This window comes from Bos taurus, chromosome X, assembly GCF_002263795.3.
Source record: "Bos taurus isolate L1 Dominette 01449 registration number 42190680 breed Hereford chromosome X, ARS-UCD2.0, whole genome shotgun sequence".
Classification (NCBI taxonomy): domain Eukaryota; kingdom Metazoa; phylum Chordata; class Mammalia; order Artiodactyla; family Bovidae; genus Bos; species Bos taurus.
The window spans coordinates 49,576,066-49,631,048 of record NC_037357.1 but is presented as its reverse complement, the minus strand read 5'-3'; the positions used below and the strand labels follow the sequence as shown (position 1 = coordinate 49,631,048).

The window sequence follows — 54,983 nt, the reverse complement described above, 5'->3', positions numbered from 1 at the left end:
CAGATAATCTATCCCCCTGTTGGACTACAGCAACTTCCAAGAGTCACAGCCCCCATGGTGTGCCTCAGGGCATCTAGGGAGTTCAGAACTGCACACCACAGCTCTCTGCAGCCTTGAATCTAGCCCAATCACAGTCTGACCCAAGCAGGGGAGCAACACAGGCCCTTCTTCATGGTCTTTCTCAGCCCCCACCCCGACCCTTCTTGGCCTTCACCCCATCCTGGTCTCTGATACTGGCAGAAGGAAACCTATCAAAAAGCATGTCACGGTAATTATTCAAGAACTTGGCTTGGAGACGTACCCAGAAGAATTCAGAAAATATCAAAAAGTTTAGGGAAAAAGAAAAATGTAAAAATCTGACAAAGATAACCAATGTTTTGATTTAAAAATAGATGTTTCTTATCCACAAACTGAATACTGTACATGAATTATAAAATGTATAAAAAGTCAGAGTTTAAAGTGGTATAAAGTAATAAATTTGTCTCCCTTTTCTGCCCACCCTCATTTCCACTTCCCAGAGGCAATTACTGATAAAAGTTCCTTCTGATTCCTTCCATATATTGCCTGCCGTGTACAAGTATATCTTATATTATTTCATTTCTCTCCAACAAATGGGAGCCATGGTTAAGACCACAGATTGTGGAGCCAGACTTATGGCTTGGATCCCCAACTATACTAATTACTGGCTGCATGTTCTTTGGCAAGTCACTTAATCTCTCTGTGCCTCAGTTTCCTAACTTATAAAAAAGGGATAAATAATATTACTTACTGCATAGGGCTGTTATGAGAATTAAATGAATTGCTACATGCTAAGCACCTGACCTGCCTCTTGAGAAATCTGGTCAGGAAGCAACAGTTAAAACTGGACATGGAACAACAGACTGGTTCCAAATAGGAAAAGGAGTACGTCAAGGCTGTATATTGTCACCCTGCTTATTTAACTTATATGCTGAGTACATCATGAGAAACTCTGGGCTGGAAGAAGCACAAGCTGGAATCAAGATTGCTGGGAGAAATATCAATAACCTCAGATATGCAGATGACACCACCCTTATGGCAGAAAGTGAAGAGGAACTAAAAAGCCTCTTGATGAAAGTGAAAGTGGAGAGTGAAAAAGTTGGCTTAAAGCTCAACATTCAGAAAACAAAGATCATGGCATCCGGTCCCATCACTTCATGGGAAATAGATGGGGAAACAGTGGAAACAGTGCCAGACTTTATTTTTTTGGGCTCCAAAATCACTGCAGATGGTGACTGCACCCATGAAATTAAAAGATGCTTACTCCTAGGAAGGAAAGTTATGTCCAACCTAGATAGCATATTCAAAAGCAGAGACATTACTTTGTCAACAAAGGTCTGTCTAGTCAAGGCAATTGTTTTTCCTGTGGTCATGTATGGATGTGAGAGTTGGACTGTGAAGAAGGCTGAGCACTGAAGAATTGATGCTTTTGCACTGTGGTGTTGGAGAAGACTCTTGAGAGTCCCTTGGACTGCAAGGAGATCCAACCAGTGCATTCTGAAGGAGATCAGCCCTGGGATTTCTTTGGAAGGAATGATGCTAAAGCTGAAACTCCACTATTTTGGCCACCTTGTGCGAAGAGTTGACTCATTGGAAAAGACTTTGATGCTGGGAGGGATTGGGGGCAGGAGGAGAAGGGGACAACAGAGGATGAGATGGCTGGATGGCATCACTGACTCGATGGACGTGAGTCTGAGTGAACTCTGGGAGTTGGTGATGGACAGGGAGGCCTGGTGTGCTGCGATTCATGGGGTTGCACAGAGTCGGACACGACTGAGATACTGAACTGAAGCACTAAACACTTCCCAGGTGGTGCAGAGGTAAAGAATCTGCCAGCCAATGCAGGAGACTCAAGAGACATGGGTTCGATCCCTGGGTCGGGAAGATCCCCTGGGGGAGGACACGACAACATGCTTCAGTACTCTTGCCTGGAGAATCCCATAAACTGAGGAGCCTGGTGGGCTACAGTCCATAAGGTCACAAATATTCAGACACCACTGAAGCAACTTAGCATGCATGCACATTCCATTGTATGGATATACCATATTTGTCTATCCATTTGCCAGTTGCTGGACATTTAGATTGCTTCTACTTTTTGGCAATTATGACTAATGCTGCTGGGAACATTTCCATGGAAGTCTCTGTGTGGACATATGTTTCTATTTCTCTTGAATTCTACCTGGAAGTGGAATTACTGGGTTGTATGGTGATTTTATGTCTAACATTTTGATGAACTGCAAACTGTTTCCAAAGTGGCTGTTCCATTTTATATCCCCATCAACATCCAATGACTGTTCCTGTTTCTGCATATTTTCACCAACATGTGGCATTGTCTGTCTTACACTCATTCTAGTGAGCACAAAGTGGCATTTCACTGTGGTTTTAATTTGTATTTTCCTAATGACTGATGATCAGAGAAGGCAATGGCAACCCACTCCAGTACTCTTGCCTGGAAAATCCCATGGACGGAGGAGCCTGGTAGGCTGCAGTCTATGGGGTCGCGAAGAGTTGGACACTACTGAGTGACTTCACTTTCACTTTTCACTTTCATGCATTAGAGAAGGAAATGGCAACCCACTCCAGTGTTCTTGCCTGGAGAATCCCAGGGGCGGTGGAGACTGGTGGGCTGCCGTCTATGGGGTAGCACAGAGTCAGACACGACTGAAGCGACTTAGCAGCAGCAGCAGCAGCAGCAATGATGATATTAAGTATCTGATGATGATACTTAAGTATCAGTATACTTAATACTGATACTTAAGTATCAGTCAGATTAAGCATCTGACTGATGATATTAAGTATCTTTTCCTGTGCTTATCAGCCATTTATAAATCTTCCTTGGTGAAAAGTCTGCTCATTTCTTTTGTCCATTTAAAAAACTGGATTATTTGTCTTCTTATTAACTTGTAAGACTTCTTTGTGTATTCTGGATACAAGTCCTTTATCAGATATATGTTTCATAAATATTTTCTCCCAGATTTGTTTGCTTTTTCATTTTCTTAATGGTGCCTTTTGAAATACAAAAAACTTGAAATGAGGAGTCCCAATTCATTATATTTTTTCTTTTATGGAACATAGTTTTGGTGTCATGTCTAAGAAATCTTGGCTTTAACTTAAGGTCCCGTAAATCCTCTTATATTTTCTTCTAAAAGCATCATATGTTTTAGCTCTTACATTTAAATCTGATAAATTTAGAGCAAATTTTTGTGTATGGCCTGAGATAAGGGACTAAGATAATCTTTTTACATGCACGTGTCCAATCATCCCAGAACCAATTGCTGAACATTCTTTCCCTCAGTGAATTGCCTTGATACCTTTGTCAAAAATCAGTTTACTTTAAATATTAGTATTTGTTTCTGGACTGTTAATTCTATTTCATTGAGCATTGTGTCTATCCTTATGCCAGTTCCACACTAACTTTCTTGATAACTATAGCTTTATGGTAACTTTTGAAATTGGAAAGTGAGGGTTCTCCAACTTCTAAAAAATTTTTTCAAGATTGTTTTAGATATTCTAGATTCCTTACATTTCCATATGAACTTTGAGCTCTCGTCAATTTCTGCAAAACTGTGCTGTAATATTGTCAGGGACTACGTGAGTATATAAATCAATTTGGGGAGAATTACTGTATTAGCAATATTGAGTCTCCCAGTCCAAGAACATGGGATGCCTGTCCATTTATTTAAATCTTCTTTTACCTTCCCTCCATAATGTTTTGTAACTATTAGTATACAAGCCTTGTGCTTTGGTAAAGTTATTTCTAGGAATTTTATTATTTTGATGCTATTATAAATAAAATTACATTCTTATTTGATTTTTGGATTGTTTGTGGCTTGTGCACAGAAATGCAGTTAATTTTCTGTATTGATGTTGTGGCCTTGCCTTTTGCTTTCTTTTGTGTATTCCTTAGGATATTCTATACACAAGATTATGTTATATGCAAATAGATACAGTTGTAGTCCTAATTTCTAGTCTGGATATCTTTTGTTTTTTCTCCTTGCCTGATTTCCTAGAACATCCAGTACAATGTTGAACAAAAGTGATGAGAACAAGTATTCTTGTCTCTTTCCCAATCTTAGGGGAAAGCTTTCAAGCTTTTACAATTAAGTATGATGTAGTATCCTTTACCAAGTTAAGAAAATTCTCTTCTGTTCTTAGCTTGTTGAATGTTTTCAACATGAAAGGGTGTTTTATTTTGTCAAATGCCTGTTCTGAATTGTCTTTTTTTTTTTTTTTTTTTAACTTAGACGATTCCTTAAATTTGCTAGCAAAGTTAGCCATGGCTAGTTCATGGCTCCAAGTTAGCCATGAACAATGAGGGGTCAGTTTTCATTCCAATCCTAAAGAAAGGCAGTGCCAAAGGATGTTCAAACTACCTTGTACAATTGTGCTCATTTAACATGCTAACAAGGTAATGCTCAAAATCCTTAAAGCTAGGCTTGAGGACTGAACTGAGGACTTGCAGATGTACAAGTTGGATTTAGAAAAAGCAGAGGAACCAGAGATCAAATTGCCAACATCTGTAGGATCATAGAAAAAGCAAGGGAATTCTAAAAAAATCTACTTCTACTTCATTCACTATGCTAAAGCCTTTGACTGTGTGGATTGCAACAAACTGTGGAAAATTCTTAAAGAGATGGGATTACCAGACCACCTTACCTGCCTACTGAAAAACCTGTATGCAGGTCAAGAAGCAACATTTAGAACTGGACATGGAACAACAGAGTAGTTCTAAATTGGGAAAGGAGAATGTTAAGGCTATATATTGTCACCCTGCTTCTTTAACTTCTATGCAGAGTACATCATGTAAAATGCTGGGCTGGATGAATCACAAGTTGGAATCAAGATTATCAGAAGTATCAACAACCTCAGATATGCAGATAATACCACGCCAAAGCAGAAAGCAAGGAGGAACTAAAGAGCCTCTTGATGAGGATGAAAAAGGAGAGTGAAAAGGCTGGCTTAAAGCTTGACACTAAAAAAACTAAGATCATGGCATCTGGTCCCATTATTTCATGGCAAACGGAGAAAAAGTGGAAACAGTGTCAGATTTTATTTTCATGGGCTCCAGAATCATCACTGCAGAAAGTGACTGCAGCCATGAAATTAAAAGATGGCTTCAAAGAAAAACTATGGCAAACCTAGACATCATACTAAAAAGGAGGGGTAACACTTTGCTGACAAAAGTCTGTATAGTCAAAGCTATGGTTTTTCCGGAAGTCATGTATGGATGTGATAACTGGACCATAAAGAGGGCCAAGTGCGAAGAACTGATGCTTTCAAATTGTGGTGCTAGAGAAGACTCTTGAGAGTCACTTGGACTGCAAGGAGGTCAAACCAGTCAATCCTAAAGGAAATCAACCCTGAATACTCATTGGAAGAACCAATGCTGAAGCTGAAGCTCCAGTACTTTGGCCACCTGATGTGAAGGGCTGACTTATTGGAAAAGACCCAGATGCTGGGAAAGACTGAGGGCAGGAGAAGAAGAAGGCAACAGAGAATGAGATGATTGGATGGCATCACTGACTCAATGGACACGAGTTTGAGCAAATTCTAGGAGATAGTGAAGGACAGGGAAGCCTGGTGTGCTGCCGTCCCTAGAGTCACAGGGAGTTCGGGCACAACTTATTTACTGAACAGCAACAAGGAGGGTGTCCTAGCAGAAAAGAATGCAAGCTGATCTCTAATCTCCACCCCAGGCACACCCAGGAGAACTCACTGCTGCTACTGCTAAGTCACTTCAGTCGTGTCTGACTCTGTGTGACCCCATAGACGGCAGCCCACCAGGCTCCCCCGTCCCTGGGATTCTCCAGGCAAGAACACTGGAGTGGGTTGCCATTTCCTTCTCCAATGCATGAAAGTGAAAAGTGAAAGTGAAGTCGCTCAGTCGTGTCCGACCCTCAGCCACCCCATGGATTGCAGCCTTCCAGGAGGAGAACTCACAGACTGCTACAAAAATAACTACAGAGACTTATCCAACTTCTGCATATGCACCCTAGGCACACAGTAGATACAAACTAACTGCAGGGGCTTCTCCAGCTCCAGCATATGAGCTTTTGATGCATGGCTGTGTTGTCAAGTAACCTTAGGCAGCTCAGTTCAGTTCATTCACTCAGTCATGTCCAACTCTTTGTGACCCCATGGACTGCAGCACGCCAGGCCTCCCTGTCCATCACCAACTCCTGGAGTCCACCTAAACCTATGTCCATCGAGTTGGTAATACCATCTAACCATCTCATCCTCTGTCATTCCCTTCTCTTCCCACCTTCAATCTTTCCCAGCATCAGGGTCTTTTCAAATGAGTCAGCTCTGGCCAAAGTATTGGAGTTTCAGCTTCAACATCAGTCCCTCCAATGAACACCCAGGACTGATTTCCTCTAGGATGGACTGGTTGGATCTCCTTGCAGTCCAAGGGACTCTCAAGAGTCTTCTCCAACACCACAGTTCAAAAGCATCAATTCTTCAGCACTCAGCTTTCTTTATAGTCCAACTCTCACATCCATACATGACCACTGGAAAAACCATAGCCTTGACTAGATGGACCTTTGTTGGCAAAGTAATGTCTCTGCTTTTGAATATGCTGTCTCAGTTGGTCATAACTTTTTTTCCAAGGAGTAGTCGTGTCTTAATTTCATGGCTGCAGTCACCATCTACAGTTATTTTGGAGCCCAAGGAAATAAATTCTGTCACTGTTTCCCCATCTATTTGCCATGAAGCAATGGGACTGGATGCCATGATCTTAGTTTTTTGAATGTTGAGTTTTAAGCCAATTTTTTCCTCTCCTCCCTTACTTTCATCAAGAGGCTCTTTAGTTCTTCACTTTCTGCTATAAGGGTGGTGTCATCTGCATATCTGAGGTTATTGGTATTTCTCCCTGCAGTCTTGATTCCAGCTTGTGCTTCTTCCAGCCCAGTGTTTCTTATGATGTACTCTGCATAAAAGTTAAATAAACAGGATGACAATATACAGCCTTGATGTACTTCTTTTCCTATTTGAAACCAGTCCGTTGTTCCATGTCCAGTTCTAACTGTTGCTTCCTGGCTTGCATACAGATTTCTCAAGAGGCAGGTCAGGTGGTCTGGTATTCCCCTCTCTTTCAGAATTTTCCAGTTTATTGTGATCCACACAGTCAAAGGCTTTGGCATAGTCAATACAGCAGGAACAGATGCTTTTATGGAACTCTGTTGCTTTTTCCATGATCCACCGGATTTTGGCAATTTGATCTCTGGTTCCCCTCTCTTTTCTAAGAGCAGCTTGAACATCTGGAAATTCACTGTTAATGTATTGCTGAAGCCTGGCTTGGAGAATTTTGATCATTACTTTACTAGCATGTGAGATAAGTGCAATTGTGCAATAGTTTGAGCATTCTTTGGCATTGCCTTACTTAGGGATTGGAATGAAAACTGACCTTTTCCAGTCCTGTGGCCACTACTGAGTTTTCCAAATTTGCTGGCATAGTGAGTGCAGCACTTTCACAGCATCATCTTTCAGGATTTGAAATAGCTCAACTGGAATTCATCACTTCCACTAGCTTTGTTTGTAGTGTTGCTTCCTACGGCCCACTTGACTTCACATTGCAGGATGTCTGGCTCTAGGTGAGTGATCACACCATCATGATTATCTGGGTTGTGAGGATCTTTTTTGTACAGTTCTTCTGTGTATTCTTGCCACCTCTTCTTAATATCTTCTGCTTCTGTTAGGTCCATACCATTTCTGTCCTTTATTGAGCCCGTCTTTGCATAAAATGTTCCCTTGGTATCTCTAATTTTCTTGAAAAGATCTCTAGTCTTTCCCATTCTATTGTTTTCCTCTATTTCTTTGCACTGATCACTGAGGAAAGCTTTCTAATCACTCCTTGCTATTCTTTGGTACTCTGCATTCAAATGGGTATATCTTTCCTTTTTTCCTTTGCTTGTCGCTTCTCTTCTTTTCTCAGCTATTTGTAAGGCCTCCTCAGACAGCCATTTTGCTTTTTTGCATTTCTTTTTCTTGGGGATGGTCTTGATCCCTGTCTCTTGTACAATGTCATGAACCTCTATCCATAGTTCATCAGGCACTGTGTCTATCAGATCTAGGCCCTTAAATCTATTTCTTACTTCCACTGTAGAATCGTAAGGGATGTGATTTAGGTCATACCGGAATGATCTAGTTGTTTTCCAAAGCCAAGAGCCCATTAAAGTTCATACATGTTCTTTACATACATACATCAGATTGTAACAGACTGAATTATGGAAAGACATGTGCAATATAGCCTGCAACTCTCCACACCGTTTCTTAGCATTTATCATTTGTAGACTTTTTCATGATGGCCATTTTGAGTGGTGTGAGGTGAAACCTCATTGTAGTTTTGATTCGTATTTCTCTAATACTTAGTGATGTTGAACATTTTTTCAAGTGCTTTTTGGCCATCTGTATGTCTTCTTTGGAGAAATGCCCATTTTGATCTTCTGCCCATTTTTTGTTTGGGTTATTATTATTTTTTATTATTGAGCTGTATGAGCTTTTTTTTTATTTTTGAGATTAATCCCTTGTTGGTCGCTTGATTTGCAAATATTTTCTCCCATTCTGCAGGTTATCTTTTTGTTTATGGTTTCCTTTGCTGTGCAAAAGCTTTTGAGTTTAATTAGGTCCCATTTGTTTATTTTTGTTTTTATGTCTATTACTCTAGGTGACAGATCGAAAAAGATATTGCTGTGATTTATGTCAAAGAGTGTTCTGCCTATGTTTTCCTCTAAAGTTGTATAGTATTCAGACTTACATTTAGGTTTTTAATCCATTTTGAATTTATTTTTGTCTATGATGTTATGGAGTATTCTAATTTCATTCTTTTCCATTTAGCTTCCAGTTTTACCAGCACTATTTATTAAAGAAACTGTCTTTTCTCCATTGTGTAGTTTGCCTCCTTTGTTATAAATGAATTGACCGTAGGTGCATGGATTTGTTTCTGTGCTTTCTGTCCCTGTCCCATTGATCTATAGTTCTGTTTTTGTGCTGTACAAGGAGTACGTCAAGGCTGTACATTGTCACCCTGCTTATTTAACTTATATGCTGAGTACATCATGGGAAACACTGGGCTGGAAGAAACACAAGCTGGAATCAAGATTGCTGGGAGAAATATCAATAACGTCAGATACGCAGATGACACCACCCTTATGGCAGAAAGTGAAGAGGAACTAAAAAGCCTTGAAAGTGAAAGTGGAGAGTGAAAAAGTTGGCTTAAAGCTCGACATTCAGAAAACAAAGATCATGGCATCTAGTCCCATCACTTCATGGGAAATAGATGGGGAAACAGTGGAAACAGTGTCAGCCTTGATTTTTCCGGGCTCCCAAATCACTGCAGACGGTGTATGTCATATCTTTTGTACCTTTGCTTTTGTACCATTGCTTCCTTCTTTGTAATAAATGAGTATTTTCTAGTGTACCATTTAAATTACTTCATTGTTTCTTTTGCTATACATCTTTCAAGTTATTTTCTTCGTGGTAGATCTAAGGATTACAATTAATATAATAAAGCAATCTAGTTCAGATTAAAACTAACCCTAACCCTAACCTAAAATTTCAAAGCTATACAGAAACTTCGTCCAATGTATTTCCATTCCTTCTCCATTCCTTTGATCTATTATCATCATAGAAATTGCTTCTTTACACACGTTTAGTCCACCAACACTGTTCTTTTAAAGTTGAGAATTATGTTTCTTACCATTTATTTATTTGGCTGTCCCACACAACATGTGAGGTCTTTGTTCCCCCATCAAGGATTGAACCTGTGCTCCCTGCAAGGGAAGCTTGGAGTTCCAACCAATGGTCCACCAGGGAATTTCCCTCAACACTGTTTTATAATTACTTCCTTATGCAGTTGTATTTTAAATAAGGTAGGAGAGGACAAAAATTGCCAAAAAATACATTTATGCTATCTTTTATATTTACCTACATAGTTACCTTTTTAAATGATCTGCATTTATTTGTGTGGGTTTGAATCACTGCCTAATACTTTCATTTTAGACTGAAGGATTCCCTTTATTATTTCCTGTATGTAGTCTGAGCTGGTAAAAAATTCAGCTTTTGTTTGTATGAAAACGTCTTAATTTTTCCTTCATTTCTAAAGAATAGCTTTGTCAAATATAGAGATTTTGGTTGACAGTATTTTCTTTTCAACTCTTTGACTATGTCATCCCTCTGCATTCTAGCTTCCATAGTTTCTAATAAGAAATCCATTGTTAATCTTATTGAGGATCTCTTGTACATGATGAGTTGCTTCCCTCTTGCTGTTTTCAAAAATCTCTCTTTCTTTTTGTCTTTCAAAAGTTTGACTATGATATGTCTGGGTATATATCGTTTTAGGTTTATCTTAAATTTTGTTGAGATTACTGGATGTGTACATTAAAGATTTTCATTGAATTTGGGGAGTTTCTGGCCATTATTTCTTTAAAAATTTTTTCTGCCTCCTTCTCTGACCCCTCTTCTCCTGGAACTCCCATTATGTGTATGTTGGTACGCTTGATGGTTTCTCACAGGTCTGTGAGGCTCTGTTCATTTTTCTTCATTCTTTTTATTTTGTTACTTAGACTGGATAATCGTTTTTTTTGTTTAATGTTGACCATTTTTAAAGTCTTTACTGAATTTGTTACAATACTGTTTCTGTTTTATGTTTTGATATTTTGACTGTGAGGCATGTGGGATTTAACTGCCCAACCAGGGATCGTACCCAAACCCTCTGCATTGGAAGGTGAAGTCTTAATCATTGCACCACCAGGGAAGCCCCAGACTGGATAATCTTAATTGACCTATTTTTGGGTGCTCTGATTCTTTTTCCTGTCAGCTTAAATCTGCTGATGAACACTTCTAGTGAATTTTTCATTCTGTTATTGTACTTTTCAACTCCAGAGTTTCTATTTGTATTTTTTTAAAGAAATTTATTGTTTCATTGATATTTTATATTTGATGAAGCATCAGTGTTTTGCTTTTCTTTAATTATCTATTCATGCATATTTTCTCTTAGTTCTTTGAATATATATATAAAAGCTTATTTGAAGTCCAATGTCTGAGCTTCCTTAGGGAGCGTTTCTATCGACTGCTGCCCCCATATATGGGTCATACTTTCTGGTTTCTTTATGAGTCTTATAATTTTTGTTAAAAACTGGACATTTTAGCTAATATAATTTGGCTACTCTAGATCACATCCTCTGCCTCCTCAGGATTTTTTGGTTGTTGCATTAGTCAGTTTTTTTTTTTTTTTTTAATTTTAAAGATTTTTTTGATGTGGACCATTTTTAAAGTCTTTATTGAATTTGCAAGGAGACTGCAAGGAGATCAAACTGGTCAATCCTAAAGGAAATAAATCCTGAAGATTCATTGAAAGAACTGATGCTGAAGCTGAAGCTCCAATACTTTGGCCACCTGATGTGAAGATCTGATTCATTAGAAAAGACCCTGATGCTGGTAAAGATTGAAGGCAGGAGGTGAAGGGGATGGCAGAGGATGAGATGGTTGGATGGCATCACCGACTCAATGGACATGAGTTTGAGCAAACTCCAGGGGATGGTGACGGACAGAGAAGCCTGTCGTGCTGCAGTCCATAAAGTCGCAGTCAGACATGACTGAGAGACTGAACAACAAATTGGATTTGTTACAATATTGCTTCTGTTTTATGTTTTGGTCTTTTGGCCAGAAGGCATATGAGATCTGAGTTTCCTGACCAGGATCAAACCTTCATCCCCTGCATTGGAAGGTGAAGTCTTAACCACTGGATGGCCAGGGAAGGCTTGGTCAATTTGTTTTTGCTGCTCTTTTGTTTAGTGACTTTTCTGAACTACTTCTATTGTATTGTCTCTAGTGTGTATCCATGCAAGTCTCTACTAAATATTCATCAGATATTTCCTTAAGTGTCTTGAATCAATAATTTGTCCACCCTTTTCCTGTCAGGGCAGGGTGGGTGTGGGGATCAGTACTGGCTGGGGCATGCGTTCAGCACTCAGGCAGGCAGTTTACAAAAACTCAGTCTGCCTTAGCCTGTACTTCTGGCTTGCACAGAGCCTTAAGATCAGCCAGAGATGAGATTCCGGTGTCCTCACAGGTCTTTCCTAGGCTTGTACACAGTGCTGCACACACGGAGCCTTGTAGACTCTCAGGATTGTGCCCAAACTCTTTAAAGGCCACTATGGACATAGAGTTCCCTAGATTATTCTTAATTAAAAAACTTTTTTTTACAAACCCTGTTGTGGAGGGCTGACTTCTTTCATCTATATCTTTTTTTTATTTTATTTTAAGTTTTTGGCTAGGCTCTTGGTTATCCAAACTTTTATCTCAGGCAGTTATGATATTAACCAATTGCTGCTGATTGCATTCCACAAATGCTCTGCAAATAGGGCTTATCTTGTGGATCAAGCTCTGAGTCGGGTCAAATAATGAAAACTCTATGAATGGGGCTTTTCAGGGAGCTGTGAAACAGGTTAAATAATGACAATCTCTTGGGAATGGGATTTTTTGTAAAGCGTCTGCCTGCAATGTGGGAGACCCGGGTTTGATCCCTGGGTCAGGAAGATCCCCTGGAGAAGGAAATGGCACCCCACTCCAGTACTCTTGCCTGGAAAATCCCATGGATGGAGGAGCCTGGTAGGCTACAGTCCATGAAGGTCACAAAGAGTCAGACAGGACTGAGTGACTTCAGTTCACCTCACTTCACTTTAGACCCAGTTTGCTCCCTCTTGTGGCGGTAATGCTGTTGCTGTTTTCTGTACTGCTACAATGGTTGTGAGTTTGCAGTTTTTCAAGGCTGCTGTGGAACTGGGGAGAGGCACATGGGAGTAGGTCAAGTTTAAAATGCCAGAACTGCCATATGACTCGGCAATTCCACTGCTGGGCATACACACCGAGGAAACCAGAATTGAAAAAGACACGTGTACCCCAATGTTCATCGCAGCACTGTTTACAATAGTCAGGACATGGAAGCAACCTAGATGTCCATCAGCAGATGAGTGGATAAGAAAGCTGTGGTACATATACACAATGGAATATCACTCAGCTATTAAAAATGCATTTTAATCAGTTCTAATGAGGTGGATGAAACTGGAGCCTATGGTGGATGAAACTGGAGCCTATTATACAGAGTGAAATAAGTCAGAAACAAAAACACCAATACAGTATATTAACACATATATATGGAATTTAGAAAGATGGTAACAATGACCCTATATGCGAGACAGCAAAAGAGACACAGATATAAAGAACAGACTTTTGGACTCTGTGGGAGAAGGTGAGGGTGGGATGATGTGAGAGAATAACATTGAATCATGCATATTACCATATGTGAAATAGATCGCCAGTCCAGGTTTGATGCATGAGACAGGGTGCTCAGGGCCGGTGCACTGGGATGACCTTGAGGGATGGGATGGGGAGGGAGGTGGGAGGGGTGTTTAGGATGAGGACACATGTACACCCATGGCTGATTCATATCAATGTATGGCAAAAACCACGACAATATTATAAAGTAATTAGCCTCCAATTAAAATAAATAAGTTAAAATTTAAAAATAAAATGACATTCAGTGTTTTTTATAGGAGTTGAGCACTTTTCCTTGATTAAATGCCTCTCAGGTTGCTTCAGGCCTTTGAGTAATTTTCAGATTTCTGAAAAAGTTGATTTTATAATTTTGCCAGTATTTTTGTTGCTTTTATGTAAGAATGGATTTATAGAAGCCTTCACTCTGACATGCTAGAAGTCCCACATGGTTAGCTATTACTTTATTATTCAAGCTTCTCCTTATTTATTTTTCCCCATTTAACAATACCTCTTGATTTTTCTGTATCAGATCATACAGATCTTTTGTATTGTTCCAGAGTAAGGATGGGACATATTTATTTAACCAGGACCTATCATTGGACCATTTAGTTTTTTCCCCAGTACTATTAATGCAGCAAATACCTTTTTGAATGATATATTGCAATTATATTGCAATTCTCTATCTTTGGTTTAAATTCCCAATTAAGGAGTAGGTAGTCAAAGAGTAGGTGAGGTTCTAATTTTCATTGATATTACCAAATTGCCCTCAAAATAGCTATACTAATTATACTATCTCTACTACTATATCAAAGTGCCTTTTTCACATATACTTCCCAACACTGAGATTCTTAATTTTTGCTAACTCAATAGTTCAGAAAATGGTGACTCATTCAATTAATTCACTTATTTATTTCTAATTGGTTTTAATGCTATAAATATGATTAAGCAGCCGACTATCTGCTTACCTCACACACAGGGTTTGAAAGCAAGAATAGAAGAAAAAGAAATTGTAGATTTGGGAGCATCACAGATTATGCCTTATTACTAAGGTGGTTTTTCCAGTGCTTTGCAAAAGCTGTCCGGGGGTAAAGCCATCAATCAAAACCTGCTTTTGCCATTGTTTCATGGATTTGGGTAACTCCACACGTTTAAGATTCATTGTGATTGTTGGAGAGACTGAAGTTCTACACCTTGGTATTTGGCATAAAGACTCAGGATGATGAATGCCCCTCCCTCTTGTTAATTGCTATGAGGCACTGGTAAGCTCTGACTAGAACTTATAGCTGCTTGCGTACATTTAAACTAGCAACTGGTGATCTTTTTCCTTCACAGTTGCAACTAGAAAGAATTGCACGTGTTTTGGGCTCACAGTTTTTCTGTAGAGGATATGAAAAGAATACTATTATGTCCTAGCTGCTTTAAAAGTATCGTGTGAGAGAAGTCAAGAGAAGGAAATAGTGATGTTTTAAAGTGAGGTTAAAATACAGGGGAAAAAAAATCAAAGGTCTACAATTGAAAGCCTGATATACCTAAATGTCAGGTAAAGTTCAGAGAGATTTATTATGACAACTGTAGGGAAAACATCTCCCTTGTTTAGGCTGATGTCTTCAATTGCATTTGTTGTTTTCTGAGCATTAGCATGGTTTCCAAAAGCCATGCCAAGTTTTGTTAATACACAGCTTATTCTTTTGCATCTTTCATACATGGTCATTCCCAGACTATGGATATTGTACTACTCAAATCAGGCCAGTATGTAGAGAAGCTGAGTTGGGAGCATGCAGGAATTAGGGGTAGAGGGGTAGATGAGCAGGCTTCACTATGCTGCTACCATTAACCCTGTGGTGACCTTGGAAAATTTGATCTCAAGTGAGGCGATGAATTAGCAGGGAATATGGAAGCATTATAAAAGCATTATGGTGGCTTTTACTATGATCATATACTATTCAGGGAAATTGAACTTGGTCAATTAAGCCTCTGATAAAGGGCTATACTTTAAATCTTTTTTTTCTTCTCACAATAATTTTGTACTTTTATGCCTTAATGAGTAAGATAAAAATCATAGAATCACAAAGAAAAAAAATCTAGTCCTTTCCCTTTTATATGTAGACAGTTAGTATAACATAGTGGTTAAGTGCATGGGCTTTGGAGCCAGACTGCCTGCCTTCATATCCTGGCTCAGTCACTCAATCTGTGACCTTGGGCAATGTCTCAGTTTCTTCATTTGTAAAATAAAAATAATAGTTCCTCCTCCATACACAGGCTTAATATGAGCATTGAATTACTTACTATAAGAAAAGCACTTAGAACTGGGCAGATAGAACACACTGAATAAATATTAGCTATTATTGTTATTATAATAAAGTTCTCTCCTCTGCACTGGCATTTAGCAGGAGCCAAGAAAGCAAGTAGAGGCAGAGAGCTGGTATGTATGGGAGCAAGGAAACCAGAAACTTTGCTCCAATCCCAGTAGGGAGATCATCGTTAGGGAGATGGTGTTGCTGACAAACAAGACAGTAATTTTTCATACTACCAGGGCGCTTTGTAAAGACTATGTCAGTGTTATTAAAAATGTATTCCTTAAACTACTTTCATCATAATCACCGAGGTCGGGAAGAATTGATAAAAGGCAGATTTTAGAGCTTCATTCCAAACCTGAAGAATCAGAATTTCTGGTTCTTGGAACCAAGACTATCCATTTTCAACAGGTAGTTCAGAAGACTCTGATGCAGGCTAAAGTTTGAGAACCCTTGGATCAGCCTATGTTCAGATATGGTTTGGTCAGAACACAGAAAGCAGCTAGTAGCACTGACAATAAAATCAAATGGTACTAATGTTCAAATCCACATTGAGCTTGACCCAGTAACTTCTCTGCCTTCACTTGTTTCTGCTTTCAGGCCAGTGAATAATCTTCTATGTAATTTTGGAACTCATGTGGCAAGATTTCCTGTTTCCAGGCATGATAAATAAAATTTTAATTCCTAGTTCTATAAGGTTTTTGTCAAATAAAATTTTGACTGCTGGCTGTAGCTCTTCATTTTACCAGTAGGGAGCACAGTCAGTCTATTGATCTTAGGCTTGTTATTAAAAAGAAGTCTGAGATGGCTTCTTTATTTTTGTATGGAAATCTTTTCCTGGGGGTTGGATAATAAGAGACAAGGGCCATTTCTGTGTAGGGTAGGAATGTGACCCTCCCGGTGGAATTGTTTAGTTTTCAAAGATGACACAGAATGAAACTTTTAAAATGAAAACTTTCATATCTGAAAAATGTGCTCTCCTCAACATGTCATTCTATAAAGTGAAACAGATCCCTTCTTTTCATGAGTAACATGTGTTCCAACTGAGCACCTTGAAATAAGATATGAAATGCAGAGAAATGTGTAAGAAAAATTATGAGATGTTGAATTCTTCTATTTTTGAAAATAACGTGCTTTGGCATGTGGAATTAGATAGCTGGGGGTTGGAGAATACTTGAAAGCTTGATGAAAGATAAATTTTAATTTTCTTTGGTTCGAGGTGTTTTTTTCTCAGCTCCTACAGACCGTTTAATTATCACCTAAAAAGAAACTGGAATGACAAGAGTTTGGGGGCTTTGGGAAAAAAACTAAAACACAGATCAGCTTTCCCTCCCCTCCTCCTTATCCCCCCAAGTCAAAATATCTGAGATCATGATAGCAAAACCCTCAAATGAACACCTTTTTTTTTTTTGCTACATTCTGTACAACTTCTCATAAATTCAAAGGGAAGGATTCATTCATTAATAAAATGTAGATACTAGGAAAACAAGCTTTAGAAAAAAAATTGGACTGAAAATCAAGACAAGTAGAATCGCTGTGAAAAATCTCTTAAGACTTGAAGTGGGCTTCATTCTTGAGGTTGCTAAATATAACACTGGGTCAAAACACCAGGGAGTGTTGGTTAATATTTATTGAATGCCCACAATGAATATGCTGTAGGGAATCAGTTTGTGTTGGTTGGCTTGAAGACTGTGAATAAGTGTCAAATTAATAAATTTTTTCCTTTATTTTTTCTCTGGTGGCCTAAATAGTCATCGTAGTTTCTCTGAATATAAAGGCTTATGCTCTGGGATTGGTCTATAAATTGGTTACAGCCTTTTATATCTCCAAAGCTATATTCATTGGGTTGATGGATGGGATCCATTGATGGGGCAAAAAACTGAAGATCCAGAAAAATAAGTGTGGATTATCAGCTACTTTAAGGAAAAGGGAAACTTCCCTGGGTGACAGTAAAATAGAATTCGTTTTTTTCTGGATTTAGACTCTCACATCTGCTCTGTGTATGATGTGTCATGAAATTTACTCTGCTCTACAGACACATTTTGATTCCTCATAATGTAGAACATGAACTTTCTCTAGTCAATTTGTCTGTCAAAACAAAACTTCTTTGATGAAAAATATTCATTTTTATAAAGGTCTTATTCTAAAAACTGATGAAGATTTTTGAAAAGAAAAATCCCGTCCCCATTGCTTTTCTTCAAAATAGTGCTCTATTTTTATTCCAAAATAAAAACTACAGTTGTTTGAAAGCAGTTTTCTTCTCTCTTTTCCCCAACCAGTTCTAAATCTCCTAGTACCACTCCCCTACCCCTTCTCTGGTAAAAATGAAAAACAAATAAAAATCTTGCAAGTGATAATAGTAAATAAAATTATTTGCTTTGTGACATACTGTCTTTGTATATAATCTACAGGCTACAGCAACTGTATTCCATTGTAACAATTTAGATACGTGGGATTAGTCTTCAGCAAAATTATGAAGTAAGCAAAATTGGTTTTGGCTCTCTCCTTACCCTCAGCCTTTCAGCCTATAGTGCCTTGACCCCACAGTGTCCTGTGGATGCTTTCCTTTAACATATTCATTTGTTTCTCCATTAATGTTTTTGGTTCTTTTTACTTATGGCCACATTCGTCAGAGAAATAATCTCACAGACTTGTGATCATATGGAAATGTGTCTTCATTTGTTAATGTTTTACCACTTTCAGGTAATATTTGCATTTAACAGAGATTTTGAGAGGGAGCAACTTAATACAAAAGGGATGACTTTAATAACAGGGATTCTAGACCTTGCAACATATTACGATGTGTGGCTAATATTGATAACTGCCTCCCCCAGTTTCTCATTTCTTTCTCAGTAACAGAATCATGATTTCATTTGGTGTGATTGTGCACTCAGAACAAATACTAGTACCAGTCTCCTTTGAAGCTATATCTGGCCATGTGGCTAAGTTCAGGCTGACAACATGTAAACCACCAAAGTCTCCCTAAGAGATAGAGAGTGGCCTTTTGTCCTGACCTGGCTTCCCTGGTAGCTCAACTGGTGAAGAATACATCTGCAATGCAGGAGACCCTGGTTCAATTCCTGGGTTGGGAAGATCTGCTGGAAAAGGGATAAGCTACCCACTCCAGTATTCTTGGGCTTCCTTGGTGGCTCAGCTGTTAAAGAATCCACCTGCAATGCAGGAGACCTGGGTTCGATCCCTGGGTTGCGAGAGGAATGGCTACCCAATCCAGTATTCTGGCCTGGAGAATTCCACAGACTGTAAGTCCAGTGAGTTCAGTCTCTCAGTCGTGTCTGACTCTTTGCGACCCCATGGACCCCAGCACAACAGGCCTCCCTGTCCATCACCAACTCCCGGAGTTTACACAAACTCATGTCCAGTGAATCGGTGATGCCATCCAACCATCTCATCCTTTGTCATCCCCTTCTCCTCCCGCCTTCAATCTTTCCCAGCTTCAGGGTCTTTTCAAGTAAGTCAGCTCTTCACATCAAGTGGCCAAAGTATTGGAGTTTCAGCTTCAGTATCAGTCCTTCCAATGAACACCCAGGACTGATTTCCTTGAGGATGGACTGACTGGACCTCCTTGCAGTTCAAGGGACTCTCAAGAGTCTTCTCCAACACCACAGTTCAGAAGTATCAATTCTTCAGCACTCAGGTATCATTATAGTCCATCTCTCACATCCATACATGACCACAGGAAAAACCATAGCCTTGACTAGATGGACTTTTGTTGGCAAAGTAATGTCTCTGCTTTTTAATATGTTGTCTCGGTTGGTCATAACTTTCCTTCCAAGGAGTAAGCGTGTCTTAATTTCATGGCTGCAGTCACCATCTGCAGTTATTTTGGAACCTAAGAAAATAAATTCTGTCACTGTTTCCCCATCTATTTCCCATGAAGTGATGGGACCGGATGCCATGATCTTAGTTTTTAGAATGTTGAGTTTTAAGCCAACTTTTTCACTCTCCTCTTTCACTTTCAAGAGGCTCTTTAGTTCTACTTCACTTTCTGCCATAAGGGTGGTGTCATCTGCATATCTGAGGTTATTGATATTTCTCCTGGCAATCTTGATTCCAGCTTTTGCTTCATCCAGTCCAGCATTTCTCATGATGTACTCTGCATATAAGTTAAATAAGCAGGATGACAATATAAGCCTTGATGTACTCCTTTTCCTATTTGGATCCAGTCTGTTGTTTCATGTCCAGTTATAACTGTTGCTTCCTGGCTTGCATACAGATTTCTCAAGAGGCAGGTCAGGTGCTCTGGTATTCCCATGTCTTTCAGAATTTTCCACAGTTTATTGTGATCCACACAGTCAAAGGCTTTGGCATAGTCAATAAAGCAGAAAGAGATGTTTTTCTGGAACTCTCTTGCTTTTTCCATGATCCAGTGGATGTTGGCAATTTGATCTCTGTTTCCTCTCCCTTTTCTAAGAGCAGCTTGAACATCTGGAAATTCACTGTTAATGTATTGCTGAAGCCTGGCTTGGAGAATTTTGATCATTACTTTACTAGCATGTGAGATGATTGCAATTGTATGGTAGTTTGAGCATTCTTTGGCATTGCCTTTCTTTGGGATTGGAATGAACACTGGCCTTTTCCAGTCCTGTGGCCACTGCTGAGTTTTCCAAATTTCCTGGCATGTTGTGTGCAGCACTTTGACAGCATCATCTTTTTGGACTTGAAATAGCTCAACTGGAATTCCATCACCTCCACTAGCTTTGTTTGTAGTGATGCTTTCTAAGGCCCACTTTACTTCACATTCCAGAATGTCTGGCTCTAGGTGAGTGATCACACCATCATGATTATCTGGATCATGAAGATCTTTTTTGTACAGTTCTTCTGTGTATTCTTGCCACCTCTTCTTAATATCTTCTGCTTCTGTTAGGTCCATATCATTTCTGTCCTTTGTCAAGCCCATCTTTGCATGAAATGTTCCCTTGGTATCTCTAATTTTCTTGAAGAGATCTCTAGTCTTTCCCATTCTGTTCTTTTCCTCTATTTCTTTGCATTGATCACTGAGGAAGGCTTTCTTATCTCTCCTTGCTATTCTTTGGAACTCTGCATTCAAATGGGTATATCTTTCCTTTTTTCCTTTGATTTTAACTTTTCTTCTTTTCTCAGCTATTTGTAAGGCCTCCTCAGACAGCCATTTTGCTTGTTTGCATTTCTTTTTCTTGGTGATGGTCTTGATCCCTGTCTCCTGTACAATGTCATGAACCTCTGTCCATAGTTCATCAGGCACTGTGTCTATCAGATCTAGTCCCTTAAATCTATTTCTGACTTCTACTGAATAATCGTAAAGGATTTGATTTAGGTCTTACCAGAATGGTCTAGTGGTGTCCCCTAATTTTTTCAATTTAAGTTTTCAATTTAAGCCTGAATTTAGCAATAAGGAGTTCATGATCTGAGCCATAGTCAGCTCCCTGTCTTGTTTTTGCTGACTGTATAGTCCATGAGGTCGCAAAGAGTTGGACATGACTGAGAGACTTTCACTTTTGTCCTAACCAGCTTCTTTGTGATGCCAATCTAGAATGTAAACATGATGACTAGAGCTGGAGTTAGTGGTAATCATCAGCTATCCTTGAGGTAGAAAGCATATACTGAGGATGGTGGAGCAGAAAGGTAGGTACAGTTGACTGGACTACATGGATTACCTACTTCTGCCTTGTTTGTGCTGTGTGCTGTGTGCTGTCCTAAGTCACTTTGGTCATGTCTTTGTCACCCTGAGGACTGTAGCCTGCCGGGATCCTCTGTCCATGGGATTCTCCAGGCAAGAATACTAGAGTGGGTTGCGATGCCCTCCTCCAGGGAATCTTCCCAAACCAGGGATTGAACCATCATCTCATTTCCTGCATTGGCAGGTGGGTTCTTTACCACTAGCACCACCTTGGAAGTCCTCTACCTTTTTAAAGTTATGTCATTTTGTAATTTTCTGTTATGTGCAACTGAACTTGATTTGAAAGAGACAAATGACAAATATCTTTTGGAAATCAAGACTTTGTGGTATCTCAGCAAAATTGGTAGGTTAATTCTGAGAAAACTGTCGTTGTTGGCTTTTGAAAGAGCATGTGGAGAACTGTTGCTCTCCTGAATCCTTCTGAAAAAAATCTGTCTTATACTTTCCTAACTGTTCAGAAGGCATAGGTCTTATCATGCCAAATGTGTTATGAATGACTAGAGAGCAAAGAGGATAACCTATCTGCCATGCTACACTGTCTAGCAGAGTGAAATACTGGGTTCTTCATATTTTGTTAATCATATTGGTTTAGCAGTTACCCTAAACTGACATGCCCTGATACAGAGACACTCTCAAAGAGGGAAGTAGTCTGGAGGAACAGGAAATGTAAAAGACCAACCTCAAACTATTCTGATTTGAAGAGAATGTGATTTAGCATAAAGTGAGTGAAAGTTACTCAGTTGTGTCTGACTCTTTGCGACCCCATGGACTATACAGTCCATGTAATTCTTCAGGCCAGAATACTGGAGTGGGTAGCCTTTCCCTTCTCCAGGGGATCTTCCCAACCCAGGGATCAAACCCAAGTCTCCTGCATTGCGGGTGGATTCTTTTACCAGTTGAGCCACAAGAGAAGCCCAAGAATACTGGAGTGGTTAGCCTATCCTTTCTCCAGGGGATCTTCTCAACCCAGGAATTAAACCGGGGTCTCTTGCATTGTAGGCGGATTATTTACCAACTGAGCTATCAAGGAAGCCCTTGATTTAGCATAACCAAAACATCAAAAGCTATTAGTGGGAACATGGGGGTTTAAATCACAGTGGTACATCAGACAGACACACAGGGCTAGAGCAACATTTCTGTGAAGAAGCAACCCTGCCCCAAGGGATAGATTTCAGTGGACACAGTGAATTTTTGGTCAGCATGCCACATGGGCCCCTTTGCAAAATAAACAAGCTCAAATCCCTGTGTTTTATTTGTAGCTAGCCACATTGCTGTTTTTTACTGTCTACTTTGGCAACTCAAACCTAGCTAGGGCCTGGACCCTAAATCCCTTACCTTTGGCAAGTGTCTTATTCTTGGCCCACTGACGACTGATGTGGGTATGAGCCTGAATTGTATTTCAGTAGCCAACATCTCTGTAAGACCAGCGGAAATACTGCTGTCAGTGGAAAATTCAGAATGGCAAATGATAGCAACAGCGGGGAAGGATAAATATAAATAATATATTCATATCACTATTAGACAGAGCTCATCTCAGCACTATAGACTCGCTGATTTTTATTTGTTTACTTGTTTGGGTTGAGGGATTTATTTTGGTTTGGCTGTTTTCCCTTGGTTCAATGTGCTTTTCTCCCTCTCAGTCTTTTTAGCAAGGACAATAGGTCCCAGTGTCAAATAAGTGATTAAAAGAAAAAATAGGCATATGGGTGTGTGTGTGTGTGTGTGTTAGTTGCTCAGTTGTGTCCAACTTTTTACTACCCCATGGACTGTGGCCCACCAGTCTCCTCTGTAAATGGAATTCTCCAGGCAAAAATACTGGAGTGGTAGCCATTCTCTTCTCCAGGTGATCTTCCTAACCCAAGGGGGATCTCCAGGGGATCAAACCCAAGTCTCCTGCACTGCAGGCAGTTTCTTTACTCTCTGAGCCACCAGAGAAGCCAGACAAATGGGAGCTAAATATCAAAGCAGTAAGTATTCAAGTGACTATTCACTCATTAAGCTACAAATGCCAGAATTGACCATTAATCTGAATTGCTGTCCTTGGGTAAGTAGTTTTCATACAAGTTAGTTAAAGATACCAGAGGAGACTTAGAAGCAGGACTTTGGAATGAACCACAAACAATATTTTTTGCATATACTTTCATACCTGGTTTTAAATATGGAGCCACTTTTCTGTCTTGTTAGGGAACAGCATGTTGTCAGCAAAATTAAGTCCTGGAATGAAACTTCTTCAAAAAAAGAAAGCCAAAATGAAATCATTTTTAAGGGTATAAATAAAATAGTTACACACATTTCCTGACAGTGTGAATGAGAAGGTCCATATTTATCTCAGTAAGCTTTCAGCGTTAGACTTTAGGAGCCAAAGTGACAGTTTTGGACTCAGCAGACAGTAAGCCTCATATATAAAGACTCAAAATAGATTTCCTTTGCCCCTAGTCCTGCCAAAGAGCCATTTTAGGTGCACAGGAAGGCGCTGAGCACACTGGTGCATAGTGCCCTCTGCTGAGTAGGGCGGTGGGTAGCCCTGCTTCACCTGACCCCTTTTGACTGGGATCTAGATTCCGAAAGAATCTGAAAGGCGATACAGTCTTCATGATTTCACAGCAGATGTGCTTTTTGCCTTTTTTCCTTTTTATGCATGGAATCATTGAAAATTGAGAAGAAAATGCAAATAGCCTGCATTTGTATGAAGGAAAGAGATAATTGAGCTGTGGGCCATCAACAATGCTTTTGATCATTCTGGGATTAGAGGAATTCTTCATACTTGTAGAACCAGACTGTGTCAAAAGATAAGAAGTGCAAATATGGATTTAAGTAAGATAAGAAATTTCATCCTAAATTTCAACAGAACTCAAATCCAAGTTTTTGTATTGACATTCTGAAGAGCCTTGTAGCTGTGGTCTTTTGCAAATTCCTCTTTTTCTTCTACCTTCTTCTCTCTCTTCTTTCTTGCTTTCAATTAAAATTCAAAGGCCACTTATATGCTTTTGATACTGAACTGGGTTCTGAACAGAGAAAAATGGGAGAGGGTATGGGCTGTTTTTTAAAAAAAGAATTTTCAGGGTAAACTCATGTGTAAACAGTATGTGCCCTGAATGATATATTAACCTAAACAGGCATAGAATAAAATAGAGAAGACTGAAGTTTCATGTTTGGGTAAAAGGAAAATGGGATTTTAAAATATCTTCCAATTAGTAAGAGGAAGCTCTATAAAGGAGGTGGGTTGACTGCACAAATAGAGCACGAAGCCAATGTACCTGAGATAAGCAAAAGGGGAAGGGAGGATAATGGGAAGATAAAAGTGATGTGAGATGGTGGTTAAAGATGGTTTGAGGAGGATTATTTGAATACAAGTTAGGCCCGATCTTTAATATAGTAAGTACTATTATCAACTTTCAGGAAAGGAAATGGCATTTATAAAATCTATAAGTGAAAAATCCACTTTGTGTAAAAGCATTTATTCTCGTTTCAGTCTGTAGCCTGGGAACTTGAGCAAGGAGGAGGTTGTAACAGCTATGTGAAGAAATAACCTATGGCCTGGACTAGAGCGTAATTGAGGAGTGGTTTAGGAGGATAAGCTGAAAGTATTTGGTGAGCTACTGGAGTAGAGGATAGGGATACATTAAAACAAATATAAGGTCACTTCTTGTGATGGGAAGGAAGGGTGGTGGAAGAAACAGAGGCAACTCTAGCTTCAGTGAGGTTGGTCTGAGTGAAGTACAAGGCATGATATAAGAAGTCTATCTGTTCATGCCTTGTTGTTGTTCTGGGGCTAGTCATATATGACTCTTTGTAACCCCTTGAACTGCAGCACATCAGGCTTCTCTGTCCTTCACCATCTCCTGAAGTTTGCTCAAACTCATGTCTCTTGAGTCAGTGATGCCATCCAACCATTAATCCTCTGTCACCCCCTTCTCCTCCTTCCCTCAATCTTTCCCAGCACCAGGGTGTTTTTCAATGAGTCAGCTCTTCATATCAGGTGGCCAAAGTATTGGAGCCTTGTTTCAGCATCAGTCCTTCCAATGAATATTCAGGGTTGATTTCCCTTAGGATTGACTAGTTTGATCTCCTTGCTGTCCAAGGAACTCTCAAGAGTCTTCTCCAGCACCACAATTTGAAAGCATCAGCCTTCTTTATGGTCCAGCTCTCACATCCATATATGACTACTGGAAAAATCATAGCTTTGACTATATGAACCTTTGTCGATGAAGTGATGTATCTGCTTTTAAATACACTGTCTAGGTTTGTCATAGCTTTTTTGCCAAGGAGCAAGCATCTTTTAACTCTTTCTGACTTCAGTTTTGCACTTTTCTGGAGCAGCCGTGAAGAGATACCCCATGCTCAAGGTAAGAGAAACCTAAGTAAGATGGTAGGTGTTGCAAGAGGGCATCAGAGGGCAGACACACTGAAACCATAATCACAGAAAACTAGCCATTCTGATCACACAGACAACAGCCTTGTCTAACACAATGAAACTAAGCCATGCCCTGTGGGGCCACCCAAGATGGACGAGTCAGGGTGGAGAGGTCTGATAGAATGTGGTCCACTGGAGAAGGGAATGGCAAACCACTTCAGTATTCTTGCCCTGAGAATCCCATGAACAGTATGAAAAAGCAAAATGATAGGATACTGAAAGAGGACCTGCCCAGGTTGGTAGGTGCCCAATATGCTACTGGAGATCAGTGGAGAAATAACTCCAGAAAGAATGAAGGGATGGAGCCAAAGCAAAAACAATACCCAGCTGTGGATGTGACTGGTGATAGAAGCAAGGTCCGATGCTGTAAAGAGCAATATTGTATAGGAACTTGGAATGTTAGGTCCATGAATCAAGGCAAATTGGAAGTGGTCAAACAGGAGATGCCAAGAGTGAACGTCAACATTCTAGGAATCAGCGAACTAAAATGGACTGGAATGGGTGAATTTAACTCAGATGACCATTACATCTACTACTGCGGGCATGAATCCCTTAGAAGAAATGGAGTAGCCATGATGTCAACAAAAGAGTCCAAAATACATTACTTGGATGCAATCTCAAAAATGACAGAATGATCTCTGTTCGTTTCCAAGGCAAACCACTCAATATCACAGTAATCCAAGTCTATGCCCCAACCAGTAATGATGAAGAAGCTGAAGTTGAATGGTTCTATGAAGACCTACAAGACCTTTTAGAACTAACACACACAAAAAATGTTCTTTTTATTATAGGGGACTGGAATGCAAAAGTAGAAAGTCAAGAAACACCTGGAGTAAGAGGCAAATTTGGCCTTGGAATATGGAATGAAGCAGGGCAAAGACTAATAGAGTTTTGCCAAGAGAAGGCACTGGTCATAGCAAACACCCTCTTCCAACAACACAAGAGAAGACTCTACACAGGGACACCACCAGATGGTCAACACTGAAATCAGATTGATTATATTCTTTGCAGCCAAAGATGGAGAAGCTCTATACAGTCAGAAAAAACAAGACGGGGAGCTGACTGTGGCTCAGATCATGAACTCCTTATTGCCAAATTCAGACTTAAATTGAAGAAAGTACGGAAAACCACTAGACCATTCAGGTATGACCTAAATCAAATCCCTTATAATTATACAGTAGAAGTGAGAAATAGATATAAGGGACTAGATCTGATAGACACAGTGCCTGATGAGCAACAAATGGAAGTTCATGACATTGTACAGGAGACAGGGATCAAGACCATCCCCATGGAAAAGAAATGCAAACAAGCAAAATGGCTGTCTGAGGAGGCCTTACAAATAGTTGTGGAAAGAAGAGAAGCAAAAAGCAAAGGAGAAAAGGAAAGATATTCCCATTTGAATGCAGAGTTCCAAAGAATAGCAAGGAGAGATAAGAAAGCCTTCCTCAGCGATCAATGCAAAGAAATAGAGGAAAACAACAGAATGGGAAAGACTAGAGATCTCTTCAAGAAAATTAGAGATACAAAGGGAACATTTCATGCAAAGATGGGCTCGATAAAGGACAGAAGTGGTATGGACCTAACAGAAGCTGAAGATAGGTATGGATCTAACAGAAGCTGAAGATATTAAGAAGAGGTGGCAAGAATACACAGAAGAACTGTACAAAAAAGATCTTCACGATGTAGATATCATGATGGTGTGATCACCGACCTAGAGCCAGACATCCTGGAATGTGAAGTCAAGTGGGCCTTAGAAAGCATCACTACAAACAAAGCTAGTGGAGGTGATGGAACTCCAGTTGAGCTATTTCAAATACTGAAAGATGATGCTGTGAAAATGCTGCACTCAATATGCCAGGAAATTTGGAAAACTCAGCAGTGGCCACAGGACTGGAAAAGGCCAGTGTTCATTCCAATCCCAAAGAAAGGCAATGCCAAAGAATGCTCAAACTACAACACAGTTGCACTCTTCTCACATGCTAGTAAAGTAATGCTCAAAATTATCCAAGCCAGGCTTCAGCAATACGTGAACCGTGAACTTCCAGATGTTCAAGCTGGTTTTAGCAAAGGGAGGGGAACCAGAGATCAAATAGCCAACATCCACTGGATCATCGAAAAAGCAAGAGTTCCAGAAAAACATCTCTTTCTGCTTTATTGACTATGCCAAAGCCTTTGACTGTGTGGGTCACAATAAACTGTGGAAAATTCTGAAAGAGATGGGAATACCAGAGCACCTGACCTGCCTCTCGAGATACCTATATTCAGGTCAGGAAGCAACAGTTAGAACTGGACATGGAACAATGGACTGGTTCCAAACAGGAAAAGCAGTACATCAAGGCTGTATATCGTCACCCTGCTTATTTAACTTATATGCACAGTACATCATGAGAAATGCTGGGCTGGATGAAGCAAAAGCTGGAATCAAGATTGCCAGGAGAAATATAAATAACCTCAGATATGCAGATGACACCACCCTTATCGCAGAAAGTGAAGAGGAACTAAAAAGCCTCTTGATGAAAGTAAAAGAGGAGAGTGAAAAAGTTGGCTTAAAGCTCAACATTTAGAAAATGAAGATCACGGCATCTGGTCCCATCACTTCATGGGAAATAGATGGGGAAACAGTGAAAACAGTGTCAGACTTTGTTTGAGGGGGCTCCCAAATCACTGCAGATGGTGACCGCAGCCATGAAATTAAAAGACGCTTACTCCCTGGAAGGAAAGTTATGACCAACCTAGATAGCATATTGAAAAGCAGAGACATTACTTTGCCAACAAAGGTCCATCTAGTCAAGGCTATGGTTTTTCCAGTGGTCATGTATGGATGTGAGAGTTGGACTGTGAAGAAAGCTGAGCGCCGAAGAATTGATGTTTTTGAACCGTGGTGTTGGAGAAGACTCTTGAGAGTCCCTTGGACTGCATCGAGGTCCAACCAGTCCATCCTAAAGGAGGTCAGTCCTGGGTGTTCATTGGAATAACTGATGCTAAAGCTGAAACTCCAATACTTTGGCCACCTCATGCAAAGAGTTGACTCATTGGAAAAGACCCTGATGCAGGGAGCAATTGGGGGCAGGAGGAGAAGGGGACGAGATAGGATGAGATGGCTGGATGGCATCACCAACTCGATGGACATGAGTTTGAGTGAACTCTGGGAGTTGGTGATGGACAGGGAAGCCTGGTGTGCTGCAATTCATGGGGTAGCAAAGAGTCGAACATGACTGAGTGACTGAAATGAACTGAACTGAACTGACTTCAGTTTTGCAGCCTAAGAAAATAAAAATTTCCACTGTTTCCACTTTTCCCCCATGTATTTGCCATGAAGTGATGGGAACACTGCCATGATTTTAGTTTCTTGAATGTTGATTTTTAAGCCAGCCTTTTCACTCTCCTCTTTTGCCCTCATCAAAAGGCTCTTTAGTTCCTCCTTGCTTTCTGCTTTAGAATGGTATCATCTGCATATCTGAGGTTGTTGATATTTCTCCTGATAATCTTGATTACAAATTGTGATCAAACCAGCACAGCATTTCACATGATGCACTCTGCACAGAAGTTAAAGAAGCAGGGTGACCACATACAGCCTTGACATACTCCTTTCCCAAGACTGAACTAGTCCATTGTTCCATGTCTAGTTCTAGCTGTTGCTTCTTGAACTGCATATGGGTTCCTCAGGAAGCAGGGAAGGTGGTCTGGTAATCCCACCTCTTTAAAAACTTTTCACAGTTTGTTGTGATCCACACAGTCAATGGCTTTGGCATAGTCAATGAAGCAGAAGTAGTTTTTTTTGTTTTTTTTTTAAAATTCACTTGTTTTCTCTGTGATCCAACAGATGTTGACAGTTCGATCTCTGGTTCCTCTGCCTTTTTTAAATACAGTTTGTATATCTGTAAGTTCTTGGTTCATGTACTGTTGAAGCCCAGCTTAAAGAATTTTGAGGATTACCTTGCTAGCATGTGAAATGAGTACAATTGGACAGTAGTTTGAACATTCTTTGGCTTTTCCTTTCTTTGAGATTGGAATGAAAATTGACCTTTTCCAATCCTGTAGCCATTGCTGAGTTTTCCAAATTTGCTGGCATATTGAGTGCAGCACTTTAACAGCATCATCTTTTAAGATTTTAAGTCAGTCAACTGGAGTTCCATCACTTCCACTAGATTTGTTCATAGTAAAGCTTCCTCAGGCTAACTTGACTTCACATTCCAGGATGTCCAGCTCTAGGTGAGTGACCACACCATCATGGTTATCTGGGTCATTAAGTCTTTTTTGGTATAGTTCTGTGTATTCCTGCCACCTCTTCTTAATATCTTTTGCTTCTGTTAGGTCCTTGCTGTTTCTATCTTCTATTGTGCCCATCTTTGCATGAAATATTCCCTTGATTATCTCTAATTTTTTTAAAGAGATTTCTAATCTTTCCCATTCTTTGTGTTGTTCACTTAAGAAGGTTATCTTATCTCTCCTTGCTATTCTCTGGAACTCTGTATTCAGATGGGTATATCTTTCCCTTTCTCCTTTGCCTTTCACTTCTCTTCTTTTTTAAGCTATTTGTAAGGTCTACTCAGAGAAACATTTTGCTTTCTTGCATTTCTTTTTCTTGGGGATAGTTTTGGTCACCACTTCCTGTACAATGTTACAAACCTCTGTTCATAGTTCTTCAGGCACTCTGTCTACCAGACCCAATCTATTCAATTTATTTGTCACCCCCACTGTATTCATGCCTTGAACAAGGGGTAAAAATCTATGATGGGAGAGTGATACCATACTTTCTTCCTGTTTAATATGACTTAGGCCTATGTGAGTGGTAGACTTATGTATTTGGGTCTGTTTGCTATTTTGGTTTGTGTTTTCCTAAGCATGAGATGATTTGGGTGCTTTTTTCCAGCATGTCCTTGTATTTTCCTTTAAAATTTGTGATCTGCTTCATTAAGGGGATCCACATGTTCTCAGTATGAAGTTATCTCAGTGTGAAACATGTGAAGTCTAGGTATCGCATTTGAACAAGAAATGCTTCCTGAATTAAAATAATGTGAGTAGGAACTCTTAGCTCTCACATATGATATGAAAACTTCTTTTAAAAAATTAATTAATTTATTTTAATATGAGGCTAGTTACTTTACAATATTGTAGTGGTTTTTGCCATACATTGACATGAATCAGCCACAGAAGCACATGTGTCCCCAATCCAGAACCCCCCTCCCACCTCCTTCCCCATCCCATCCCCAGGGCCATCCCAGTGCACCAGCACTGAGCACCCTGTCTCATGTATAGAACCTGGACTGGCAATCCGCTCCACATATGATAATATACATGTTTCAATGCTACCTTCTCAAATCATCACACCCTTGTCTTCTCCCAGAGTCCAAAAGACTGGTCTTTACATCTGTGTCTCTTTTGCTGTCTCACATATAGGGTCATTGTTACCATCTTTCTAAATTCCATATATATGTGTTAGTATACAGTATTGGTGTTTTTCTTTCTGACTTACTTCACTCTGTATAATAGACTCCAGTTTTATCCACCTTATTAGAACTGATTCAAATGCATTCTTTTTAATGGCTAAGTAATATTCCATTGTGTATATGTACCATAGCTTTCTTATCCATTTGTCTGTCGATGGACATCTAGGTTGCTTCCATGTCCTGGCCATTGTAAACAGTGCTGCGATGAACACTGGGCACATGTCACTTTCAATTCTGGTTTCCTCGGTGTGTATGCCCAGCAGTGGGATTGCTGGGTCATATGGCAGTTCTATTTCCAGTTTTTTAAAGAATCTTCACACTGTTCTCCATAGTGGCTGTACCAGTTTGCATTCCCACCAACAGTGTAAGAGGGTTCCCTTTTCTCCACACCCTCTCCAGCACTTCTTGTGTGTGTATGTGTGTCTGCACACACATTTAGCATGTCATATACAACTGTAGTTAGTTGTGCATAAGTTTCTGTATATGGGCTTGTATATTTGGCATGTCTTATTTTTCTTGGACAATAAGGAGTATGCCTTCTACTTCCTTTGTATCCCCCACAGAACATAGTGTGTGTGTGTGTATATATATAAAATAATGTAGATTGCATCGAATAGAGCATCTTAGGAATTTAAAATTATAGGTCAATCTTAAAAACAAAAATTTTATTAAAAAATGATAGAGAACGTTGTAAAGTCCATACAACCTCAGATTAATTTTATATCTTTTATATTTTTCTATTTCAACTACAAATTAATGCCTATTATGATAATTGAAGTATTCCAAAATTCTCAGATGACTTCTAAATCATTAATAAAACAGTAAAATACTTTTAGTGATGTTGCATTGTCAGATATGTTTTACTATGCTCTCATCCTGTGAAAATTGGTAATCTAAGTATGGTATGTATGGTAATTATGAATTAATGACTGATTAATCTTAACTCAACCTTGGGCAAATCTGCTTCTATGTGCTTTCTCAGCTGTTAAACGGGGGAAAATGACTGCTGGCTCACAGGCATCCAGATGAAGATTTTACTCTTTTAAAATAGAATGTGCCAGACAGGTATTTCATGACACAATAACTTTGAAGTTTAGCAATGATGGGACTATGGGCTTCCCCGGTGGTGCTAGTGGTAAAGAACCCACCTGCCAATGCAGGAGATGCAGGAGATGGGGGTTCTATCCCTGAGTTGAGAAAATCCCCTGGAGGAGGGCATGGCAACAAACTGCAGTATTATGGGCCTGGAAAATCCCATGGACAGAGGAGCCTGGAGGGCTACAGTCCATAGGGTTGCAGAGTCGGACACAACTGAGCATACACACAGTGAAAGGACTACCTGCCAGTGAAACTAGAAGGGGTGGCAGATGAGTAGAACAGGAATTTTGAAACTAGAAATGGCTGGGACTCCAAGTTTAACATGACCCTCTAACCACTTCTTCTCTCCATTTTGGCCCTTTTCCCATTCCCAAGCAGAGTATCAAATGATTAGAAATTAGGCCTTACCCCTCCTTTAAGAAAGTGCCATACTGCTAGTTTCTTGTGGTTTTGGAGGAAAAACAGCATTCTATTGGACTCCTCACCTCAGTAATGTCCTATAATGCCTGTTTCTGTGAATGATATTTATGGGTCCCCATTTTCCAGGCTTATTGCCTTGGAAGTTACATAATCAGATCTGAAAGTTATAAAGTGTTGAATTTGTCCAAAATTGAGCTCTTATTCACAGGAGGAGAGCCTGGGACCATTTTTGCTAGGTTAGCTTTCTCCTTTGCTGAGTCTGAGCACTTGGAGTATTTTAGTGTTGGCCTGCTGTGACTCACTGCCTGTCCAGTGGCTTAAGAGATGCTTAACTAAGTCCACAATAGGTATCTCAGATAATGAAACACTGGGATATGCACAAAAGGACATGGTTTTAGGCATTAGTTATGGGGCCATTTTATCATCAGCCCCTATTTCCACTTTCTCAATGCAGCCCAGTAAAATACAATATTTGAGAATCTTTATGCTTTGCCCTTTCTTACACCCCAAACCTGATGAAGTGCAAGTTTTCATCATCTTCCACGTGAGGCAGATCTGCTCCATTCATTGCAGGAAATATTCTTAGCAAACACTTACCCAGTGTGTTCAGCAGCAATCAGGCCATTGATGATGATGTAGAAATTTATTAGAACATGAAGAGAAGAATTACCTACAAGCAATTCCGGAGTATTGGCTACCAGGAGCCAAATGCCTCATAGGCAGAAATTCATTGAATAGCATGCATTTGTTATATGTTGGGTGCCAGAAGTTTAAGCACTCGAGCTCAGACTTGCTATTAAACCCTCCCTAGCATGCGGGCCACCCACCAGTTGCAAGGCATGATGACACGACAGATAACCCGCCCTCCTTGGTAGCAATATGGATACGGGTAGTAACCTAGTAAAGGTTCACAGACGCGGCGACAGTAGCGGTTGCCTCGACGGCAGTAAATACAACAGTAACCTCTCTCATCCAACATGGAGTCGAATTCTATTCCATTTTCAGTCTGAAAGAAGAAGAAACCAGTGTTGGAGGGGAAGAGGTCTGCCAAGCAGGGGAGGAATATGAAACTATAGAAGTTGGGGCCTGGTGAGTAATTAAGTTCCTGAGCCTGATCTTGGAGATATATCAATGGACTAGATCAAGATTGATTTTAGTTTTCTTAATTTAAAATTTTTTTAAAAAACTTAGTTTTATTGAAATAGAGTTGACTTACAATGTTGTGTTAATTTTTTTCTGTACAGCAAAGTGATTCAATTATACATATATTTATATATATTCTTTTTCATATTCCTTTCCATTATCATTTATTGTGAAATATTGACAAGATTGATTTTGAATGAGCCTTTTAGGTATTCCAAGTTTCTTAAATACTTTTTTTGTTGTTGTTAAAACAATGACCAGTCTCCTTTCAGTGACTTTGATCTGAAAAATAGTGAGATTTGTGAAGGCTCTTTGTCTTTTTCCTCTAAACAAGAATAATGTGCACAGAACTCACATAGTCATTGATTGGGAGTTCTTCCTCACTTGCTGCTTGTCTGGCGTGACGGGTCTTCTCCACCTTCACTTGAGGGACCACCCACTGCTCGTTTTGTTCAATGCCTTTTTTTTCACTGGTAGGAAAGTGAAGGTCTTCACCATCCTCCTCAAAGTCCTGTAACTCTGAAACTAAGGTAATACACACAAAGTTGTGATGCAACCACTTTGCTTGGGGGACTAGCATTGGGGGATAGAGATTTTCATTGTGTCTTCTCACTGTCCTCATTTAGGTATGCATGAACCACTTTTCCAGGGTTCTGTAGCTGACATTTTAAGGTCTTCCAAAAGAGATCTGACCATTCCTATGTACACAGACACCTTTGCTCATTTGGCATCAGACACTTACTGTTTTGCTTTATTAGCATGTTAAATTAAAAATTGAGGGCAGGATACTTTGGTGTCTCCCACAATGATTTTACTCATGGTCGGTGCTCAGTAAATATTTTTGGTTGCCTGATTTGATATAGTGTCCTCTGTCCTCCTTCCTCATCCCTTCTCTTTTCTGTGTTAAATGCTTTTTTATTAAACTTTGTATTTAGAAATTATCTTAGATTTATAGAAGAGTTGCTAAGGCGGTACAGAGTATCTGTATATCTTTTCACCCAATTTCCCCTAAGGTTAACATTTTATATAACCACAGTACAATGAGCAAAACTAAGAAATTAGTATTGGTACAATAGGTTGTTGTTGTTTAGTCACTAAGTCATGTTTGACTCTTCGTGATCCCATGGACTTTAGCCCACCAGGCTCCTCTGTCCATGGGATTTCCCAAGCAAAAATACTGGGGTGGGTTGCCATGCCCTTCTCCAGGGGATCTTCCTGACCCAGGGATTGAACCCATGTCTCTTGTATTGCAGGCATTGGCAGGCAGATTCTTTACCACTGAGCCACCAGGGAAGCCCTTTATAGGTACAATAAAATTAACTAAACTACAAACTTTACTCAAATTTCATCATTATCTCCACTAATGTCATTTAAGAGAAGGATGTTGAAGCAGAAGTTGTAGTGTCCAATCCAGGAAACCACAATTGCTTTTTTTTTAAGGTCAAAGAGTACCAATAGATGCCCGCATTGATTAGATCCTTCTCTCTTGGGCAATATAGTGATCTATGCTGTCCAGAATGAGGGAGGCCAAATTTTATGCTAGTTAGGCAGAATAAGATGTCCAAGGACATTTGCCCTCTCTGTGGGCTGACTGGAAGTTGAGATCTGGAGTCTTTAACTCTACCTTTAGCATCCAATTGCTTTTATACTGATTCCTAAAATAGTCACAAAGAAATTGGTATTGCAGTGACCGTCCTTTCTTCTGAGGAGAATGCCACCATTTGACATAGAAAATCCTTCTTGAGACAATAGGGCATTATTTTGGCTCTTCTCTCCTCTGTTCTTGGGTTGGGCACATAGTGGTTTGAGCCATAGTTTGGTAGCTCGACTGCAATGAATATAGATGTACAAAGAGAGACAGATTAGCTTTTTGCTATCACTGCAAACATTGGGGTGGCGTTACCTTTGATGGGATATTTAATAGCCTGTCAGCATTAATTTATCTGATTTATAACTTGGCTGTGAAAAATCTCCTCCTCACTGGCTGTCAGCATATACAGTTTCATCTAAGAAGATACAAGCTTATCATTTGTTTTCCTAGAAATGTAGTCTCTGAATGCTGGTAACATTAACCCGTTACTGATTTTGGAAAGCAGAGGATGAAGAGGAGGAGGAGAAAGAGGAGGAGGGTGAAGCCATACCTGCTATTAGAGTGGGATTGATCCAATACATGGTCACATTATCACAAATCTCCAGAATTTTGGAATTTTTAAGAAAGTCTCGGTTTTCAATAGGTTTTTCTGCTGGGACCCAAATCACTGACTGTTCAAAGAAAGTTGTGGTAATTTCTTCATTCTGAGAGAAGAAAGTTGTTCAGGGTAGGGATAGGCAGAGAAATTAATAAAGTGAGTGAGAAATTATGGGATACTGGAAAACACCATATTTCAAGTCTGAATAATAATTATAGTCCCAGAGCTTCCTGTGAAGTAGCTCTGTGCCATGCATACAGTAGGTGCCTTTGGGAGAGTTAGCAACTGGTTCCTCCTTCTCCCCTCTAACTGTAAGTCTGCTCACTGAAACAGCAGCCTTCTCTGCTTAATTTCTCTTAAAGTCAGGAAGGCTCTCTGTCATTTTCTAGGTCTCTCACTGGGCCAAGTATGTTTTAATTTGGCCTTCTGGAACCTTGAGTGACTTATGTTTGTTTTCTTTTAAATGGATGTTGTGTGTGCATGCTCAGTCACTTGGGTCATGTCTAACTCTTTATGACCACATGGACTGTACCCCCACCAGGCTCCTCTGTCATGGAATTCTTCAGGCAGGAATTCTGGAGTGGGTTGTCATGCCTTCCTCCAGGGAATCTTCCTGATCCAGGGACTGAACCTGCATGTCCTGTGTTGCTTGCACTGCAGGCAGATTCTGTACCTGTTGATCCATGGGGGAACCCCTTGGTGTTGTGAGTGCCTGCCTTATTTTAGGCTTATGACTAGGATTGCAAGTTTAATTTGATCACAAGCTGAAAAACACTCCTATAATCCAAATTGGTGAAATCAGTTAAGTAGCACCAGGACCTAATATTTTGGCTTTCAAGATTGCCTGTTAATGGTATAGTTGTAGTACCAGGGATGTCTTTATTTTTTATTTGTTTGTTTTGAAGTCAAGTCTCTAACTTGTGACTACAATGCCCTGACTACTGGTTTTACTCCTTTCATTCTAGATGCTTGGAGTTTGTCTGACAGAATGGTTTTTATTTAGGCAATCTTTCTTTTTTATTGTCAAGAGCACTACCTACTTTTCTGTTTATAATGTTGGAAGTAGTTGTCGTGTATACCTAGCTCTTTTTAAACATATATATATATTTAAATTTACTTGTTTGGCTGCATCAGGTCTTAGTTATGTCACACGAGATCTTTGATCCTCTTTGAGGCATGAAAACTGTTAGTTGAAACATGTGGGATCTAGTTCCCTGACCAGGGATCGAACTCTATGCCCCTGCATTGGGAGTATGCAGTCTTAGCCACTGCACCACCAGGGAAGTCCGGTATACTTATCTCTTAATCTCCTGGGCTTTGACAATTTACCCAGTACTCTTAATTAGGTTTTTCCTTTTCTCTTTTGTTTCCCTCTAGTTTTATGGTTTCACTGTTTTTATTCTTTGAAATATGGCTATGTGTAATTTTTCTCCTAGTCATTTAAAACTCTTCATCTTAGCTCCTTTGTTCAGGAGTCTGTAAAGACCTTGGTATGCACTGAAAGGGACTGTATAGAATGAGGTTGGTACACTGACTAGCTTTGTTAGAAAAATCAGGGCTATTTATATAACTGTTCTGCATGTTTAACATGTGCAAACTATGGATGCAATGGTGAGGGAAGTACAGAATAAAAAGTTTTTGTCATTCAGGATCACAACTTTGTCTCATAAAAAAATCTGTAGCCTAAGTACAAACAAATAGGATTTTCTTGAAGATAAAGCAATTTCACTATCATGAGATGAATACTTAATGTTATTTAGACAATCTGGCAAAATTAACTGAAAAATAAATTATGGCCAAAATGAGACACTGTGGGCCTTGCAATCTCAAAAACGACAGAATGATCTCTGTTTGTTTCCAAGGCAAACCATTCAATATCACAGTAATCCAACTCTATGCCCCAACCAGTAACGCTGAAGAAGCTGAAGTTGAACAGTTCTATGAAGACCTACAAGACCTTTAAGAACTAACACCTAAAAAAGATGTCCTTTTCATTATAGGGGACTGGAATGCAAAAGTAGGAAGTCAAGAAACACCTGGAGTAAGAGGCAAATTTGGCCTTGGAATACGGAATGAAGCAGGGCAGAGACTAATATAATTTTGCCAAGAAAATGCACTGGTCATCACAAACACCCTCTTCCAACAACACAAGAGAAGACTCTATACATGGACATCACCAGATGGTCAACACCGAAATCAGATTGATTATATTCTTTGCAGCCAAAGATGGAGAAGCTCTATACAGTCAGCAAAAACAAGACCAGGAGCTGATTGTGGTTCAGACCATGAACTCCTTATTGCCAAATTCAGACTGAAATGGAGGAAAGTAGGGACAACCACTAAACCATTCAGGTATGACCTAAATCAAATCCCTTACGATTATACAGTGGAAGTGAGAAATAGATTTAAGGGCCTAGATCTGATAGATAGAGTGCCTGATGAACTATGGAATGAGGTTCGTGACATTGTACAGGAGATAGGGATCAAGACCATCTCCATGGAAAAGAAATGCAAAAAAGCAAAATGGCTGTCTGGGGAGGCCTTACAAATAGCTGTGAAAAGAAGAGAAGCGAAAAGCAAAGGAGAAAAGGAAAGATATAAACATCTGAATGCAGAGTTCCAAAGAATAGCAAGAAGAGATAAGAAAGCCTTCTTCAGCAATCAATGCAAAGAAATAGAGGAAAATAAAAGAATGGGAAAGACTAGAGATCTCTTCAAGAAAATCAGAGATACCAAAGGAACATTTCATGCCAAGATGGGCTCGATAAAGGACAGAAATGGTATGGACCTAACAGAAGCAGAAGATATTAAGAAGAGATGGCAAGAATACAGAGAAGAACTGTACAAAAAAGATCTTCACGACCCAGATAAACACGATGGTGTGATCACTGACCTAGAGCCAGACATCCTGGAATGTGAAGTCAAGTGGGCCTTAGAAAGCATCACTACGAACAAAGCTAGTGGAGGTGATGGAATTCCAGTTGAGCTATTTCAAATCCTGAAAGATGATGCTGTGAAAGTGCTGCACTCAATATGCCAACAAATTTGGAAAACTCAACAGTGGCCACAGGACTGGAAAAGGTCAGTTTTCATTCCAGTCCCAAAGAAAGGCAATGCCAAAGAATGCTCAAACTACTGCACAATTGCACTCATCTCACACACTAGTAAAGTAATGCTCAAAATTCTCCAAGTAAGGCTTCAGCAATATGTGAACTGTGAACTTCCTGATGTTCAAGCTGGTTTTAGAAAATGCAGAGGAACCAGAGATCAAATTGCCAACATCCGCTGGATCATCGAAAAAGCAAGAGAGTTCCAGAAAAACATCTATTTCTGCTTTATTGACTATGCCAAAGCCTTTGACTGTGTGGAAAACAATAAACTGTGAAAAATTCTGAAAGAGATGGGAATACCAGACCACCTGGCCTGCCTCTTGAGAAATATGTATGCAGGTTAGGAAGCAACAGTTAGAACTGGACATGGAACAACAGACTGGTTCCAAATAGGAAAAGGAGTTCGTCAAGGCTGTATATTGTCACCCTGTTTATTTAACTTATATGCAGGGTACATCATGAGAAACGCTGGACTGGAAGAAACACAAGCTGGAATCAAGATTGCTGGGAGAAATATCAGTAACCTCAGATATGCAGATGACACCACCCTTATGGCAGAAAGTGAAGAGGGACTAAAACGCCTCTTGATGAAAGTGAAAGTGGAGAGTGAAAAAGTTGACTTAAAGCTCAACATTCAGAAAACGAAGATCATGGCATCTGGTCTCATCATTTCATGGGAAATAGATGGGGAAACAGAGGAAACAGTGTCAGACTTTATTTGAGGGGGCTCCCAAATCACTGCAGATGGTGACTGCAGCCATGAAATTAAAAGACGCTTAACTCCTTGGAAGGAAAATTATGAACAACCTAGATAGCATATTGAAAAGCAGAGACATTACTTTGACAACAAAGGTTCGTCTAGTCAAGGCTATGGTTTTTCCTGTGGTCATGTACGGATGTGAGAGTTGGAGTGTGAAGAAGGCTGAGTGCCGAAGAATTGATGCTTTTGAACTGTGGTGTTGGAGAAGACCCTTGAGAGTCCCTTGGACTGCAAGGAGATCCAGCCAGTCCATTCTGAAGGAGATCAGCCCTGGGATTTCTTTGGAAGGAATGATGCTAAAGCTGAAACTCCAGTACTTTGGCCACCTCATGCGAAGAATTGCCTCATTGGAAAAGACTCTGATGTTGGGAGGGATTGGGGGCAAGAGGAGAAGGGGATGACAGAGGATGAGATGGCTGGATGGCATCACTGACTCGATGGACGTGAGTCTGAGTGAACTCTGGGAGCTGGTGATGGAGATGGAGGCCTGGCGTGCTGTGACTCATGGGGTCGCAAAGAGTTGGACACGAGTGAGCGACTGATCTGATCTGATCTTTCTGGGGGGCAGCACCACATGTGGAAACTTGGTTCCCTGACTAGGGATTGAACCCATGCCCCTTTCAGTGGAAGTGCAGAGTCTTAACCACTGGACTACCAGGGAAGTCCCTGCCTTTAACTTTTTCAGAAAAGAAATCTTGTCATGTCAGTTTGGAATGTCATTGTTGGCTGGCCCAACTCAAAGTCTTACATTATTTTCTGTAAAAAGCAGTATGTGATACTGGATATAATAGCTTTTAATCTTATTCATTCTCCTTTCATCTTATTCTTGCCTCCTATAGTAGTCTCTGTTCCTCGGATGCATCCAAATTGAGTGTGTGTTATTAACTCAGTCATGCCCGACTTTTGTAACCTCATGAATTGGGGCACGCCAGGATCCTCTGTCCATGGGATTTTCCAGGCAAGAATACTGGAGTGGGTTGCCATCCCCTTCTCTGGGGGATCCTCCCGATCCAGGGATTGAACCTGGGTGTCTTGCATTGCAGGCAGATTCTTTACCGTCTAAGCCACTAGGGAAGCATCCAAAATAGGCTTATTTAAAAAAAAAAAAAAGACTCCCAAACTTTTCACTTGCCATAGACCTTGGGAGCAGAGCATCGTCTTTGGGGGAAATCCTTTTCTTGGAAATTCTAGGAACTTCTGTAACTTCTGTAAGAGTCTGTAACTTCTCTGGAAGTTACTGGTTCTGTGGGAACCAGCGACAGCCATGAGACTTGGAAAATGGAAAGTAAAAATGATCCCCACACCACCTCATCCCTGCAAATAATAAATAAAAGTAAAAGAAAAAGGTAAATGGGTAGATGAGAATTAAGATGGAGAGAGTTGGGCAAGAGAAAAATGTAAAAGAACCTAGGAAAGAGAGAAGAAAAAGAAAGAGGTATTTATAGTACATAGAGCGGTCTCTGTGCTATTGGGATAATTTCATTTTAGATTTGCCAGTTAAGCACTAAGAAAACCAACCCAACCCATTTGTTTCTTCTGGCTATAGTCACAATACATCCTTAGCTAAGGTTCCCCTCCTTCCTCCACTGACAGCAACATACCATAATTATTGTCAGAATATCATGGAAAAATGAAGAGTCTCCTGGGCTTTATTGATGGCTGTATTTTAAGCAATAATCCTCCATCTCCCACTAGGCCTACAAGGGCCACTAAGCTGTTGCCCTGATGCACTAGGTTATCTTACCCTGACCTAGGGGTGTGCTTTCAGAGAATTTGTATTACACTGTACTTCTAACCTTCTTTGCTTTTTCTTTTCTTAGTGATATTAAGGATAGATTATTCCATTAGCAGCCCAGCATAAAATGGTAAGATGAATGAACTGAAATATTTTTTTAATTTTTAAAAATTTTTATTTACCTGGATGTGCTGGGTCTTAGTAGTGGCATGTGGGATCTAGCTGCCTGACCAAGGATGGAACTCAGGCCCCTTGAATTGGAAGTGTGGAGTCTTAGCCACTAGGCCACCAGTGTTAGTTGCTCAGTTGTGTCCCTCTCTTTGCAACTCCATGGACTGTAGCCTGCCAGGCTCCTCAGTCCATGGAGTTCTCCAGGCAAGCATACTGGAGTGGGTTGCCATTTCCTACTCCAGGGGATCTTCCCAACCCAGGGATCCAACCTGGGATTCCCACATTGCAGGTAGATTCTTTACCATCCAAGCCACCAGGGAAGTCCCTTAATTTTAATTTTTTTATTGAAGTATAGTTGATTTTGGGCTTCCCTTGTGGCTTAATCATAAAGAACCCACCTGCCAATGCAGGAGACACAAGAGATGTGGGTTCAGTCCCTGGGTCAGGAAGATCCTCTGGAGAAGGCAATGGCAACCCTCTCCAGTATTTTTGCCTGGGAAATCCCATGGACAGAAGAGCCTGGCAGGGCTACAGTCCATGTGGTCACAGAGAGTTGGACATGACTGAGTGCACAAGCAATAGCAATATAGATGATTTACAATGTTGTGTTACTTTCAGGTGTACAGTAAAGTGATTCAGCTATATATTTAAGTTATCACAAGATATTGAGTATAGTTCTCTGTGCTATGCAGTTGGTTGTCTATTTTATATATGGTAGTGTTGAACTAAAATCTTTATTTCTTATTTTAAACTTTTATAATTTGCATTGGGGTATAGTTGATTGACAATGCTGTAATAGTTTTAGGTGAACAGCGCAGGGACTCAGCCACATATATACATGTATCCGTTCTCCCCAAAACTTCCTTCCCATTCAGGCTGCCATATAATACTCAGAAGAGTTCTATGTGCTATACAGTATGTCCTTGTTGGTATCTATTTTGTATATAGTAGTGTTGAATTAAAATCTTTAGAATAGGTGAATGTCAAAGTGTGACAAAAGCAGCAAGGATCCCGAGTGGCCCTGGGGCTTTTGTTTTGGCAGGATTGATTTTGTTCTTCTAGCTCACCACTCTTACCAGAAATCTTTGGTTTGGAAGCAAATGCACATAAGCCATGTTAATGGCTGCTATCCTTAAGTTAATTTTTAATTTTTATTGAAGTATAGTTGATTTACAATGTTGTGTTAGTTTCAGGTGTACAGCAAAGTGAATCAGCTATATATATATATATATATATATATATATATATATATATATATAAAAGTTGTTATAAGATATATAAGAGTATACACCCTTACGTTCATAGCAGCACTATTTACAATAGCCAAGACATGGAAGCGACCTAAATGTCCATCAACAGATGAATGGATGGAGAAGATGTGGTACATATATACAGTGGAATATTATTCAGTCATTAAAAATGAAATAATGCCATTTGCAGCAACATGGATGGACCTAGAGCATTTACTTAGTGAAGTAAATCAGACAGAGAAAGAGAAATATCATGGCATCACTTATATGAGGAATCTAAAAAAATGATACAAATAAACTTATTTTCAAAATAGAAACAGATTCAGACTTAGAGAATGAATTTATGTTTACCAGGGGGCACGGAACAGTTAGGGACTTTGGGATTGCCATGTACACACTGCTATATTTAAAACGGAAAACCAACAAGGACTTACTCTATAGCACAAGGAACTCTGCTCAATATTCTGTAACAACCTAATTGCGAAAATAATTTAAAAAGAATAGTTATATGTATATATATAACTGAATCACTTTGTTGTACACCTGAAACTACACAACACTGTTAATCAACTGTACTACAACATAAAATAAAAAGTTAAAAAAAAACTAAAACTAAAAAAAAAAGAAAAGTACAGTGTTGGACCTAAAAGCATCAACTTTAGTTTTTGAAAGGTCTGAGTTCAAGATCCCAATCTGCTCTTCTCTAACTGTGTAACACTGGGCAAGTTACTTTTTGGTTCACATCTGAAAATGGGGACAATAATAGTACCTGTCTATAGGATCATTGTGAGAATCAAATAAGAGTAAAGCATTTAGTACAAAGTCTGACACATAATTAGTCCCCAACAAATTATGGCTTTTACTACTACTGTCATTCTTACATACCTCATCTATTTCTTCCTCTGGTTCAGAAAATTCAGGAATCACTTTAATCTGAGTTTTGATGAAGCATTTTTGAAGACCTACAAAGTAAATGCCAGTGTATCCCTATAAAACAGACAAAAAAATAAGAAAACTTTCTGAAGTAGCCACAATTAATGAGTGTCATGATTTGTTAGGGCCCCAGGCTGGCAAAATTTGAATTCAAAAGGAAAGCTTTCTCTTATAAATTAAATGGAGGCTACAGGTTATTTTTAACTTGACTCAAGTGTTCTAATATTTTAAGTGGGAAGCCTTAGGGAGAAAACATCCAACTTACATTTTTAAAGTCATGTACTTCCAATGTTTCATCAGTGCCATTTCCACTTCTGAATATTTCAGTTTTGGTAATGGGATCAATTTCCATGTAAATCTTCTTCTTCTCTCCATTGCTGTAGAAAGTGTGCTCCATGTCATATGTCTGGGAGAACAAAGGAAAACAAGCTGTAAGATACTCAGTATGACCACCAATGCAGGTAGATGTAAGAAACTTGGGTTTGATCCCTGGGTCAGGAAGATCCCCTGGAGGAGTGAATGGCTACTCACTCCAGAATTCTTGCCTGGAGAATCCCATGGACAGAGGAAGCTGGCAGGCTGCAGTCCACAGGGTCACAAGGAATCGGACACAACTGAAGCAACTTAGCACACACACACAGATGTCTGTTCATGGTGATGGTGGTTTAGTAGCTAAGTTGTGTCTGACTCTTGCGATCCCATGGACTCTAGCCTGCCAGTCTCCTCTGTCAATGGGATTCTCCAGGCAAGAATACTGGAGTGGGTGGCCATTTCCTCCTCCAGGGGATCTTCCCCATCCAGGGATGGTCTCCTGCATTGCAGTCAGATTCCTTACCACTGAGCCACTAGGGAAGCATGTTCGTTCATAAGACACTTTAATTGGGTAATATCTGGGGCACATTCTTTTTCCAGAGCCTTTGTAGAGAGGTGCTGTCTCAGCAGCTTGCTGTTGGGAATTCTCTGAGACTTGAGATTAAAGTGAGGTGTTTTTTGGCACTAGAGCTGATACGGGGATCCCTTCAGAGTTAGTATTTTGTATTCAAGCCAAGTTGTTGAACTAATTACTAAGAATTCCAACAGTTTTTCTTGGCACCCTTGACTAAATAGCAAATGATATTTTGCAAAGCAGTCTATAAGGTGTTTTTCCCTTATGGTAAGAAAAGGAACCGCCAAAGACCTCTACTGCTTCTTTAAACTGCCACTTCCCTTTCTAAGTACTCAAAGGTCACCCACTTTCTTCCTGTGAAATTCAGTAGGGCTGAGAAAGAGATTTGAACAGATTTAGAATGCTTAGGTATTGCTCTTTATCTCCTTATCTACCAAGAGATTTAATATTGCCTTACCAGTCTTGGTTATGTCCTTTTTAAGCACTGAAGACCATTGTCTTTGGCGAATATTAAGTAAAAGTCTTACCCTGACCTCAACTGCTTCCTTTTGCCCTTTAAACTCCAGGAAACATTTACTGCCTTCCCCTAACCTTCTCTGTTATGGGCTAACAAAATCTATTCAGTTTATTACTGAATTCTCTTTTCCAAACTCGATTCAGCTGACTTTAAGTCTTCAGGTTCTCCTGCATATAGAATTTAATAACCATGAATTGTAATATGCACTATGTAATATGGTATCTTCCAAGAAGAGCACCTTGGTAAAGCTAAATATCAGGTTACTCCTGAATGGTTGAAACAAAACCCCAGACTCTCTGCTAACCTCTAAAAGAGACCGTCCTCTTTCTAAGGCCCATAGAATATCCCAGTCTATTAACAAGCCCATTGCTTATAATTGAGGACGTGTTACGTTGTTGTTGTTTAGTTTCTATGTCGTGTCTGACTCTGTGAGAACCTGTGGACTGTAGCCCGCCAGGCTCCTCTGTCCATGGAATCCTCTAAGCACGAATCCTGGAGTAGGTTGCCGTTTCCTTTTCCAGGGGATCTTTCCAACCCTGGGATCAAACCTGGGTCTCCTGCACTGCAGGCCGATTCTTTACTGCTGAGCCACCAGGGAAGCCAGATGTGTTTACAGCTAGAAGCATAAGAAAAACCCGAAGGAATTTGCTATCACAAACCAGGGCAGCCCTGATGGTGTCATGTGGAAGTCTATCTTATCCCTGTTGTTAGGAGGCCTTTTGCTATCACGTTTCTTCATATTCATTTTTCTTTATGAAAAGCATTTGGTAAACTGAAAGCCTGAAAAAGCAAGTCATCCACAGAGCCAACGTTGCTTTCTAATGATTCTGTTCCCAGTGGCAGTCTTTTAGAGCTTGCACTGGGTTGGGTTGTTTTTTAATGTCTGCCAGTGTCTGTGACTGAATGTTAGATTAACCTGGTCAAATTTTCCCCACCTCAAGTAGAAAAACATGTTGGAAGGGCTTGTAGAAGCACTGTTACCTCAAGTGTGAAAAGTTGATTTAGTTTCTGAATAGGAAAGCAAGAGACAATGATATTGACCTCTTTGCTGCCCTACAGTAACTTAGACATGGTCAGAGCTGAAATAATTGTTGAATACATTTTTATCACCAATGGCAAATTCTTGGCTTCCTAAAGAAATTTGAGCATTGGCAAGGTCTTTTAAGAGACAACATTTTAAAAGGGGAAGGAAAACACTATTTAGAACTTTCCAGCAACTGCAGAGTTAACACAGTGAGTCTGACTTGGTTTGTGACAGGTAGCAAATTCCCTTAGACTTGTTATTTGCTTCTAGTTATAAATTTGTTCTGAGTTGCAGCTCTGCGGCCAGCCTGAGAAACTTCTACCTTATGGCAACAAATTGAGCTCTCAGTGGGCCTGACCTAAGTAGAGGAGAGAGGCATCTAATGCAGATTCAGCCTTGTCAGATCTCTCAACAGGGTGGAATTTCTTTAGAAATACTATCCATTGCTGAGACAAATGTCGACACCACCAGTCACTGGGGGTGGGGTGGGGTGTTTGTTTCATCAGTAGCACAACTGATGGATTATTGCACGGAAAAATGAGGTTAGAGACTAGGGGCTGTTGGAACGCTGCCTACCTGGGCAAAAGAGAAAATACAGGCTGTATTTTCAATCATTGGGAGAAGACTATGGAACCATACTGGTGACATTTAGGATTTCAGTGTACTTCTGTGGAATGAATTTTCCTGCACTGTTGGCAATGCACTTCACTTGGACACCTTGCTAGATGAAAACTATTGGAAACTGCCACGCTCAGCAGATCCTGATTATTTTCAGCATTCTTTCAAAGAGTTTTGTTGTTGTTGTTGGGGGAGGAGGCATCCATTCTGATTGTAATTATTAACCAGCATGTTGCCTTTTTGTTAATAATGATAGTGGGATCAGAATGACTTCATTTGTATGTGAATTCTGGGTGGGAGGTGGGGGCTATATATTCACTCAGATGGAATTCCATTATCAAAGGTGTCCTTTTGGAACAAACTTTGTCTAGAAGATGATGCTGGTGGCCCACTTTGGACTGCTTAGGGATGAGTTTGAGCAAATCCAGACATGCTGTCTTGTCCGAGTCCCCATGGAGCACATTGCTTAACTGGCCCATATGAAGACTGAGCTCATGCCTCTGGCTTTAGAAGTACTTTTCTTTCTACTAAGCTCACTGGCTAAGGGGCTAAGAAGGGTCTTTCTGGAGATGAAGGAATAAATGATTTTGTCCACTCTGGGTGTAAACTAAAGCAGAGACAGGATGACTTGTCTGAGAGAAGTGTGAGTGGGCTCCTCATACCTCATTTCAGACTGCCTCTAAGTCAGCTTTATTCCAGGAAGGACAGAGCAGGGTCAGAGTATGATAAGAACACTTCTGCCAAACTGGCAAATTAGGGCAAGTTAATCTTTGGTGCTTCTAGTTTCCCTTTTCTGTACTTTTTATATCCTGTTCCTTTTGCGCCTTTCTATGCCTTCCTCCTCTTCCCATCTCCCTCTATTCCTCTGTCTCCTGTCTAGACATCTAGGAATTTCGTGATTTTTCTGATACTTTATATCAAAGAAATCTATCTGGCAAATGATTTCACACTAAGATATTAGTGATGGGCATTTGTTTAAAAAATTGAGTTTGATACTTAACTCAAAGGAAAGAATTACTACTGGTGGATTTTAAACACAATGGCAACAAGAATAAGAGATATTTTAAGGGCATCTTTCCTGCACCACTCAAATGGGCTCCAGCTCCATCCACAGGTAAGGCTGATCTCAAATACCAAGGACCAGAACACTGGAGTGGGACAGGTAAACCAATGGGATGAGATATGACTCAGAAGTAAAGTGAGATATATATGTGGTGAAGTCCAAGGAGTGAGAGATATAAGAGGAGTGCACTGATAAAACATGGAGAAAACACAGACTCATTTCTCTTCCTTGCCCAGGAATTCTTTCCTCAGTGCAGTTAAATCCTCCACTCAGGCAGCAAATGAGCCCTAACATCCCTCTTTCACAGTTTGCTGTGCTTTCAAGCCTCCATTTGTGACAATCTCTGAGATAAGAAAAAAAAAAGCTTTTTATAAAGAGTGAAGCTGCCTGAGACCTCAGTGTGATAGATCTGTTTGGGGGCAAGTAGCTTTAGCTTGTCCTGAAAAAGTATTTGAGCACATTTGGCTTAGGTTTGTTTTTTGAAGCCTGTGATTAATCTAGCTGTTCTTCTCTCCACCGTCCTTCTTTACTGTCTGTTTATGAGGTACACCCTCCAAAGGTGAAATACATGCTCAGAATAGCTGGCTAGCAGATGTTAGGCTGGAAGGAAGGGAAGGGAATGTATTGTGCCGTATTATTACCGAACTAGCTTGTGGGAATTAAAGGGCCTCTGGGTATTTCCTTAACTAACACAGAGCAGACACATTGTTTCTTATGCAAAGTTGGACTTCTGTATCTTCAATCACCAGTTCTCACCCCTGGAAAAAAAATTGACTAGGCAGCACAGACATTCCTCTTTTTCAAAAAGAAAAAAAAAACAAAACCCACATTTCTTTCATCTAGAGATTCAAGCTGACTTGGAAGTTTTTCCTACCCACTACCCTTACCACTCCTTATTCTTAAATGCAGATGAAGAATAGTGGAAAAAATCTCTAGACCAGTTTCTAGTCCTAGCCTCAGCTCTGCCACTTACAAGCTGTGTGACTTTGGACAAGTCACCAGATGTCTCTGGAGGCTTGGGTCCCATCTTTATCTCTCACCCCTTGCCATATGCAATGTTGAATAGTTGACAAAATTAATTGTCTTTCTAAATTGAAGTATAGTTGATTTTATCCTCTAGGGTAGGAAATGGCAACCTGCTCCATTATTTTTGCCTGAAAAATTCCATGGACAGAGGAGTCTGGTGGGCTACAGTCCATGGGGTCACAAAGAGTCGAACACAACGACTGAGCCACTGGCTGATAGACTGGTAGCTACGACTAACAATGTTGTGTTAGTTTCAGGTGTGCAGGAAAGTGATTCAGCTTTTCAGATTCTTTTCCATCATAGATTATTACAAGATATAGAATATATATATATACAAGATATAGAATATATCCCTATGCATACAGTAGGTTCGTGTTGTTAATCTATTTTATATACAGTAGTTTGGCAAAATGAATTCTTTTCAGATTTGATAGACAGAGGTCAAGTTGAACTGTTGAACTACTACTACCTGTTGATTCCTGAGCTACTTCCTTACAGTAGCCACAGCCCCTCTCTTAGCCACTAAAGGACAGCTCCCTTTGAAGACCTAGGGTTTTTCTGGCTGGTACCATGTGATTTGCCAGCAATGCTGCCTTAGGAGAATAAGGAGACTGAATACAAATGTGTTCCTAGGAGCCAGAGTCCTAACCTATGTGATTGATGCGGACCCTCAACAACACAGAGTAAGAGCTGACTCAAGAGAGTTTCTAGACAACGGTGGACTTCACTTTTGCATGGTTTGGGAGGAAAATAAAATTTTAAAATGCTGACATGGCACCATCTGGTAAAGTTTAGTTCCCCTGCTAAATAGATTCCAGCTCCATCTTTCACTTGAGAGGATGAAATGCTTCTCCAGACCCACATTTCACCCACCAAACTGGAAAACCCGGGGAACTCAGGGAAGAAAGTTGTATCCCCTGTGTGCCTACAAGGGGAATGAATAAAGTTGGCCCTGGCCAATATTAGTATTAGAGAAATAGCCTCAAAAAAGCCAGATCCTGACTTATCAGGAAAGTGCTTTTTCTGAGCAAAGGATTTTCAGGCTAGAATGCTGTTGTGTTTGCAGTCCTGAGTGAAACTCTTTGAATTGTCATCTGCAGTTGATGTGAGGGGGAGGGCAGACAGATGCCCACCTATCCTAACCATTCTCATTTCATCCTGTTTATATGCAGGAGCTGAGGGGACATCTCCAGGAATCTGAAGATTGTCATGTGGGTCTTAGGACTTAGGCTTTCCAAATAGCCCTAAAATCACCAGGCAGTTCCTATATATGGCAGGAAGGGCAGCCTTTCATTTATTTAATTAATTATTCTTCTGCCTCATTCTACAAAGGATTGGAGGGAGGATAGGCTACAAGGTCTGTGCTATATCTATCAACTGTTGGTTTAAAAGCTGGGATTTTTCTGCCTTGTTTTCTCCATATTGAATAAATTAGCTGGAGAGTTGATTTCTCCTTGTTTCAAGTTCTATGTGTGATACAGGGAGCCTTAAGCAAGAATGTATCTCTAGGGAATCTGCTTCAAAGATGACTGGGCAGTCACTGCATGGAAGTGGAGCCTTGTGATGCCCTCTTGAAACCTCTGGGACTGAATAGGTACCCTCTGCTCGGTTTAAGAAAGCTGAATATAGAACTCAATGGACTGGCTTTCATTCAGCTCGAGTGGCTTCTATACGTGGCTGTGGGTTGGGGATCTGTAGCCTGTAAGGGAGTGAAGCAGTTCTCTCAAAGTTAGTCTTCCTTGTTTCACTTTATTTTCATCCCTTCCTCTCTCTTTTCTGTGTGCATGTGCTCATGCCTGAGGTGTGTGGAGAGAAGGAGTCCATCATAGCTTACTTCCCATTTCAGATCAAAAATCTGGATCTTTTGTCCACATCAAGGTGGGAGGTAATGGGAGGAGGAGGGGAGAACTTACTGGCATGGAAATGTCAACACCAGATGCGGAATGTTAAATAAACACTTTATTATAAGCAAATGTCAAAAAGCAAAATAAAAATGAGGTGTGGTTGGAGGCTAGAGGAGCAAACATTAAAAACTTGGAGGGAGTCCTGGGATGCCAAACACATCACTGTCATCCATGAGCATAACAGCATCACCAGTTCTCTCCACCAAGGTCCCCACAGTCTCCATAGGTCCCACAGTCTTGTAAAGGAAAGTCCAGAAGATCCTGGGTTTTCATCTGCTAACTGATGATTCTTGCCAGACCATACTCTTAAGGGGAGCCTCTTTAATTTGTGCAAGATGCCTGGATCATTTTCCTCTGCAAATCTTCTTCCAAGACTAGTCTGACTTCTCTTTAGTTCCCAGCATTTATTAAGTCCTCTCTGAGGCAGCCTTATTAGCAGCCCTAGCCATCGGAAACCTAGATGCTCCCTGGGGCTCTTTGTCTGGGAATTGAAGGTAGTGGACTTAGTGGAGCATCCACATCTCCAACTGGGTCCTTGGTTTGCAGTGGACCTAACCTGGTCTTCTGGGGCAAGGCCTGGACTTCAATATCAAAGGCAATAAATCACAACTCCCCATTGGAATGAAGAACAAACAACCTTTGTTCACAGTAGAAAAAAGTTACCTCAGGAGACACCTATGTATTATCTTTTACCAGATTGCTTTGCGTTCATTTCTGAGAATTCCTTTGCTAAAAAGTTACATACTCAAATGGATTACTTCTTGAAAGATTTGGTTCTTGATAAACTTTATTTACTAACATACCCCACCTCTTCTTTGCCCACAGTGACAAGATTTGACATTTGGTTTGAGGAAATTACAGGATTGCATTAAAAAGCAAACTGGAGTGAGAAGCAAAGATGATATAATACAAAAGCAGAGGTGACCATGGGCTCTGTTAGTGAGCTTGACACCTTGTTAGATAAAAGCGAGGTCCCCACACAGTCATTTATAATTACACTGAGACAAATAGCACTGCAATTTTAGGAAAATACAAAATTTTTCAGAATAAGATTTGCAATTACAATGGCTACAATAAAACCAGAAAAGTCATAGAGCCCCATATTTAGGCACATACATATTGGTGGCTGAAAGGGCTAGTGACTGACTACACCCAGTTAAGTACATTATGGTCATGAAGGACAAACAGTTTGTTCTCCTCTTGTGCTCATGCTCAATCACTTTAGTCGTGTCCAACTCTTTGAGACCCTAGGCTGTAGCCCACAAGGCTCCTCTGCCCATGGGATACTTTAGGCAAGAATGCTGGAGTGGGTTGCCATGCCCTCCTCCAGGGGATCTTCTCTACCCAGGGACTGAAACTGTATCTCCTGCATCTCTGCAATTGCAGCCAGATTCTTTACCTCTGAGCCACTGGGGAAGACCAATTCTTCTCTGTCCCATCTGTAATTGTCAAGAGGACCCAAGATTCAATTTGTGGGGCAGCGTGTCACCTTGGGAATTAGTTATGTAATAGCAAAATTGGATCAGAATGTATCTTGGCACTCTTATTTATTTACTATTTCTTTCCTGATCTTAATTACTTTGCCAACTTTGCTAGCCTCAACGTTAGATGGCTTCTCTAGAAAAACATGTGAACAGAAAGTAGTTGAGAAGCAGAGAACAGTGAGAATGATAAGAGAAAGGGCTAACTATATGCAATGGATGATGCAAAAAATCCTTTCTGGAGCAAGGTATAAAAAAAAACAAGCAAAGAAAGTTCACTATTCTTTCTCCTGTTTAAACTTGATAAGGTAGCCCCTGGGACTAAATGAAAGTCAGTATGGCAGCAGAGGTGAAGAATCCAAAGGGTGTTATGTCTTACTTCTCTGGTTTTTTTTTTTTTTTTTTTTAGACATTTGTCCAGTTGACTTCTGGCTCAGCTGGTAAAGAATCCGCCTGTAATGTGGGAGACCTGGGTTCAATCCCTGGGTTGGGAAGATCCCTTGGAGAAGGGAAAGGCTACACATTCCAGCATTCTGGCCTGGAGAATTCCATGGAATGTATAGTCAGTGGGATCGCAAAGAGTCGGACACGACTGAACGACTTTCACTTTCACTTTTCACTTTCCAGTTGACTTTCTATTTTCTATACCCCCAGTGTCCTTCCTTATTAATCCATATTATTTTCTCTTTGCTCCTATCACTCCTTTGGCTCCTAATGGTTCATGCTCAGTCACTTCAGTTGTGTCCAACTCTGTGACCCCACGGACTGTAGTCTGTCAGGCTCCTCTGTCCATGGGATTTTTCAGACAAGAATACTGGAGTGGATTGCTATGCCCTCCTCCAGGGAATCTTCCTGACCCAGAGATCAAACCTGCACCTTCTGTTTCTCCTGCATTGCAGGTGGATTCTTTATCACTTAGTCACTGGGGAAGCCCCCTAATGGTTCATAACAACCCATTATTTTCTTCTTCCCTTCCCCATTATTTCATCCTGCCTCCTAGATGTGTGCCTTTCCCTTCCTATGTCTGCTAGCAAATAATTAATAACAGTGGTAACAACAGCAACATCCTACACCCTGAAAAAAAATGTGATAAAACCAGAAAATCATCTTCACACTTTACAGCTTGTAAATTTATTAATTCTCTTTCAAATGGAAATTGTTGGCATGAAGGGGCTATGATTTCCTTTGAGTCACAGCTAAACTTGCTCATTGTGTATGAGCCCAGGGGTGACAATAACACTAAGGTACACTAATATCAACTACAGTGGCCTGCTAAGCTTCACTAAATAACCCTAATATCAGAAGCATTCTGAGACATCTGTGATTAATGACTTGGTGTCACTTTTCTACCTTGTGGCATTACTATCTCACTGGGACAGCAACAACTGTGGCTAAACCCTAACATAACACTAACCTGTAGTGAGAAGCTGAAAAGCTCTAGTTTTTTTTTTTTTTTTTTGAGTCACAAATAAATGTGAATTCAGGTACGAGAATTACTCCTTCTGAAAAGGAGCTTGCTGCCTGTCCTCACAGGAGATGCATTAAGTCAGAAACGTAATCCCTGAAAATCTTTTGCTGCCATTTCTGGTGGTTTCTTCTTATGTGGTAGCATAATTACTTTTCCATCAGTTTCTGCCCAGATAATTGAAAGAAAGATGAAAACTATTTTTTCTTACAGTAAGAATTTTTCTTCTAGGAGGAACTTTAACTCCTTAAAACCAAGCATTAAAAAAGAATGGATAATTCTACATCTTATCATTACTAACTGAAATACAGAGAAAACTTTGTTCTCCATTGCCAAAATAATTAGGCAGAAAAAGAGTGAACCGAAATCTTGGTTCAGTTTTTCACGTCACCAAAAAATAAATGTAAAACAAACAGTGATTTTCATTTTCAGAGTAATATACATGTCAACCACTAATTAAATTCAATAAACTCAAAACAGAATCTTTGGATAATAGTGTTCATTTACTTACTTTTTTGGGTGTCTCAGGCCAGAAGTGCTTACTCCCCCAAAACAGGACAATTAGAGTTAAGGCGAGGATACCAAATACCAATCCACAAATCTTAAGTAATTTACATATCTTCTTGGATTTAAAAGCTTCTGCCTAAGCAAAATACAAAGAGAACAACAACAAAAAATAAACAATAGCCCTTAAAAATGCAAGCCGTTATTCAAAGTCACTTTTAATTTCACTTTTTAATGTTCACATAGCAATACGATATCTCTGTAAAGCCATGCTTTTGCTCAAAAGGGGAAAAAATATGAATCAACTTACATTTAGAATGTGACAGTCCTCACAGTTCTCTGGAGGATTCTTTGCCATGATCTCTCGGCACACAGCACTCTTTCCCTGCTTTGAGAGGACTGAGAGACCACTGCTGAGGTGGAGTTGCAAGTGAGTCGACTAACAGATGCCAGAGGAGAAGCTGAATTTATATGGCTCAAATATGTCATACCAGAGCCTGAGGGAGCCCAGGGGGCTCCTGTGCTGCGATTTGTTGCATCGATATACCCATATATGTA

The 54,983-nt window shown here is 40.1% G+C and overlaps 1 protein-coding gene across 1 annotated transcript; it reads right to left on the bottom strand.

Annotated features, from left to right (window-relative positions):
- Positions 1-33,442: 33,442 nt before the first annotated feature.
- On the bottom strand, positions 33,443-54,783 carry TNMD (tenomodulin). Its single transcript, NM_001099948.1, is given in 7 exon segments — positions 33,443-33,652; positions 34,145-34,314; positions 35,931-36,084; positions 43,890-43,991; positions 44,203-44,343; positions 54,433-54,564; positions 54,736-54,783. Coding segments are annotated over 7 exon segments (957 nt in total).
- Positions 54,784-54,983: the final 200 nt, after the last annotated feature.